Source organism: Giraffa tippelskirchi, chromosome 14 (genome assembly GCF_054371585.1).
Source record: "Giraffa tippelskirchi isolate mGirTip1 chromosome 14, T2T-mGirTip1v1.2.pri, whole genome shotgun sequence".
NCBI lineage: Eukaryota > Metazoa > Chordata > Mammalia > Artiodactyla > Giraffidae > Giraffa > Giraffa tippelskirchi.
The window spans coordinates 20,058,157-20,130,245 of NC_137288.1; the positions used below are offsets into that span (position 1 = coordinate 20,058,157).

The window sequence follows — 72,089 nt, forward strand, 5'->3', positions numbered from 1 at the left end:
GGGAGATTCTCTGGCCCTCGGGATCATGAATGAGTTGGAAATCATTGGAATTGGAAGACATCACTATCTTGATGAATATCTTGCCTCCAGTGGGAATGGCATGTTTGTTGGAAACTCACAATTTGACTAAAGTTGAGGTTTTGTGTTTAATGTACTTCTTAAGATAGGAATGGTGACAAATTTAGGGGAGTTTTTCCTTGCTTAATGGGCTTCCCTGGTGTCTTGGGATTCCTCAGCAAATTTCTTTGGAAAGAAATCACCTGCCAGTTCAGGAGATGCAGCTCTGATCCCTGGGTTGGGAAGATCCCTTGGAGAAGGAAATGGCAACCAACTCCAGTGTTCTCGCCCATGAAGTCCTGTGGACAGAGGAGCCTGGCGAGCTACAGTCCATGGGGTTGCAAAGAGTCAGGCATGATTTAAGGACTAAACAACAATTCCTTGTTTATACTTTTAAAAGAACCTCAGAAGGCTGAGAAAACACTACACCTAAAATTGATTATTACTTAATATTACCTTGCATAGAAAAAATAGGATTTTATGTAAAACCTTTCTCAACAGCGGTCCATCACATTGTGTTCAAAAGAACTCACTGCTTTATAGTCAGGACCAAGTAATTAGGAAACAGAATCCTCCTCTATTTCAGACCAAAATCTCCCTTAAAAAGTCACACCCCTAGCAGTCTTCCACAATATAATATCATTTGTATTGTACAGACTGGAAACAGCTTAAATTTGTGATATATTCCTCATGATTGGGGAAATATAAGAGGATTATAATTGCAAAGTCACATAAGCGTGGGCTGTAGGCTGGAAGATAAGCCTATTTGGAGAAGAAATACTAATAAAATGCCCATTTTAAAGCAAGAAAACATACCTGAGAGATATATTAGGTAACTGCAGGTAAACAGAAAGGTACAAATTTGAGGTCTGGCGATGTTGAATTCTGTTTGAAAGTATTCTTTTTTTCTCTCTCTCTCTACAAAGATGTAAAGCAGAATAGAATATCTCTCTAAAAAGACTTTATCTGTATTTTTAGATTACTGTCAACAAAGTAGTGTCTCCCTCTCCTGTACTTTTAGATGCTCACTGGAGAATTCTGTCTTTCCTAGAGCTTTGGGGCTGTTTGAAATCATATCGCCCCAAGCTTTTATTTAGGTATATAGAGATGATGACTGATTCAACAGTTTACAGCTCATTTTGCCATTTTTCATGATTTAATCATCCCTGACAAATGACTCTAGGAAGTGCTAATGTTTATTGCATGTTTTTTCACCATTCAGTCAACTGTGTTAGAGTCAATAGGTCCTGAATTGAACCATTCACGGGACTGAAGGCTGTAAATGCAAAGACATCCTATTAAACTCTGTCTTTCTCTCTCTGTCTCTCTCTCTCTGTCTCTCTCTCTCACACACACACTACACTTAAACTCAAGGTTCACAATGTGCTGAACTCATATTTATATTTCAGAAACAATTAAAGATCTGTAGGCAAATCAAGTACAGCACATTCTGAGATTAGGGTAGGTGAAATATTGTTAGAAATAACCTATGTCACAGTACATCATTGCCTCTAAACCACATATATATGCATATGTATACATATTTCTACTTGTTAACCATCTGTATCTATTAAGCTAAACATGAGTCCATAAGAATGTCTGCAACTCTGATGACCACGTGGGTCTTTCTAAAATCCTTCTCTGGTTCTCTATAATTTTTACTCCAACAGTGAGAAATCTGGCTCCCACCGCAGCTATCCATGTATTTACTGCTCAGTTCCAGTGTACATGTAGAGCCATTTCAGAATTATGAACCCGTAACCCCCAGGAAGCAACCTTGTCAGCAAGAGTGCACTGTGTTTGTGGGGTCACTTTGGTCTCACAGACTCTGTCTTCTCACGGTTGAGTGGGCTCCTCTGTCCCCACGCTCTTGACACGGGTGTACTTTTTGGTGATGACATTCCCCAGGACTCAGATCTCTCTCTTGAGGTACTGTTTCAGCCCTCATCTTTGATATTGTTCTTTCTCCTCCTCCCCCAACCTTGTAAAAATAGAAAATATATATTAAATAATAAGTGATAAACATTCCCCTCTTTTTATAAAGGGAATTAAAATTACTTCGTAGATCTTTGATCTATCTACCTGTCTATAAATTTTCAACTGAAAACAACACTAACTGGACCAGGTACTTTCTTCTGAGTATTTTGTTTCAACCCTTTTGATTTCAATCACATCTCTCAAGATATTTTCTCACAGAGTAACATATAAAATTATTATTGGCTTAAAATGATCAATCAGGACGTAAAACCTCCATAATTCTCTAAGACTCATCTATGGCCACATACTTTTCTTAAAGTTTACATTTCAGCCATGGATAATTATTACTTCCTTCCAGACATTTATCCCACTCCAATACTCTTGCCTGGAAAATCCATGGATGGAGGAGCCTGGTAGGCTGCAGTCCATGGGGTCGCTAAGAGTTGGACATGACTGAGCAACTTCACTTTCACTTTTCACTTTCATGCGTTGGAGAAGGAAATGGCAACTCACTCCAGTGTTCTTGCCTGGAGAATCCCAGGGACGGCAGAGCCTGCTGGGCTGCCACCTATGGGGTCGCACAGAGTCGGACACGACTGAGGTGACTTAGCAGTAGCAGTAGACATTTATAACCCATTCATGGTACCTAGAGACCTATGCTTTTGTGAACAATGGTTCACCATGTGAATATGAAAAAAAATCATTGCTGGGAAACCAAGCATGGGCTTCTTCTGTACCCTCCATAAAGAAGTGCCCAATCAAAACTGCAGAGTGGGAGGTTATCCGCCTCATTATGGAAGACGGCTTGTCCACAGAAACACATGGGGCACACTGTAGCAAAGGCAGCTCTCAAATGACTAGACTTTAATTTTTCTCCAAAAACATAATTTGGAAATAAATCCACTATCCTTCTAACAGAGCAAATTGTAGAAATTGTTGAAAATTTACTGTTTCAAAGAGCCAGCAAGAGGCACTGAAAAGTGAAATACTCAATTTTAAGAACAAAAGTGATGCATGTTCAAGTTATAAATTGGAAAGATGAAATAGATATAACTCTTGGTCACATATTTGGAGAAGCCGGTTATATTAAAAATACATTATTGTTATTTATGTATGTATGTACTACACATAGTAAAGCATTTGTAGCTTCGACAGCATCTTTATTATCATTAATTTTTATGAAAGAATGCAATTTTTAACATATTGCTGTCTGCAAGGGTGTATCACACAATATTCAAAAGAATTTATTGAACAATTCTAAGATGTGCTTTAAGAAATAGTTGCCTTGTATATCTTTCCAATAAAATTTTGCATCCTGGGAAATTGGAGACATATGTTCAATAACCAAAATGTTGAAGTAAAGTGGTTTGAAATAATGATCACGTCATGTTAACACCCAAATAGACAGTCAACTCCCCTCCCTCTTTGATGCAGCATTTCACTTGATAATTAGCAGCTGTATGCTAATCACACTGGGGGCTCTTGATTTCCTGAGTATGCTAATTTAAAGCTCTGTTGAGTGGTGACTTTGTTTCCTAGAAGCCTAATATATAAGCTCTATAGAATACACTATACAGCTCATCCTACCCACAGCTTCTGGGGAGAATTGAACGAAGTGCCTCTGTTAATGGTGCCTCATAGTAAAGAGGAAAATTGTTTGGACTCTGATTGCAAGAGGAGGAACTGAACCCTTCTGAGATTGGGATTCCTGTGATGAACTGAGCCACCTGAGTGCTGAGGGACGATGAGAGCCACCAGCAGCCACCTGGCTCAGCTCTCCTGACAGCAGAATCTACTAACTGAGCATTTTGAAACTGCATCATTTAACTAATGTAAATATGATGACAGTTAAGTGCTGATCTGACCTGCTAGTGGAAAACGTAAAGCATTAGGGACTCTTGGGACATGGCCATGGAAGAGCTGATGTCAAGAGTGGCGGTGGAGTTGATGTGATAATGCTTCTTACATGATCTTTATCATATAACATTATTGATTTGGGTTTCTCTGTACAGCTCTCCACCCGACCTTTCTTCTGTGCAGGTTATGTGCTTGGCTTAAACAAAAAAGAGGATGTCAACTTGGAGTAATATCTACTGTCTGATCCCTCCACTAAAAGTATCAGTCACGAGATGGAACACTGAATCTTAGAGGATGCTTCAGGAAATAATATAGTGGAGCCCTGCTATATTCATACTAAAGGGAATAGAAAGCCAGTTGAGAACCTAAAAGAAATATATTTTTTTTCTCTCTAGGTTTTATTCTTCTTGATATACCTGGACATTGTATGTTTTCATGATAATTGATACTATTTCTAGTATTATTATGTTTCAATTGGGTATGATTCTAGTATATCCTTTATGTGTAGGTATATAAACACACATATATATATGTGTTTAAGAATAATACTATTTTTATTTCCCATTTGATTAAAGAAAAAACTATGTCACCGAAAACAATTCAAAGCTGGTTTTATAAGGTCAACCTGCACGTAAATAAATGGTATAGCTCAGTTTACTGCCAAGCACTCTGGCCCAAGGATGAGCAATGTACTCAGTATTTAGTGTATTTAGACACTATTTCTCTCTCTCTCTCTTTAACCAGTTTTATTTATTTTAATTTTAATTTCTGGCCGCCTGCTGCAGCATGTAGGCTCTTAGTTTCCCAACCAGGGATCAAACCCGCACCCCTTGTGTTGGAAGGCAGAGGCTTAACCACTGGACCACCAGGGAAACGCTGACACTATCTCTCTTGATTAAAACCCCACACATATACATACCACCAAGACTGACAGACGCTTTCTTAGGAACTTCAATGTCCTATCTTATGAGACATGGATACTTACAAAAAAGAAAAGAAAACAGAAGATTGCTGCAGAGGCTGTGCAGGGCTATGCCATTTCCTTTATTCCATTATCCTTCACTTCAAACTGCTCCTTCCCTGTATACATGCATTTAAAATACAAAGCATAACTTCTGAATAAAGGATTTTTAATGGATGTGTAAAAGTCTTGCCAAATTAATATCAAAGAGCATGTTTCAGTCCCTGGAGATAGTATTGCAGTGGATTTCTACAAATTTCATTTAAACCAGACTTAACAGTAGAAATTGCACCTACAGTTCTACTCATCATACAAACTACAAAAGCTAAAGGAATAATTCTCTAATATCTTGAGAAGAGAAACATCAGTGTTCTGCTAGATAGCATAGGACATATAAAAAAGTAGAAAACAAGGTATAGAGCTTTGCTTTATTTATTGTGAAGTGACACCTATTTTTCAAAATTATTTCTGGGTGTATAAACAAGATAGTTTAAAGATCTTGCATCATCGAAGTAATTAAGGTGCTACCTAACTATCCACATTTCACTTGTATCAGAATTATTTTCCTGCATAGTTTAAACTTTAGTCACTTTAAACTAGACATGCACAGCTTTCTTCACCTCTGTTTTTCGATGTCCTTATCTTGCTCTCAGTCTTTAACTGTAAGTTGGCTAGATATTGATTTCTAGATTGACAGTTATGATTCCTCAGCATGTTAAATATGTATTCCATTTCTTATTGCAAACGCCACTGCTGATGAAATGTCCACCAGGCTAAATATTGTTTCCCTGTAGGTCATTTGTCTTTTCTCTCAGGTGACTTTCAGACTTCATGTTAGTTTTGTATGCTCTGAATTTTTACTAAGATGTGTCTGAGAATAGTTTTAGTGCTATTCTTTCTGCTGTAAACTTAATGGACTTTCTGATCCTGTAACTCATGCTTTCTTTAATTCTATTACGTTCTGAGACATTATTTTTATAAATAATTTCTACTCACAACAGTCTCTAAACTTCTCTAAGTTTCATTATAAAATAAAGATACCAACAGACTGCAATAAGTTGAACAAATATAATGTAATACGTAGAACAACTGCAAAATAAGCTATATAAGAGACACTATCGAAAAATAAAATGAAATTTTTTAAATGGCTCAAATAACCCACAAGAAGGCAGGAAAGGGGAAACTGCAAATGAAAAACAAAGAGAACAATAGAAAAATAAATGACAGACTTAAGCATTAGCATATCAATAATTACATTAAATGTGAATGATCTAAATGTCCTGATTGAGTGACAGAGACTGGAAGACTAGAATAGGAGCAATAACCTAACCATATGCTAAATACAAGAAAGCCTTTCAATTACACCAACATGGGTATGCATACATAAGACAAGCATACTAAATCAATTTTCTTTCTATAAGCTAGTAAGGAACACATGCACACAGAACTACAATTCCATTTTCAATCTCTCAAAAAAGAAATAATTATTTGTAAATCTAACGAAACTTATTGAGGACTTATTTGTTAAAAACTGCACAGTGATGATGAATAACCATGTTTGGAAAATGCACCGTTTCATGTGCCGCAAATATAAAACTGAAGGAGATGTTCCTCCTGGAACTTTCACATTTATGAAGTATGAACCTTGAAAACTTGGATACAAATTATTGCAATTAAGTGGTAAATATGCTAAAGTAGCAAAGAGTAAACTCTGTGCCCTTGGCAATCATGTGGGATTGTGTCAGTCTTCCTGGAAGTGACTTGTGTACTGAGTCTTGAACAACGAGTAGCTATTTTCCAGATGGACAAACAGAAAATGCATTCCTGGAAGAGGAAGAAGGAACTAGTGCACAGATGTATGAATTAACACGGCAAACTGAGAGATCTCCAACTGCTTGTGCTACATTCAATTTCTCAGGTTTGGTGACATGATAAAAAATGGAGTGAATGTGGAAATATTTTTGCTTGGAAATATTCTGGAAAACAATTCACTTCTAATGCTAAAATAGAGCAATTATACACTTAATTTTTTAAATAGTTTAAATCATTATATAAATGAAATCACGTTCACCTTTGCAGCAGCATTGGTTTATTTCCTAGTCCCAAAAACCAATTTCTGGAAAAAAATCCAATTATCCATCTTTTCATTTAATGGTCCTTTGAGGAGTATCAAATCTTGACATCTTATTAGACTCCGAATTTCTTTAATAACCTCCTAGCTTGATGTAGGTAAACAATGTGTCTTAGTCATCTTTGTATACCTAGATATGCCACAGCATCTGGAACTTTATAGGTGCTCAGTAAATTTTTTTACATACACCAAAGGAACATAACCATTAACATGGCTAAAAGCCTGGTATAGTATAATGATTAAGAGCATGGATATTGAAGTCAAATACATCCCCATTTGCAAGATGGGTATTTTTGGCAGTTATTTAATTTCAATGAATTTTATTTTTATTACCTATGAAAAAAGGAATCTAAGTTGCTTTTCTCTCCATGATACACATTTCTGAAAATACCGTGTAATTCAAACTTGTTCAAATTTGTTGTAAACGAGAAAATTCACAGCATGTAAATCTATCAACATGTTGCGTATCTTACTTCAATGCTACTTTTAATTTTTGACATTATTTCTTACAGATTTTTTAACTCACTCTGAAAGAACAATAGTAAAAGATAATACCAAGATTATTTGGCCATGTTGTTGCACTTTAACACATACAGCTTCTGTTCCAATATTATCAACTTTTGAGTACAAATTTTAATATTAGACTTATAAACACAGAAAATATTTGGATGGCATTTCATATTGATTAAAGCAATTTAAATACTAACATCAACCATAAAAACCAAATTCCTGATAGATGATTTGATGCAAATAAACAGCTGGTCTAAAAGAATTTATGTTTCATAATTAAAGTAGCACAATTCTGTGGCAAAAAAGTATAAACAAAATACAACCTCCAAGGAAGAGGTACCAACTTACAATTGATGATTTATTAAGACTAAAATTTGGGGGATGATATTATGATTACAATTTTCTCATACAAATGCGGTGGTGATAGCTTAGGATGAACAATGTTGAATTTGTGATCTCCGAAGAACACTTAGCTTCAGGACCAGGGACCAGGTTTGATCACTCAAGAGCTTTTGTGTTGCAGAGTTTATTAAAGTATGAAAAGGGGCAGAGAAAGTTTCCGACACAGACATCAGAAGGGGATGGAGAGTGCCCCCCTCACTAGTCTTTAGCAAGGGAATTACATACTTTTTAATCAGTTGTTACTGTAAATCAAAAGAATGTCTCAAGTTTGTGAAAATTTTACCAGACCCACTCCCACAATTTACATTTTAGGATAACAGGATTAGAACTTAACAATAGAAAGATCCTACCAGACCCACTCCCATAATTTGCATTCTAAAATATCAGGATTAGTCAGAAGGTTTTCAGGCAGGAGAAACTGTCCTCAATCAGGAAACACAGTTGTTATATAATCCCTAGTACAGAGTTTAAACTGACTTGTTTGTTCAGTTCCAGGCTTAAAGAAAAAAAAAAAAACATTTTATGTGATTAAGACTAAGGAATGTAGAGGAAAAAAAAAGTTTGTCATTTCACCCTCCTTGAGAATTCCAGACCCCTATCTCCTTGGGACCACCAGACTTCTTATCAACCTGCCTAGGAATTGACTCTTTCAGTGGTTAATGTCACCCGATGTCACAATAGCACTATAGACTTCTGCTTTCAAGAGAGAATTGAGTACTTTATGGCAGACCAGTGTTCCCATGTTCCCACTGACAAAAGTTTCTAACCTTTGATGAAACAAAATCTCATTTGATTAAGGATATCAGGCAGTAGCTAAGATAAAATGTATAGCTGTCTTCATAGCAGCATTATTCATAATATTCTCAAACTAAAAACATCTAAATGGTTCACCAATGTTAAAATGAATAAATAAATTATAGCAAGTTCATTCAATGGAATATTCTTCAATAAGAAATCATCATATGCTGCTAGCCATAAAATATGGCTGAATTCCATTGGGTTACACTCAGAAAAGTATGTGATGTATGTGTATAAAAGATGATTCTGCTGATATAATTTTCAAAAGCAAGTAAACTCATCTGCAATGATGAGAAACAGGATAGTGTTTGTATTTAAGTGGGTTTCCCTGGTGGCTCAGCGGTAAAGAATCTGCCTGTCAACACAGAAGAAGCAGATTCAGTCCCTGGGTGAGGATGGTCTCATGTAAGTGGAAATGGCAACTCACTCCAGTATTCTTGTCTGAGAAATCCCATGGACAGAAGAGCCTGGTGGGCTACAGTCCACAGGGTTGCAAAAGAGTCAGACATGACTTAGCGGCTGAAAAACAACAACATTTAAATTTAAAGGCTGGTGTTTAGTAAGTGGGGTCACAAGATACTCTAACAATAAGTGGTTTATGTTCTATTTCTTTATATGACTGTTGGTTACATCAGTTCAGTTCAGTTGCTCAGCCAAGTCCAACTCCTGTGACCCCATGGACTGTAGCAAGCCAGGCTTCCCTGTCCATCACCAACTCCCAGAGTCTGCTCAAACTCAAATCCATTGAGTCGGTGATGCCATCCAACCATCTCATCCTCTGTTGTCCCCTTCTCCTCCTGCCCTCAATCTTTCCCAGCATCAGGGTCTTTTCAAACGAGTCATTTCTTTGCATCAGGTGGCCAAAGTATTGGAACTTAGCTTCAGCATCGGTCCTTCCAATGAATATCCGGGATTGATTTCCTTTAGGGTTGACTGGTGTGACCTCCTTGCAGTCCAAGTGACTCTCAAGAGTCTTCTCCAACACCGCAGTTCAAAAGCATCAATTCTTCGACACTCAGCCTTTTTTACGGTTGGTCACATGGGTGTATTCATTTTGTCAAAATTCTTTGAGCTGTACATTATGGTCTGTGCTGTTACATGTCATATATTATAACTCAACAAGAAGTTTTTAAAAACATAAAATTTGCATAAAATGATTTCAACATAGTAACTACTTCTAAAGGTTTGGGAGGGTTAGTTAGAACAGCCTATAAAGGACATATCTCCATGCTCAATTCATTATAAGTACCCAATAAAATGTAATGTACTTGTTTTCATCCTTCCACCTGTCTTAAATTCCAAGTTTTATTATATACCCTTTACAAAATGTAAAAAATGCATGAGAACTCCCAACATTTTGCTACTCTTCCTACAAGATTGTCTTGCTTAATGAAATGTTATTAGTAACTGTTTCTAAGGTATACTATGCTTTCTCTAAATTGCCCATGGTAATCTAGTTTTCAGGTCTGGCATTCATCAGTCTGCTATAAATTTTCTATTGAATATATATAGCTTTTTTATATTGAATAATACAGTGTCATGGCTAAGTGCACAGAGTCTGCAAATCAACTGCCTTAGGTTCAAACTCCCACTTTGTCATGTACTAGCTTTGGAGCCTGGTAAGAATAAAACCTGCATCCATTTTCAGTGTGAAGAGTTCATTCTCATGTTGAGAACGATACAACGCATTTAGTAAATGTTAGGCATCACTACTTATTACAATGGATTTTAATAATTCAGAACTATTAACCATCTTAAGCAGTTTAAATATAAGAAATAAAATTCATTACTGTGACGGTCTTGAAACCTTCAGATGTGGATAATTTTCTTTGGAAGTTGTGGGTGTGTTTCCTGTAAGAAAGAGAAGTTGTTTTTTGCTTAATTCATCAAGCATAAGGTGCCCACAGATGCCTAATTAGTGGCATGCTTCACAAAGGACATGCTTGGTGAAATTTCTGTGAAAATACCACATTCTGCTTGGCAACCCAAACTTTTAAACTCAGTCACCTTCTGGACAAGTGGCATTTATTTATTTATTCATTTATTTTGATATCTCATCTAAAAGTTCACTCACTTTGCCCTTAAAAGGTGAATTTTCTCTGATTATCTGGATCACTCAAATAGAAGTCCCTCTCTTTGAAATGTTAATAGCACCATCATAAATTATCCTTTGTCTAAATGTGACTGTAACTTCTGGGTCTCAATAAGGAACAGTCTTACGTAATTTGTATTTGTCAATACCATATTTTACACTAACATTGTCAATTTATAGTAATTATTTTTTATGAAAAATTATGAAGTCCTAATACATTCAAGTCACGGTCCCATATTCAGAGAATATAAGTAGATCTAGGATAATGCTCCTGACTCCCTAGAAGTTCACAACTTATTTACGGTAATGATGCATATACACTAAAATAATATAAGAAAATATAGACTTCAATATCAAATTAATTTTTAAAATTAGAGAAAGTCAAGGTGATACTTTCTGGTTTGAATATAATAGCGCTCAATTGAGTCTTGGAGCATAGACTGAATGAGATGAAAGAAAAGAAGAATGAACACAGCAAATCGAGATAACAATTTAAGAAACGAACAAAGTTTGGTGTACATCGTGTATTCTAAGGCGCTTATGTAGTGTCCGACTCTGTGCAACCTTATGGACCGTAGGCTCCTCTATCTGTGGAATTCTCCAGGCAAGAACACTGGAGTGGGTTGCCATGCCCTCCTCCAGCGGTTCTTCTCTACCCAGGGGATCGAACCCATGTCTTCTGCACCTGGGAAGCCCAAAACTACCATGGCTTCCCTCGTTTTTGAGTGCAGGCAGAATACCACTGAGAACAGTTTCCCTGCTTAAGTGATTCGGAATTGAAGAGAGTTTAGCAATAATAACTGAATCAATTACTTAACACAATTTAATAATCCACTGAATTAAACATGTTAAGATGAGTTTAACTTTTTTCATTACCAATGGTTGATAATTGGGGGTGGAGAGTATTATCATTACCAACAACATCCCACCACCCCAAAAAATCCTTGATTTCTTAATAGAATCACTTGGAAAATGTTTTTACTCTGCAATGTTAAGCATTTTAATTGAAAGAAACATATAAAAAAAGCAAATTGATATCTTTTATTTTAGAAGAAATTAAACTAGATTTTTTAAGAAATACTTACTTCTGAAAAACAGTATAAGTTTCTCGATGACGCTCTTGATGTTCTTTCTGCAGATCAAGAAAAAAAAGGCTCTGCAGCTTGTATCCGGCTGCTGACCTTTAATAATAAGTATTTAATTGGTTCTCATATGTACAACCTAATGAACTATTGCACATGTATGATGAGACACAAAATTCTGACACCCACCTTCCTTCTGCTCCACAGCAAAAGAAAATATCTAAGTTTTGTCTTTTTTTAAATCAGTAAATCAAGGATTCTGGAATTCTGAAAGCATTTGGAAATTTTCTTTCTTTTGTATCTTGATAGCCCATGGGAGGATGACTTTCTTCTGGAAATATTATTAATCTTCTAGATTAATTTTTGAAACTCATATGTACAATATTAAAATCTTCGTAAAAGATTTAAATACATAGGTATAATAAGCAAAAGTCACTGGAAAGTTGAAAAGTGTAGCCAATCAGTTGTCAGATTTGTCTAGATAATATCTTACACATTTTTTGATAGTTTTCCTCCTGGGACCTTTACTTTTGAGTGAATTTTCTAAATTAATTCTATATACTGGTGTTTTAGCAGTAGTTTTTAGAGTGTGTGCTAGCGATCTTGTGGGGGAGTCCCTCAGACACCTTCAGGGCTCATGAGTTTCACAGTAACTATAAGAAGTTAGTTGTCTTTTTGCTCATTCTTTTATGTGTGTATGGTGGCATTTCTAGAAGCCAATCATGTACTGTATCAACTGATTAGGTACAGAAGCTGATATAAGATTACAGCTACTAGGTTTCTCAGATGGTTCAGAGGTAAAGGATCCACCTGCCAATGCAGGAGATGGGGGGGCGGTTAGTCCCTGGGTTGGGAAGATCACCTGGAAGAGGAAATGGCAACCCACTCTAGTATTCTTGCCTGGGAAATCCCATGGACAGAGGAGCCTGGGGAGCTATAGCCCGTGGGGTGGCAAAAGAGCTGAATACAACTTAGCGACTAAACAACTACAATATTTTCTACTAAGGACCTTTGCAAAGACAATGTCAATGTTCTTGTTAATTTCTTTGTTTTCAGAAATGTATCTGCTTTTCATAAAATGTTATCTATGCTCACACCTAACTTTAATACTTGCTGCTTTTAAAGGAATGAACATCTTGCTCAAAGTTGCAGAGCTAGGATATGAATTGAGCCCCTAGACAAGCTTGTGTGTGCACCATTTAACTACCAGAGTCTGCTGCTCTAAAGGAAACGAAAAAAGGGAAAGGAAAAAGAAAGATTATGTAATGGTTTATAAAATTACTCTTTTTTATTTCATTTTACTTTTTTCTTAAAATAGTTACTAATCACTCTGTACTTCTTGAAAATAATAGCACTATTTAACTCATAGGATATTGTTAGTATTAAATGAGTTAATCCATATAGAGATCTAAGAATCGTGCAAATGAAGCACTGAATTGGTGTTTGCTAGTATTATTATTAGTGTAATTGTTATTGTTCTTGAAGAGTCCATTTATTATCAATTTACTTTTGTTAAGTTGATTTTTTTATAGTGATTATTATAAAATGTTTTATTAAATTGAACATTAATCACTTAACTTTTAGAAATATTTTGATTAGTATAATTAACTGTAATTAATCAGTATAATTAATAAATGGACATTGTAGTACTTGTTGGGCTTCCCAGGTGGCTCAGTAGTAAAGAATATGCCTGCCAGTGCAGAAGAGGTGGGCTCCTTCCTTGGGTTAGGAAGATCCCCTGGAGGAGGGCATGGCAACGCACTCAAGTGTTCTTGCCTGGATGATTCCATGGACAGAGGAGCTTGGCGGGCTACAGTCCATAGGGCTGCAAAGAGTCAGACACGACTGAAGCGACTTAACGCACACAGCACAGCAATACATATCAGGAACAATTAGACTAGCTAGACATAATAATTTTATCATGTGAGAAGGTACATTTATGTGAAGTGAAGTGAAAGTCACTCAGTCGTGTCCATGCAATTCTCCAGGCCAGAATGCTGGAGTGGGTAGTCTTGCCCTTCTCCAGGGGATCTTCCCAACCCAGGGGTGGCACCCAGGTCTCCTGCATTGCAGGAGGATTCTTTACCAATTGTGCTTTCAGGGAAGCCCTACATTTATGTGAGAAGTTTATGATTTTAGCTAGAACAATCTGAATATTTAGCGCCTTTTTAGCAAAGTAACCTACCTGTCTCTAGAAGGTGATAAAAAAAATCACATAATAATTCAGTAAGTGTCCAGTCTAAATTTGTTCATGGAATAAATGAAATATAATCACACACATTCTCAAGGGAGTTTAGTTCTTCTGCTGGACCACGTTTATCCCCTGGCTGCATTTCCTTCTAACCATTTGGGTCACCACCACGGCGCTGCCGGTCTCTTGGTGTCTGACCTGCCGCTTCTCTCTTACACTGTTGGGGTGGGCTGGCTGGGAGAGCGTTTCCGCCATTTGCGAGTATGGGAGCCCCGGAGTCAAGTCTCGCGGGGCTTCGCCGGAGCGGGACGGCCCTTCCCTGCAGCTCAGGAGCGCACCTGGAGGGACTGTGTCATCTCCTTTCCACTTCTTGACGCACGTGTCTATTCCTGTCTCAGGTCTGTTTGGTGGAAAACCAACCTAAGAAAATGTCAGATGGAGAAATTGTATCTGTCTAAAACACATCACAGTGGATTTTTCAAAAAGACATTTTTATGAAGAGTAAATCCAGAAAACTAAGATCCAAATAAGAAGAATCGTGTTTTGCACGGAAAGTCCAACGGTCCTTTTCTCTGAGAGGTAATGAACGCGTGGCGACCTACCCCTCTGTGGACAAGGCGGCAGATCAAAGTGGTAAAACAGGGACCGGTTTAAATGAAGAGAGGGAAGTGATCCAATGGCCTCTTATCCTCCATGAGGCCTTAAAGCCTCAATTATGAAGAAGGTCCTCATAGAACGGGACCAGCTCATCCCACCCCTGCTCTGGTGTAGAAGCCCAGTGAGGTACGTTTCCAGTACTTTCATTTCACATACTGATGGCTTCCTTTTCTCCTCGTTTAAACTATTTAAAATCTTAAAATTATGAATTATTTTAATATCATAGAAAATAAACAAGGGGGAGAAAAGGGTAAGAGGAAACTTTTGCTGATTAAATGTTCATGATCTTGATTTCTGTAATGGTTTCACAGTACATTCCTAAGTCAAAGCTTATCAACTGTATATGTTAATGGGTGCACTTATGTCAATTAACTCCTATTAACTCTGCTTTAAAGATTAAATTAAGTCTGACAGAGAGAGACAAATATTGTATGATATCGCTTTATGTGGAATCTAGAAAATAAAACAAACTAGTGAATATAACCAAAAAGAAACAGACTCATAGATACAGAGAACAAACTAGTGGTTATCAATGGGGAGAGAGGATGGGGAGAGGTAAGAGGCAGTAGGGGATTAAGAGATACAAATTATTGTATAAAACATTCATAAATAAGCCCCAAGGGTATACTGTGGAACACGGGGAATATAGCCAGCATTTTATAGTAACTATAAATGGAATAGAACCTTTAAAATTGTGAATCACTGTTATACACCTGTAACTTATGTAATATTGTACATCAACTGTACTTGAATTTAAAAGAGAAAAAAATTAAGTTAGGATTCTCAAACAAAATGATATAGGAAGTAATCAGTTACTTTCACATAATATATATTAGTATATTATTATTTTTCATGTTTAATAAATTGAAATATTAGCTTTGAAATGGATATTTTCAATAAATTGGAAATAGTAACAGTAAAGCTCCACCTCCCTAAATCCTTTCTTTTCCCATCTTGCATAGTGGTAATCATTCCTGAAGTTACTGCTTATTAGTTCAGCATATAGTTGGCAATAATATTACGTATAATATGCATGCTAAGTCACTTCAGTCATGTCTGACTCTGTGCGACCCCATGGACTGTAGCCAGGCAGACTCCTCTGTCCATGAGATTCTCCAGATAAGAATACTGGAGTGGTTGCCATTTCGTACTCCAAGGGATCTTCCCAACCCAAGGATTGAACCCGTCTCTTGTGTCTCCTGCATTGGCAGGCAGATTCTTTACCACTACACCACCTGGGAAGCCCTATTAAAGTGGGAAATGCCTAAAGCAGGAAGCAGTGCAGGGACCAGGAATGGTAGAAAGCAAGAGTTCTGTTTTGGATAGATTAAACGTGTGCCTCTTCTCAAACACTGAAATGGAAATGTCAGCTAGATATTTGGGGAATATTTAGCTCTAATCTTAACAGTCTTCAAAGCCATGCATCTTGATGTTATCACTTGTGTAAAAAAACATGAATAGAAAGGAGGGAAAACCTCAGATAAAAAGTGCAGTATACTCTAATATTTCGAGTTTGATCAAAATAGTGTGATAGAGCCTCCAAAATAACTAAAAGGAGTACAGAGGAGAAAAATCAAAAGGAAAAGAAATACAGCACCGAGGACTATCTCAAAAGCATCAGCATTTTGTGAAGGGCAAAGATCAGGAACCAGGTCCGAGATGGGTGAGGAGAGGATGGAAAAGAGATGGACACAACTTGTATGGGTAGAGTTTTCTGTAAGGAGAGTAGGTGACGGCTCAGAGACACGGGTGGTCAAGGGTAGTCTTCTTTTTTTCTTTTTCTTTTATGTTAGCTGTTTTCTCTTGACCTTTCTTTTTAAAAAAAACATATTTATTTTCACGTATTTATTTATTTGGCTGCTCTAGGTCTCAGTTACTGCATGTGGGATCTAGTTACCTGACCAAGGATTGAACCCGGACCCCCTGCATTGAGAGCATGGAGTCTTAGCCTCTGGACCACCAGGGAAGTCCCCAAGAGTTGTGTTAATGTAGTGGATACAGGAGCATGCTTATGTGCTCACAATAAGATTCCAGGAGGAAGGAAAGAAAGGTGGAAGCAAAGGTTTTGAGCAAGTGAGATAAGTTGGAATTCAGATTTCAGAAGTTGTACAGTAGTTTGCTGAAAATGAAAGCAGGGCCCTTCTCTGAGTCAGCAAGAAGCAAGGCAGTACAGAACGCAGGCAGGTAGGATGTTGGGCTTGGAGGTGGGAAAACAGCGCTCTCCTGTCCTTGGGACACACTCAAGGTTAAATGGCTTCTAGTCATTTTTTTCATTCAGCTTTACCCATTTGCAATGAATATACATGCATGCAAACACACACACACACACACACACACACACACACACACACACACCAGTATTCATTACTGTAAGCTTTTGATTGATCTCTTCCATGTTTTATAAGTGACTTGGCCGTAACTGATTGATTATTTTTATTGAAAAGATTTGTAGAAATCTCCCCAGGGGCAAAAATTAGAAAGCCATGAAAGTGAAAAAAATTCTGAACATGCTTTGCATAATAGACAATGTAGTGTAACCCAAAACACAGAAGAAAGGTATTATAAGTTATCTGAAGTATATCGTGACATTTTGTTGTTTTAGTTGCTGTCCTGTCTGACCTTTTTACATCCCCATGGACTTAGCCTGCCAGGCTCCTCTGTCCATGGGAGATTTTGCAGGCAAGAATACTGGAGTGGGTTGCCATTTCCTTCTCAAGGGGATCTTTCCTACCTATTGATCAAACCTGAGTCTCCTGCATTGGCAGGTGGATTCTTTACTACTGAGCCACCAGGGAAACCATCATGACATTTTAAGAATCTATTATTATTGAAGATTTACAGATTTATAATTAAAATGACAGTGTTTTTAATTCAGATGGCTTGATATTGTACACTTTGCATGCACTCTCAGTTGCTTCAGTCCTGTCTGATACTTTGCAACCCTAGGGATGTATCCTGTCGGGCTCCTTGTCCATTGAATTCTCCAGGTAAGAATACTGGAGTGGGTTGCCATGCCCTCCTCCGGGGGATCTTCCTGACCCAGGAAGGGAACCGGCATCTGCCTGCATCTCCTGCATTGCAGGCAGATTCTTTACCCACTGAGCTGCCACTTTACCCAAGCAAAAATATACATCCAAATAATAAGAGTTTTCACAGAATGGGTGCTACCCAAGAAACTGAGCATCAAATCACTTACACTCTGACCCCCTGATGTGGGGAGTGGCTGGACTTGACACAAATGAAAGTTTAGAGAACAGCATTCAGCTTGTTTACAGTCAGGCTCCACTGTCCCTGTTTGCAGATTGCAAAGCCCCCAAAGGGAGCAAGGGCTCCGTTCGCCTTTCCAATTTGGAATTCTTGTGAGTTCTTTCACAGCTGCTTAAATATCTGGAAGCCTCACTGGCAAATGTGCATTTAATCATTGAGTCAAATAATTAGTCTGAGCATTAAAATAAAGGATTTCCCTCTTCATTTTGTTTCTGTTTTTATTTTTTTTAATTAACTGAAAATGCAAGTAAACAAAGCCAAGTTATCAGGCTTTATTTTTCCCACTGCCTGGAGCACTGAAGGATTAGGTTCCTACTGTATAACAATCTGTGTGCACAAAGAGGAAACAACAGTCAAGAACGATGCAAATCTTTAAAAAAAAAAAAGGACAAAAGCGATGTTTGATGTTGATAGGCATAATAAGCATTTAACAACACCAAACTGCTTAGCAAACCCTTCTTTGCAAGCTATTTCAAGATCCAAAACAAGTTATAAAATGCCATAGGATTGAATAGGAACAAATCCAAGACATGATATTATTTGTTATGTAGGTGCATCTGGGATGCCTCCCCACCTGTCAGCAATCATTTCTGTACATTTTATGTATGCTTTTTCTCTAAAGATTTGCAGAAAAAGTATAGCACCTTTATATTTTCATATGTTCTTATTAAGGACAGAAGTTTGAATTACTTAGCCAAAATCTCATTTGCAAATTTGAATAATGAAATCATTGTTTGGTCTTGGAATGGCTTTACAAAGTTAGGACAATTTAACACTTATAAAGGAATAACTTTAAAAAAGGAGTAAGTGACTTGACAGTAGAATCGATTCTTCCTGTAAAACATTAGATTAAGTGTTTATAAGGTGGTATTGTAAAAGATCATTGGCATAGAGAAAAATTGAAAAGAACCTTAAATTCTCCAAATCCATCTATGGATGTAACCCTTGATGCAAACAAATTCTATCTTTTCAGAATCTTCAACAATGGGAGTCACAAGCTGGTACTCTGTCATCAGGATTGAAGATATAAACTAGTTTGGGGACCCGAATATTTTAACAATACTTCAGTCGAAAATAAAGCCTAAGTGGTAAATAACGGCCATCATTTAAATTACAATCTAGATCTAAATGCAGATTGCATTTCCTGGAGGTAGGCTACACGTATTTTATTTTAAGCTAATTAATTTTAAAATCCATTACACATTACGTGGTGCCTCATTGTATGACTTTAAGTCGGCTGATACCACTGCGTTACTTATGATGACATCTTGCACATCAGCACAGCCATCAGCTAATATTCTCATCATATGGACTTATCATTCAACCCAAATGACAAGTTTGGACTCAATTTAGTTTTGGGGGATATGGCAGGTTGGATAATACCTCCCACATATGACCAATTCCTGACTCATGGAACTATGGAATACTTTACCTTATATGGCAAAAGAGACTTTGCAGATACAATTCAATTAAGGGCAAGGAGGGACTTCTCTTGAGGTCCGGTGGCTAAGACTCTGTGCTTCTAATCCAGGGGGCTCAGGTTCGATCCCTGGTCAGGGAACTAGGTCCCACATGCTGCAACTGTGAGTTCACATGCGACAATTAAATATCATGGATTCTGCAGTTAAGACCCAACACAGCCAATTAACTTTCTTAAGGAATGAAGAGATGGGGCGGTTATGCCGGATTATATAGCTGAAACTGATATAATCACAAGGGTCCTTATTAGAGGGAGGCAGAAAGGTTAGACTCAACAGAAGACATGATATTATGCTGGCTTTGAAGATGAAGGAGAGGAACATAAACCAAGAAATGCAGGAGCTGCCCCTGAGACCATCACATTAGGGTATCAACACAGAAATTTGAGGGAGACAAAAATATTGGGTCCATAAGCACCATGATCGTATCTGTCAGGAGTCAAACCCTTTCATGTGTCAACAATAGTAAGGTGTTTGGAAACTCTGAATTATGTTTCTTATTATTGATTCTTACCTATTGTCAGCACTTTCTGTAGATTTCAAGTGTCACACCATGGTTGTCAAAGTACAAAGCCTTCACCTGTTCCTTATTCACTTTATATTTTGCCCAGGCGCCATTTATATAAAACAAGAATGAGTGGATAACTTGGTATTTCCATCGTTGGATGCAAGGTTATTTTTTGATATATGAAGCTGATAGGCCAGTCTCACTATCTGAGTATTTCTCTGAAATCTGAAAGTATAAGTTAAAACAGTCCCTTAATCCTTTCTTTTCTTTCTAAATACAAGCTGTAATTAACTTCTTTAAATAAGGCTTAGTGCTTCCCAGAAAATAACAGAAAATTTAACAACAGGAGAAATGCTACTCGGAATGTATAATTTCTTTCTTTAAAGCATTTGTAAATAGTGTGCTATATTTTAAGTAGGCAGTTAACAAAGAATCAAGATATTTTTGGTAGCTGAGAATTTTTAGGTAGATTTTCTTGGCATGCCCTAGTACAAGATCTACACAAAAATACTTGTTGAAAAACAATTCAATTTTTTTCAGAATTATTATGTATACTATTATAGCCAAGTATAAGTAAGTACTGCAATGTACAAATATTTATTTTTCTTTATTTACGTCTTCTTGCTACATCATTCAAGGTATCGCTTCTTTAAAAATATTGCCAAACTTTAGTGAAAGAAAGGATCATTGCCATTTTAAAACTAAGATGTTGAGAATTTTGTTAAAGTCTTGATTATTTTCTCTCTTGTAGCGAAAGTACCCCCCACCCACAGTCCTCTAAAAATTGTTTAGGTCATAATGACTCTTTTCTGTTACAAATTGCTAATTTCTATTAGTAATTATTGTACTTGCATGAACTATGCTATCCACAGCATTTTGCCTATTCCTAAGCATTTAGTTTCAGACTGAATAACTCACAGAGAGTAGCCTCAATACAGAAAGACAAAAATAAAATTTTGATTAGTATTATCTATGTCCACTGGAAAGACTATTGTTGAAGCTAAACTCCAATACTTTGGCCACCTGATGTAAATAGTCAATTCATTGGAAAAGACCCTGATGCTGGAAAAGATTGAAGGCAAGATGAGAAGGGGGTGACAGAGAATGAGATGGTTGGATGGCATCATCAACTCAATGAACATGGATTTGAGCAAACTTCAGGACATAGTGGAGGACAGAGGAAACTGGCATGCTGCAGTCCATGAGGTTGCAAAGAGCTGGACACGACTTAGCGAGTGAACAACAATAGCAGCAAATGTCCACTGTACAACGTCATGATTCTTGGAATGACTTGGACCCCTAGTAAGTATTTTGTGAGCGAATGAATAAATATTGACTTTAGGAACTTGTTTTGATCTGAACGAGCTACCTTCAATGTCCTCAAAAAACTCTGAAAGTCCCTGGCCTCTGCTATCACCTGCACCTGAGTTGACAGATTGAATTCAATATTATCAATAATTAATATTATATTGGTTCTGAATATTGTCCACCCTGTGCATTTCACATATTTAAACAGATAATTTTGTAAGCTTTGAAAAATCACAAAATTGGCAGGACTAAGAAACTCTTGTTTATATCTAAGATGACATATCTAAACAAAACTATGTTTTCCAGGAATATCCAATCTATAAAAACCTCTAGGGATTACTACTGCCAGAAAGAAGTCTTAAAAAAAAAAAGATGTCTGTAAGCCACAAGATCAAGAACACCTTACAATGATTCTTTGAAGACCTAGTAGGTAAGGACAAGATGAAAAAGTATACATTTGCTTTGGTTATACTGAGAAAATAATTAAAATTCATGTCACTTAATAATAACACGGTTTTGTTTACTAGTTGTACTAGTATTAACATTCATGTAATGTTATTAGGTACTTCTATGTCCAATATCTTTTATTTTGAACATATGTGCTGAGAAATTAGTATATGCATTTGAATATCTATATTACAAACTGAAAGTGCATTATAAATATATATATAAGCATATATTACATATATATGCATATATTACATACATATGTAATATATATTGATATATACTGATAAGTATAAGTATATATTATATAAGTGTATATAATATATATGTGCATACTATATAAGTACCTGTATTATATATGTCTAATTACATATGCATATATATATATATATTCTCCTAGAGTCTTTCTGAAAACTCAGAATCATACAATGACATTTTTACAGAATTAGCTATTACATAGAAACAAACATAAACACCTAAATTTACAAATCAGCTTAATATCTAAAGGTTAATGATCAGAAGTCCCATTTGTATAATAACACTGATTTTACCAAACATTTTTAAGAGTTAGTTTTGAATGCATCTTCTTGTCCTTATTTAAGAAGTGAGGAAGTGATGGAGGTCTTGCCCTGAATCTGGTTCACGGCCTCAAGGAGAAAATGAGTGAGCATCCCTTGACTTGGTTTTTCTGTTAATAATTAGCTTCAGTTTTACTGTTTGGCATGAATACTTTCAGACATCACATCTCATTCTCTCTGTTTTTCATGAATCATGCCCCACAGTTTTTGGATATAACGTAATAAATTATAGGGTATGGCTTCTGGCCAACAAAACTCTGCCTTCACTTATTTTAAGGCACCATCATTAGTAGATCCTTCTGGATGTTATTTACCCACCACCCACTGCTGAGTCCTTAATCGCAGCATTTTTATTTTCCTTGTTCTTGGAAGGAGACAAAAAAAAAGTCTATTCAAGGTTTACAAAGAACGGTCTCCTGTCATGAGACAGATACCCCTTTCTTTTTTTATGCATATTCTGTTATCTCCGTAGAACACAAACAGAATGGTTTTTGTTTCATTTGCAGTTATTACTCAAGTTCCATTGTATACTTGGCTGCTCAAAGCATAAGAAAGATGGTATTTTGCTTAAGATTTTCAAGTGCAAGTGGGAAAAAAGCATTTTCCATGCCACTGCCAGATCTCATGTGGGAAAAGGTAAAAATAATTGTGTGTTCTTCTTTCCTGGAAAGATGTGGGAGGCTTTGATGGCTAATGCTCAGCGCGTGCGCCCAGGCCTGGTCCACACTGGAGGGGCGCACTGCTTGTTCCTCCTGGCCATGGCACCAACGTGTTAGTCCGACTCTCTGTGACCCCTTGGACTATAGCCTGCCTGTCTCCTCTGTCCATGGAATTCTCCAGGCAAGAATACTAGAGTAGGTTGCCATTCCCTTCTCCAGGGGATCTTCCCAACCCAGGGATTGAACCTGGCAAAAGACCAATGCAAATGTGTGGCGCCCAGAGCTAAGTTAAACAGCAACAGTAAAACTAAGCACCTGATTCCACATTCCCTTCTGTAAAGTTTCCGCCCTTCACCCAAATGCACACAAGGAGGGATCCACAACTCCTTGCATAGCTGGTTTTAGCCTGAGCTACATTAAATAAATTCTCATATTGCTTACTTCCCCTCTCATGGTTTCCTTTTCATTTTTGTGGTTATTTTGTGTCACCTTGGGTATTTAATTTTAGTCCTTTATGGAGAAACTCTTGCTTATCCAAGTGTGTTTTATCCTTTTCTGGTGTTATTCTGACTTCTGTGGTTACCTTTATAGATATTGTTTAAACACTAAGAATGTCATACACTATTGATATTGTGTAAAAAACAGGTAACTAATGAGGACCTACTGTGTAGCACAGGGAACTCTACTTAATGCTCTGTGGTGATCGGAATGGGAAGAAACCCCGAAAGGGAGGGGATGTATGTGTATAGATGCTTGATTCATTTTGCTGTACAGTAGAAATGAACAAAACATTGTTAAGCAACTATACTCCAATAAAAATTAATTAAAAACAAAGCAAAATAACTAAGGATGGCTTTCAAGCGTAATATTTTCTATCACTCTTATAAGTCATTTCAAGTCCTTTTAGCATGTATCCTACCCTCACATTCTCAATGGCCTCTTCTGATGTAACTTCCTAGACCTCTTCGTAGTAGGAGATTCGTTGGTAAAATAAACAATGACCACAACGATGCCCTCATTTCAAAAACCCTATTACCTAAGAAATGTTCTTATGTTAAACAGACGTGGTGAGTGAGAGCAGAGAAGGGATTTAATGGAAATGCTCTATGGCCATCTTGCTACAGACAAATTGATCCACTCCCCCCACCCCCGCCCGCCCCTGCCCTCGAAGTACTTCACGTTGAATCATAGGACGACACATCCTTGAACAAATGATCTATTGCCTTGTTATGAGAATTGTGGGTGAAAGGCTGTGCTGATTTTTGTGAATTAGTAAATGGATGAGACACTAAGAAGATTAGATTATAGTCCCACAAGAGGTGACCCTGAGACACAGAGGAGCAAGAATCGTCCTGAGGACTAGAGAAAATACACATAAGTGAAAGAGAGTCATGCTAAAAATACAGAGGAAGGCAAAGAAGACTACAAACTATAATTTGTGAAACCTGTGCATCGTGTGTATTCTGTTCTATATTGACTTTAACACATAAGGTTGTTTCTTGCCATATTTCCCCTCCTCTTCCTACTGTTTTGAGCACTCCCTCCCTTGCTGTATAACATTTTTATTAAGACGAACAAGGTATCGGTGAAAGGCAAAATGCAAATCAACACTTGTCCCTTGTCCCATGATATGAAATTTCGGTCTTCAGTGCTTTGGTTTGTTTTAAGGAACTATATCATTTTGAAACTACAATGGCAATTTATCTGTTTTCTATATTTATAAACCTATTTTGTAAAATTGTAAACCCCAGTTCTAATGATATATTTTCATCTCAAGAATAGTGGCTGCCATATTTTTTAAAATTTATTTGGCTGCAACAGGTCTTAGTTGCAGCAGGCAGGCTCTCCAGTCTTTGTTGTGACATGCGAGATTTTTAGTTGAAGCATGCAGGATCTAGCTCCTTGACCAGGGATCAAACCCAGGCTCTCTGCATTGGGAGTGTCTTATCCACTGGACCAACAGGGACGTCCTATAAACCTATTTTGATGGACCAATCATGCGGATAATTGAGGTGGACTACAGAAGGAAAAATCACATAAACATGATGATAACACATGAACTAATGTTAGATTATCTGAAAATAAGGATGATACTTATTTAAAAAAAAAAAAAAAAGCTTTTGGCAAAGCTGGATGACAATGTGAATCCCTAAATTTAAATTTAAGAAATATACCTTTCCCATGATGACCTGAGGCAAAGTTCCCTAATATTTCTTTAGAGTCTGAATCATATTTATGTTTCTCGCTTCATCATCTCAGGATGAGACTCAGAGTCTTGTCTTGGGATTTGGGTTTTCCCTTGGAAGAATGAAGGTCATTGTTGTTCTCATACCCAAAGGCAACTTGAAAGCGACAAACCTACTGCCTCATTCTTGGACCCTGTGTGGTGGGAAATGCTTCAGGTTGACGGACCCTCCAGAGTCACTAGATATGGAGAGGTTAAGTGGCTCAAGGCGGGAGAATCCCATCAGAGATTTCCTTTAGTGTCTCGTTCTCTCTACCAGTTGTTACTGTTGTTCAGTCACTAAGTCATGTCTGACTCTTTGCGACTCCATGGACTATAGCATGCCAGGCTCCCCTGTTCTTGCTCAGATTCATGTCCACTGAGTTGGTGATGCTATCTAACCACCTCGTCCTCTGTCACCCCCTTCTCCTTTTGCTTTCAGTCTTCCCCAGCAGCAGGATCTTGTCCAATGATTCAGCTCTTCACATCAGGTGGCCAAAGGATTGAGCTTCAGATTCAATGTCATCCTTCCAATGAGTATTCAGGACTGATTTCCTTTAGGATTGACTGGTTTAATCTCCTTGCAGTCCAAGAGACTCTCAAGAGTCTTCTCCATCACCACAATTTGAAAGCATCAATTCTTTGGTGTTCAGCCTTCTTTATTGTCCAACTCTCACATCTGTACCAGTTTCTTGATCAGATTTCAGTACTTTAAAAATGCTTTTAGGATAATCACCTACTTTGCCCTTCACAATTTCAAAGGATAATGATAAGCTCAGTGATTTATGGAAACATTTGAGATTATTTATATTGTTTGCCATTTAGCGTTATATGGTAAATACATTGCTATGAGCTACATGTTGGTCTTATTCACCCTCCACCCCCACCCCCCAAATTCATATGTCAAAGCTTAAATCTCCAGTGTGATAGAGGTGGGGTCCTTGAGAAGTAATTTGATCATGTGGGTGGTGCTCTCCTTATTAAAGAAACAGAAGAGAGAGGGGACTATTCTCTGCTCTCCAACAGTTGAGGGCACAAGGAGATGATGAGTGTTCGCACCGAAGGGAGAATGCCCTCACCAGACAGCATCCTGCCAGAACCTTGATCTTGACAAATAAATGCCTGCTGTTTAAGCCACTCTGCTGTGGTAGTTTGTTATAGAAGCCCAGACTGACCAAGACAATATGGAAAAATGTTTATTGTGTGTCTACCATATGTCTTGGACTTAAGATGGCAACAGAAGGAACACTAAGATCCATCAAGAATCTTACGAATTAGGGAGAAGGTAAAAAGTCTTAAACACATAACCTTCCTGCGGACACTATAATCACCAAGTCAGATACGTGTTATGAAGAAAATCAATGCACTCACTGACTCGGAGAATCTGTAAACTGGTCAGGTGATGGGGGAGGGAGAGAGTGCAGTTGGGAGGCCGTGGGGATTGGGGAGGGAAAGAGTGGAGTTGTAGTCCAAGGCAGTGAGGACTGGGGTGGTGGTAGAAAAGCAAAGAGTAGAGAAAGGTGATGTTTTTCTGGGATCTACAGAAGGAAACGTAGTGCATAGAGACTGGGGATTCCAGCAGATGGAGCAGCTGATGCAGACACTCCCAAATGGGAAAGAAGAAGGCACTTCTGAAACACTTAAAAACAAGTTTGGATTTTAGGGAGGACAGGCAAGGGGTCAGTGGTGGGTGGTCTGAGATGAGGAGTTAAGACATGGCTCATCAGAGTTTCCTAATATGTCCTTTATTTTAGTTTTAGATTATTTTTTGATGTGGGCCATTTTAAAAATCTTTATTGAATTTGTTGCAATATGCTTATGTTTTATATTTTCTATTTTTTTGGTCACGAGGCATGTAGGATCTTAGCTCTCCAACCAAGGACTGAACCCATATCCCCTGCATTGAAAGGTGAAGTCTTAACCGCTGGACCTCCAGGGATAGTCCCTAATCTGTCCTTTACATAATTAACTCTGGGGTATCACTCATCTGATACATTAGGGAGAGATTATTTAGGAGAAAGCATTGCTCAAATGTTTTGTATATGATTTCATCTACCTCAAAAGTCTGTTCAGTAGTCATAAAATAAAAAGATAATGATATTTTATTACATTTGTAAGTATTCTATGTGGTTTCTCTACTACATAGCAATTTAGCTGCAAGTTTAAAGAATGTATGCTCGGAGGGCAGAATGTGATTCCCACTGTTTCTACTACATAAACACAACATTTGGCTCTCTAACAGATTTTTTTTTTTAAGTCTAACAAGTAGCTATTTTAATAAACTACTTCATTGATATGGGCTTAGCTGGATGGGTTCATGTTATAAAAATAACTTTACTACTTAATGGTTGCAGTTTATATATAGTTTTGTCATTGTTGGTGGCCTGGCTGTTAAACAATTAAGACCATATATCAGTATTTGAACAACTCCTCAATTCAGTCTTACACAGTTTTGCTGTAAGAGTGATTAATAATTCCTACCTTTCAATTAAACAAAAGCTGTGTTCCTCTTGGGCTTCCCAGGTGGCTCAGAGGTAAAGAATCTGCCTGTCAATGCAGGAGACAAGGAGACTCAGATTTGATCTCCGGGTAGGAGAGATCCCCTGGAGTAGGAAATGGCAACCCACTCCAGTATTCTTGCCTGGGAAATCCCTTCCTGGCTTATGACCCCTAGGACTCAAGGTCCCTTTCTGGAGGGGCAGACTACTTGGCTGCCTCAATAACTGTCCATACCTTTTCTTCCATGGCAAAGAGATGGTTTGATCCCTTATCCCTTTGGTTAGAAGGACCAAGGGGAGAGTCAGTCTTGGGAGCTGGCTTTTCCCACCTGTTGCTTTGGCCTTGTCCTTGATATTTGAAAGCTCAAAAGGGACACTAACTTCTGTTTCCTTTTTCGTTTCACCACCAGCTCCCTTTCCTGAGTCACGGAATTTCAAAGTCTAGGTGAAAATGGAAAAGTATGATGAGCAAAGCAAATAAATAGCAGAAACAATGGACTATCCAACCACTAATGTTCCCCATTACCTTTGTGGCACACTAGCAAGCAAGGAGCAGAAAGTGAAGTCACTTATTGTCTACACTTGCACAGGGCAAAAGCTAGAATTGTTTGTTGCCACTACAAAGCTCGTGGAAACTGCAAACATGACAGAGAGGCAAGGCTTTATGGTAGCGCAAGTTAAACCATTTTCAAGCAGTCTTTTATCTTTTGCTGAAACCTTTACTCAACTGTGTTAAAAAAATAACCTGGACAATTTCTTTGGTTATAAAGGCAAAAGAATGCATCAGACATTTAGAATAACACGTGTGTGTGCGTGTGTGCGTGTGTGTGTGTGTTTTCATTTCCATTTGTTGTTTCCTTTTGTGTTTTGCAGGCCTATTTGAAATATTTAAACTGAATGTCCATTAATACACAGAAGGCTTTTGCTTAACATAGATATCTAAATTCTAAAGGTATAGATGAAATAGTTAAAAATCTAATTCTAAGGTTCATTTATTTTGTTACATATTTAATTAACATCTATATAAGTGGCATATTAATTTTGATACATAACATATGGCCACCCTTTCATAAAATAATTTTCTTCAAGCTATTCACACAAGTCTCTGGCATGAATGTGAGTAATCGAATACATTTTTTTTCAGAATACATATTCATCCATTCCATTGAAGTTGTTTGATTTACAGCACTTTTAAAATTTGTGTATGATGTTGTCAATGGATATTTTAATATCCAGACACAATAACCATAAGGACAGCAGGAGTTTACAAAATATTACCACCTACTGTCCCATTTTTGATTAATTTTTTAAATTTTGCAATAGATATGTTGTCACAAGAATAAAACATAAATAAATCTAGATTGAGATTTCTGTTTTTCAACCCATCTGTCAGGAGTCCTGTATGAGCATCAGAAATGATGGTGTATTGATGCTGTTTCACACCGTATCTTCTCCAAAAGAAATAAAATATATTCATCCATATTCAAATCTAAGAACATTTTAAAACATTTTAAGAACATCTCATTTTGCGGGATAATTTGAGAAATGATAGTCACTACATTAGTTTTCCAGGGCTGTCATCACTAAGTGCCACAGACTGCGAGGCTTAAGCAACAGACACTTATATTGTAATTCTGGGGAGCAGGAGCTCCAGATCCAGACCAAGGCAGGGCTGGTTTCCCGTGATGACTGACTCCCGGGTTTGCTGATGGCCATCCTCTCCCTGTGTCATGCGATGGGCTTCCCTCCTGCGTGTCTGTGTCTTAATCGTCCCCTGTTACAAGGACATCAGTCATATTGAATATGACTCACAGTGGAGCCCACTCCACTGACCTCATTTTACCTTAATTACTTCTTTAGAGACCCTATCTGCAAATGCTGTCACATTCTGCAGTGCTTGGGTTAGGACGTCAACACATGGAGTTGGAAGGGTGCCACAATTCAGCCTATACCATATGTTAATCACTATAAAATTATCAGCTACCAATATTATGTGAAATGAATAGTTTAAACATCTAGAAGAATAAAAACTAGTGAATAACCATTAAAATAGGCATAAGATTAATGTAAGTTTACAAAAGGTTGACAAACAAAATTACTGCTATAAAATTAAAATTGCTACTCTTTTTCAAGTGATCTGGATATATTTAAATTTACAAAATGTGAGCTTCTAATAAGGACACTTTCAATATCAAGCAAAAAAGAAAAAGGTTATTAGTTTACCCAAATTGTAAAAAAAAAATTATTGTAATTATTTTAAAAATGTATCAAACATATTGCCAGAAATGTTAAAAATACTACTTTGACTACTAAATTTAGGTAAATATTTAAGTATTGAAAAATGCATTTATTTAGTAACAACTAACTGTAGAATATATATATATATATTATTTGCTTCACATAGAAAACATAAGCAAAATTATTATAGTGAAACAAAAAATAATATTAAAGGTATAAAGTTGATATATATTATTATAAGAAAATATATAATGCACTTATTTATTTAGGAAGCATGCTTTAAAATAAACATGAACTAACAGAATCTTGGTGGAATCCATGAAAAACCCATGAATAAGAGTCTGGTAGTCAATGGAAAATAAATTGTAGGGAAGTTCTATGTGACTCTATTCATGGAAATTTGTCCAAATATAAACTTATAGGTTTAAATCATTTTACTATAAATTCACTGTGATGTATTAATATTTCCACAAAAATACAGTTTAGGTACCACAAACAAAATTTATGGAAAATATAGTTATAGTGAATACGATGTATATAATTACTATTTTTTTTCAACACTTTATCAGGAACATTTTCAAAAATACATAAACACTAAAGTAATTTTATACTGAATTCTCATATACTAGCCATCTAGATTTTATAATTATTATTTTTCTAAAATTTACTTTATCATATTTGAATCCATCTATTGCTCTATCCATTTATTAACCTGTCTCATCTTCTGATGCATTGCAAAGTAAGTGACAGACACCAGAAAACCCATTAAATTCTTCATCAAGCATATAATCTAGGGTTCAACATGTGCTTTCACCTTTTTCCCTTCTGCAGGAAAAATTACACAAAATTTAAGCTTATCTTTTGAAAAGAAAGATACATATACATGGACACAAATAGTATGAATCTATAAGAAAACTATTAAAAAATAGATGGTCAAACAAAAATATTATAGGATTTACATAATAAAAAGCACAATTCCCTTAATAATGGCTCCACGTTCAGGAAAACAAAAAGTGCGCTGGAGAAACCACAGCTCTTCAGGTTGATAATAAACCAGCCCCATGAAGATCATCCCTCTTTGTGCTCCTTTAGACCCGTCGACACACCTAAAACCACAGTGCAAGCAGGAAACGCATCTTAAATAGAAAAATAGTATTGATGAACCTCTTTACAGAGAAGAAATGCAGACTTAGAGAAGAGACTTGTGGACTCAGTGGGGAAGGAGTAGGAAGGTACTGTATAACACAGGGAGCCTGGCTTGGCGCTCTGGGATGACCTAGAAGTGGGGGATGGTGGGGAAAGGCTCAAGAGGGAGGGTGTATATACATATATATACATACACATATGCATATAATTGCATATGTATATACATATATATATAATTATGGTTGATTCATGTTGATATACAGCAGAGACTACCACAACATTGTAAAGCAATTATATTCCAGTAAAATACATGTGTATATAACAGCCGACTCATTGGAAAAGACCTTGATTCTGGGAAAGATTGAGGACAGGAGGAGCAGTGGGCAACTGCGGATTAGATGGTTGGATGGCATCACTGACTCAGTGGACATAAACTTGGGCAAACTCCGGGAGAAGGTGAAGGACAGGGAAGCCTGGCATGCTGCAGTCCATGGGGTTGCAAACAGTTGCGACTGAACAACAGCAAAAATATAATATCTTCTCCAATGGGAAAATAAGTTCGAAACTCAAAAACTTTGTCACCAAGAAACACAAGATCATATACCTAGATAATAATTTATTCTCTTTTTACTTACTCGCATTTTTAAATTTTTTTGCTGTGATTGTTTGGTCCTTGTTGAACCAAGTTGACAGAAATGTTAACAATTAGAGTTGACAGAGTGCTGAAGCGTGCCAGTCACTTTCTAAGGGCTGCACATTCTGTGACTCATTTTCTCTCCACAACTCTGAGAGATGCAAATTGCTGCTGAGCCCCTTTTATAGATGAGGAAACTGAGTCACAGAAAGGTGAAGTGGTTCGTTCAGTTAATGAGGAGGGTCATCAGGCTTTGCCCCTTTGCTGTGTTCAGTCGCTCACTCGTGTCCTACTCTTTGTGACCCCATGGACTTCCCTGTCCTCCACAATCTCCCAGAGCTTGCTCAAACTCATGTCCATTGAATCAGTGATGCCATCTCATCCTCTGTCGCCCCTTCCCCTCCTGCCCTTTGCCCCTTGCCCCTGTATCAGAGCACACATGACTGCCCCCATGCATAGCCCACGGAGCAGCAGAGTGTGTGTTCACATCAACACAGAGTATTACAAACAAACCAGCTCTCAGCCCGACTTTTCCTTCTCATTATGCATGGACCCTGTGCCTTGGCAGTCTCTAAATTTAATAGTAGGGCTTCAGGTGATTGCTGCTGGGGTGCTGGCAGCATGTGAACACTCTGTAGTCTTTTTATGGGTTTAGAACCTTTCCCAGGTGGGATTTTCAGCAGTTTCAATGGTAATTACATGAAATATGTTATCTTCAGCTGCTTTTTTTTTTTTAAAATTCATGAGCATGGATGCTATTCCAGGCAAAAGGGAAAAGGCCAAGGGAGACCGATTCACCTGGGTGAAATGAAGTTGATTATCCATCCTCTAGTGAATCTGAAAATGCATTCTTAATGTCAACTGTTAAAAAGAAAAGGCTTCCTTTTTGGAATTGAAAGAGAAGGGCATGATTCTGTTCTGACTCGTGAACTTGGCCTGGCACATCCCCTCACCCGCACCTTGTTCTCATCACAGCCAGGTAGGATTAGAATATCTTTAGTTTCAACACCTTCTATTAACTTTCTCTTTTCTGCTCTCATAATTTGAGTTCCTGGGACCAGATGCCCTAATAAAGTTTTTTTTTTTTTTTTTTTCAATTCACATACTTCTTTAAGAAATGAAAAGAAGGAAACTCAGCACACACTTCCAGATTGCCATTGCCCACTGACTGGTTTATCGGCTCAGTGGCAGGTCCATCTTCATTTGCAGTAAAGAGATTGAATGTGCCCTCTTTGGAGTGATCTGTGCACAGCCAGAGGACGAGGTTAAAGAAACAAGGTAGCCTGAGTAACAAAGGGGACTCTAATAAGTTCTGTAAAGACTTGCCCAATGTTGGTTTGGAATAAAGATGTAAGACCCCTCTGTTCAGCCGTGTTAATGAACAGCATGGAGGTTCAGATAGTCTCAGGAGAAAGACTCCTTTTTTTCCATTATAAAGAACTACTTCATCAGAATGTCTGATAATGAGATGCAAAAACCTTCTACAGAGTCTCTTTTATTACAATCTCCAAATGAAAGTGGCTGCTAGCTATCTTACCCCGATTCCTTCCCATTAGAAAGGAAACAGTTGTCCGACTGTGTCATAAATAGATTTAAGGAAATCTTGTCCATTGCCCAAAATTGGCCCTGGAGTCACAAACATACACACAAAATTTGAGAGCACATACTTGTCTAAATTGAGAGTAAAATAAAGTAGCTACTCTAAGAAAGTTCTGGAAAGAAGTAGGGGAAAATAGAGAGAAAAAGTGGATCACTTCCTACTTTACCTAGCAGCTGCCTCTCAAAAGGAGCTTCCTTTACTTTTTACATTAAAATTCGAGGCAATTGCAGTATACCTCTTTCTAAAGCTATAGAAGTAGTTATCCTTGTCAAGATTGAAGACATAACAAATAAAATTGCCTGCCATGTGTAATCCAGTGATTTGACTCTCATGAAAGATTTCTGAAAGATGAACAGAAACTCTTCAAATGCACTTTTCATTTTATTTCAGACTAAATGTGTATGTGTTTATTGTTAATATTGTTGATTGATCCCTTGAACACATGAAAAATATACAACATGCATAAAAAGAGTTGCTTAGCTAAGGAAACCTCAATTTAGAGAATTGAATCATTTTATTTCCTGTCCCATAGGTCAATTCAATCTCTTTAAGATATTTCATCTCTAAAAAAATGGTTTCAGTCCACCTAGTGTACTTCCTAGGTATTTTGGCATGCTATTTAGCCTGACTTTTGGTGTATTTAAGAGTCTGAGAAAACTAAAGCACTTTGGTTTGCCCTTTATCCCAGAGAAGTACAAGCTTCCAAATTTAAGGGAAACTTTTCTGTTATCTTCTGAAACTGACCTTATGAATCAGAAACTCATGAAAGCAAAAACATTCTCCAAAAAAAAAATTCCTCTAAGGCCAGGCAGAGATAAAAGTCCTTCATGTTAGGATATTTAAACCTGTGAAAGATTATCTTTGACAAAGAAAAATTGTCCCAGACGGGTTAAACAGATGTAGACTAAAAAACTGCAGATGAGGCCAAAAAATCTCTACATGGGTAATCATGTCATCTGTGAACAAAGACAATTTTATCTCTTCCTACCCAGCCCGCCTACCTTGTATTTCATTTTCTTGCTTTCTTGCATTATCAAGAACTTCCAGCATGATGTTGAAAAGGCATAGTGAGACTTCCAGTGTGATGCTGAAAAGGCGTGGTGAGAGGGGACATCCGTGCTTTGCTGCTGATCTTAGGATCATACCCTCCAGCAGCTCAGGAGGTAAGTGCCTGATCAGGACTTGAAGAGTTTGTGCGGTTGGGAACTTCTACATCGCTTTGTGGGTCCATAGTGTTAGAGAACAAAATGGAAATATGTTTCTCAGAAAGAAGTGCTCCTACCAAGAAGCCAGTGGACCTTTCGAGAAGCTGATTTCCTTTGCTACTATTTCCATCCATTTTAATGTTCCAGAGGTGGTCTCTGACCTGTTTCTAGGACTCAGAAAATACAGACAGAACACACAGCCCAGGCAACATAGATGAAATTCACTTTGCCATCTCTCAACAGATACTGTAAGAAAAAAAATTTTTTTAAGTTTGTCCTGGAAATAACCCATGTTTTGAGAATACTAGAGGCTAGAAACAGATAACATGAATCAAGGGTGCCAATTTGCAGCAAGTATGTTAAAACTGAGAAGGACAGATTCAGGTTGAGGGTTTGTTCAAACCTGCCACTGGGTGTGAGAAATAAGCTGAATTGCACCGTGAAATGGTGTACTGATGGCAACAACTCGACAGGTGTAAAATTTCCATAACTATAGGTCAAGGGGTTTAATCTAGTTTTATGAAAATGAGAAAAGTCCTCATGGGCGCCTTTCTGGATTGTTCTTTGATGGTTAATTTCTGTTTAGTCTATTTGGGACAAAATTATGGGAGTGTTCTTGAGTGTTTATGATCATCATTATGAGTAGAACACCCAATCTTCTCATCTGTGCTTTTTCCTAAAATGAATCTGTTCTTATGAAATACATAAAAACAATGTTTTGAGGTTTTAAATTCTACACAACAAAATAATGTGTCACAGTTGAAAATGAAATTTCTTTTCATCTGAAAAGTGGTTGGTTTTATACAGACTGTATTTGCACTTTCTGATTCTTGTTTTATCTCTTCTAGACTTTATTATACAAAGAAACAAAATAAATGAGATTTCAGTCCCCTCACAATCACCTTATCTGCTCAGGCAGCCCTTCGCGTCTCTTCACCAAAGCCATTTGGGACCTTTTGAGGGGACTAACCTATTATAAACCATTTCTTCATCATTTAAGTCCAAATTCTCACTTAATATTATTTTTTATGGTATTCTTTTTCTCTGTTTTATAAGATGAATTCATAAACTACGCTAAGCTTGCTTTATCTCTAAATATTTTAATGCCACTAAATGCAAAACATATCACAAAACAGGTTACACAATTAGTTTCAGGGGATTTATGACTCAAAGTTGAAGCCTTAGGAATTTTCAGACCATTTACCCAAACCAGAGATCTCTCAAGTTTTCAGCAACATTTTAGAAGTTTAAACAAGATTTTTTAGAAAAACCTTAGATACATGAAACTATAGAAAAAAAGAAGTTTAAATGTGTGAAACAATGAATAGTATAAATATCTCATTGTAGAGCTATTAAATGGAAATGTATCTCCCCTAAATTCATATGTTTAAGCTCCAGCCCCTAACATGAATGTATTTAGAGCTGGACCTTTATGGAGGTAATTAAGATTAAATAAGATCATAAGTGTAGGCCCCTAATCCCCTAAAACTGGTGTTCTTATAAGGAGAGGGGGAGAGAACTAGCACTCTTTCCTTACACGTGAGCTCAGAGGAGGATGCAGGGTGAATGTACAAGCCAGGAAGAAGCTCTCGTCAGAAATCAAACGTGTTGGCAACTTCCTCTCGAACTTCCAGCCTCCAGAACTGTGAAAAAATAAATTTAGGCTATTTAAGCCACCTAGTCTGTGGTGTATTTCTGTGGAAGCTCAAGTGGACTATTATAAAAGTCAGTAAATGTTCTTGAATTATGAAAAGGGAAATAGGTTATTCCCTCTTACTTCCCAGGAGTGTCTATTTCCCTTCTAGGAAAATTAATAAATAACACAAACTTATAAACATAGGATCAAAAAAAGCTTGACCTGAAATTCTGAGAAAAAACAATATATCATTTTTGGCTTTCAGCTATCAAATCAAAAGTCAATTGAAATGTTAATGATACTTCCAAAGTCATAAGCAGACTTGTGGCAGGGTTTATGAGGAATGTGCTTCTTTCTGTAGTATTCAGTTTACAATTAAATTAAAAATTATTGGTTAGTTATGTTTAACAAATGTCAAGTGTCCATTGCCATCTATTTTCACATGGCGTATTTATATGGTGTGTACCATTCTCTCCGGCAAGGACACCTGTTCTGTGTCCCCTTAGCTCTATTTCTCTGATGGTAGTTGAAATTGTTTTTTTGTTTTAATGCATTAGGTTGAGCTCCAGTATAATCATCTGCTTATATTTTTGACTCTGGATCCATCCATTCTCTTCTCCAGGGGATCTTCTTGACCCAGGGATGAAACCTGGTCTCCTACAATGCAGGCAGATTCTTTACCATCTAAGCCACCAGGGAAGCCCCATTTATCTTTAGAGATGAGGCAATTTACTCTCACCTTTCAGATGGTACTCCATACCATCTTCTGACCCTGAGTCTTTATTTAGGTTAGATTAACTAAAGAACATAACACAAAGAACTAAACAACACCAGCTAAAGAATATACAATATTTCATTGATAAGCTAAGAATCTATAGCTCTTTGATGATGGTTTTAGTTTGATTGTAGAAACTGGGTTAATTTTCTGTATTCCTTCTTTTAAATCCATTGGGTCAAACAAGATGAGTCCCACTGAAGTCTTCTCCTCCACTTCTGTCCATTCTTCAGATATGCAAAGGTCCCACCATCACAGGGACTCCCAAGCTCATGCCCCTGGGATAGCTTGGAGTTATGATAATATATTCCCACCTGTATGAGTCCAAAAGATGGCACTTAGAACAAAAGAGTGACATTTCACAAAGTGTATTTGTACCATTTTTAGGAACACCATGTAGTCCATGATTCCTGCTCATTTTGAAGTCAAGTATTATTTCTCATGCCTGCTCATTTTGAAGTCAAGTATTATTTCTCATGTTCTTTGATGTGAAAATAGGTTGCAGGGTACTTTTTAAAATCATCTCTGATGACATTCAAAATAAAAAGAAAATTTAGGGATGATGCCCAGTGTTGGTTTCCATTTCCCTGGACTGTGTTTATCGCTGTGCTGGGACAGTGAACTGCACCTTTCTTTTCTGCCCCAAACCTGGGAAAGCACATCCCCCAACCCTGAGAATGACCACACTGCATGTGGGATCTTAGTTCCCTGACCAGGCATCAAACCGGTGCCCCTGCAGTGGAAGCACAGAGCCTTAACCATTGGACCAGCAGGGAACTCCCTCCAAGCGGTTTTAAATGTGCCCCAGGTCTGGGTTAGATATAGGACCACATCATACTGCATCGTGGCTCTGCATTTGCCAGGGTGTGGACCCCATCCCACCTCCCCAACCCCAAGATCCTCAAGGCCAAGGGGGTCTTCACCCCGTGGCCGCCATCCCCACATGGCTTCACACAGGGCAGCTGCCCAGGCAGTGACTCCAAAAGAGCTGTATAAAGGGGCTAAAATCAATAAAGCTTTTGAAGTGAGAAAGCTCCCATCTTTCCTAGGAGAGGCCCTAGGACACCAAACACATTTTGCCAAGCATCCTATTGTGCAGTTAGCTTCTGAGGATAGATGGAGGCTGTGAGGGGGATGAGTAAACACCCCGCAGTCTAGCCGATGCTCCACTGACCTCAGTAGCGCCTGGGAAATGAGCCCTGTGCCCTTCTCTCACCTCTCTCTGCCAGTGCGGACTGCCGCCTTTATTTCTCTTTCCTGCTTCTGTCCTTTCCTCTCCACTGCTTCCCGCTTTAGGCTGCAAGCATATTCATTCCTTCTCTGTGCTCCAAAACAAACAACTCCCTGGACCACAACTCTTCTCCAATTATTTGCTCCCCTGGTGTTGCAATGGTAAAGAATCTGCATGCAATGCAGGAGACCTGGGTTCGATCCCTGTGTCAGGAAGATCCCCTGGGGAAGGGAATGGCAACCTACTCCAGTATTCTTGTCTGGGAAATCCCATGGACAGAGGAGCTACAGAACATGCAGTTGCAAAAAGTCAGACATGACTGAGCCAACTAACACTTTCTTCACCAAAATCTATCTTAAGAGTGATGCAAGTAATGCATTTTTCCCCCTTTATTCACACATATTCTATTTACTCCTCAAAACACTGAAAGGCTGCATCACTGCCTAGGTATCTGCACCTAGCAAGAAGAGCTCGCCCGAGCTGTGCAGATGTACAAGTTTCAGCCAAGCTCCATTTCCTGGACCCCTCTGTATGTTTGTTAGACTCAGTTCCCATGTTCGCCACACAGTGAGGCCAAACAAACTGAAACATCAGCATTAGACCAGAGAAAGGTTTATTTCAGGGCCATGCAAAGACACAAGACAGGTGGCTCATGCTCTTAAAAACCCCAAGCTCCCCAAAGGGTCTCAAGCAAAGCATTTTTAAAGGCCAGATGAGGGGGTGGGGGCGTCACAGGGTATGCTGTGAACTGTACACAGTTCTCTGATTGTCTGATGGGAAGGTAACAGGCTGATGCTACAAGGGCTGACATTCTCAGTCCTTAGGCTCCAGGAGTCCTAGGGCTATGTGCTGGTGGTCATCACATAGTTAACATCTTCCATTTGGTGGGGGTGTACCGGGGGGTGGGGTTCAATCTGTTAAACAAGTAAGGAAATGTGCATCATACACACTTATCTGGGAGGAGCTACAGAAAACATGGGGGAAACTTCTCCAATCATTCTGATTTCTTTCCCAGCCTTATTGAGGTATTGATAAGTTACATGGCATAAATCTAAGATGTACAGTTTGATGATACATGTATATATGTTGGAAAATGTCCATCACAATAAAGTTAGTTAACACATCCTTCACCTGATATAATTACCATTTTGTGGTGGTTGTTATGGTGAGACCATTATAAAGAAAACATCCAACTCTTTGTGACCCCAAGGACTGTGGCCCACCAGGCTCCTCTGTCAATGGAATTTTCCAGGCAAGAATACTGGAGTGGGTAGCCATTTCCTTCTGCAAGGGATCTTCCCGACCCAAGGATTAAATCTGGGTCTCCTGCATTGCAGGCAGATTCTTCACTGTTTGAGCCACCAGGGAAGCCCCAACTATTGTCACTACGATCTACATTATACCTCCAGATTGTATTCATAAATTTGTACCCTTGACCTACATGTCCCCATTTCTACCTAATCCTCATTCTATATTCTGCTTCTTTGAGTCTGACTTTTTCAGATTCCACATACATACAAGTGAGATCATACAGCATTTGTCTTTCTCTGTCTGGCTTATTTCACTTGATGTGAATAATGATAAATGCCATTGTGATAAATGTTGATGGTTTTGCCTACTCAGAATCTACTTCCGTTTCTTTGGGAATTACCTGGCTGATGTGCCTTCATGAAATGAACGTTTCCTTTGTGTAGCTTCTGGTGGTACCAGGGATGGAGGTGTTTAATGATGGACAGGTGCCAACCTGAATCTCTCTGAAATTTGATTCTTGAATGAAAGGAAGTAAAATGATGAGAGAGAGACTTCCTTGGTAGTCCAGTGGTTAGGACTCTGTGATTCCAATGCAGGGGCCACACCTTTCATCCTTGGTTGCTGAACTAGGATGTCACGTGCCAGGCAGCATGGCAGAAACATTAGTCTTCACCTCTGTCTTGAGTGTCTGACCAACCTGGCTTCTTGCTGTTTCCCTTTCTGATAAGTTTGCAAATTTACCAGTCCTGGAACAGGATGTTCTTCTCTATTATTTTATTCTTCACATATTGAAAGCACAGTCCCTTACATATAGTACGTGTTAAATAATTATGCACTTGATAGAATCAGTCCTGGGCTACATATATAGGTAACTGAGGCCAGGAACAACAGTTGGAGCTCAGATTTTCAAATATTTGAGTAAAAAGTACAGTGTAGTCTCAAATTAGTCTCAAATATCTGGGGGTGAATTTACAAGGGTTTACTTAATCTGCTTAGATTTTCACCATTTTCAGGATTTGTCTCCTCCGTCCTTTCATAATATTCCTTGCTTTAAACTGTAGAAAGAGCCTTTGATTCACATACTCAAGAGTACCTACTTCTTTAATCATTCCTTATAAGCTCAGACTTCTGTTACTTCTCAGTTTTCTTGCAACACCTCTTTCTAATCAAGTCTCACTTTATGTCCTCTTTACAACTGTTTCCCCAGCTGTTACTAAATCATTCAATGGGTGGAGTTTACTTTGTGGTTTCTTTTTTTTTTTAATTCATCTAGTGTGACCATCCTCAAAGTTGCTTCCATATTTGACACAAAATATAACAACTGGTGCTGCAAGTTGGAAGGGGGTAATTAAAACTACTATACTAATTAAGTTGTGAAACTAATTAAATATATTTTAATGAGCCACAAATAATGTAGCTGGATATAATTAAATCAAGTAGATGGGGAATTAAATAGATGTTACTTGCAAGGTGATCTTCCCAGGTGACAGGGATCACACAACTATACTCTCACAGTTAATGGGCATCTATGTGTTCAAAGGATGCTTTAATTTTCTTTCTCTATTATATTCTTGGGTGGATCTGTTAGTCTAATGATCCTCAACCTTTTTGGCACCAGGGACCAGTTTTCTAAGGACTAGGGTGGCAGGGACGCATGGTTTCAGGCTAATCAAGTGCATTACATTTATTGTGTACTTTATTTCTATTATTATTACATCAGCTCAACCTCGAACCATTAGGCTTTAGATCTCTGAGTTTGGAGACCCCTGTGTTAATCAATAAATATTTATTACCTACTAAGTGTCATATGGTTTTCCCTGGTGGCTCAATGGTAAAGTATCTGCCTGCAATATAGGAGACCCACTTGCAATACAGGAGACGCAGGTCTCTTCCCTGGGTCAGGAAGATACCCTGGAGAAGGGAATGGCAACCCACTCCAGTGTTCTTGCTTAGAAAATTCCTTGGCAGAGGAGCCTGGAGGGCTATAGTCCATGGGGTCCCAAGAGTCAGACATGACTTAGTGACTAAATCCCCATGGGCCATATATCACTTCAATATTAGAGAAGCAAAGGCTTTGCCTTGAAAAGTTCTCAATACAATGGGTGAGACAGCAATGAAAACACTAATTACAATGCAGTGATATTACTGATGAGAGTAAGTCTAAAGCATGCACCTGAAAAACAATCCTCATTTTAATAGAGTGATTCATTTTATAAAGAATTTCCCCCAAAATTCTCTTACTTGAGGTTACGGTAATTCTTTGGGGTGGGCATTGCTTTCGTCACGTGTTTGCAGATGAAGGAATGAACATTTAGGCGGTTTAGTGGTTTCCCAGCGTTATATACTTAGTAAATGAAAAAACTAGGATACAATTGCTCAACTATTCATATTTCATGTTATGCACTCAGAAATATGAGTTGGTGGACTGATTCCTTTTACTTCCAGTAAGGGGCACAGGAAAGGGTTTCTCTGGTTCACACACACGTGCCACATCCCCGGGAATATGACTTCTGATGAAGTCGAAAATTGGAGTTGGGAAGTTTAAATTCAAGATGTTGAGAAAATGTGAAAGTAAAAGGAAATGATTAAGTTTACTTCATCAATAGGCATATGTTCATCAATTTAAAAAACCATTTACTCTGCTAAGCACAAAGTTTCTCCCACCAGCACTAGAGCAGCAGACTTGCAAGGAAAAGTCATCAAGAAGAGAAAACAGGAACTTCCCGGCCATCCAGTAGTTAAGACTCCATGCTCCCATCCAGGGGGGACAGGTTTGATCGCTGACTGGCGAAGTAAGACCCACATGCCGCACAACATTGCCCAGAAAGAGAGAGAGAGAGAGAAACAAGCAAATTCACTGCGTGACATTGTGATAAATTTTGCTAGAAGACAGGAGAGAGAGATCTCTCCTATAAAGATGGAGAGGAGGAGGGAAGCTGCCTTCATCTGTTGAGGAAGTGTGGAAGTGAGAGGCAAGATTTTGTAGAAGAGACGATGCTTGAAGAGTTTTGAGATGTTAACAGTGAGTGAGAGTCACTTATTGGACAAAAGAGAAAAATTATTCTAGGTTATATTGTATGCAAGATAAAGAATTCAATTATTTTAAAAAAACTAACTCATCAAGCATATTTGCAGTCACTCTGAAGTGACCACGAATCAATTTTTGAGAAACTGAGAAAATTCCAAATAACCTCTATGTAAATATTTAACTCTGCTCACGGAATCCATGGAATTTATCTGTACGTTGTCACTTCAGACGACATGAGGATTGTCAATCGCCATGTTCCATTTCTGGCTGCCGCTGAGAGGTCAAGTTCTGGCAGAGTTAGTGGAAGCACATTAATTATTCCCGCATTAAAAGCTGGATGTGGAAACGCATCCCCTTTCCACCTGTTTATTTACTTATTCTTCCTCTTTTCCTTAGAAGTCACTGGCCAGTGATCACCGCTACTCAGCAACACCCCAAAGCAAGAAGCACCCTCATTAACCTGCCGGTAAAATCAAACTGATTTCTTACAGCTCAAACCTTTAGCTGCTTAATATATTTTTCACATTTTAACCAGTTGTTCAGCTGTCATATTCACCTGAATGTACTTTCAGCTTGGTTAACACATCTCATAGAACCAGCAGCAGGGCACCCAAAAACATTTTTTTTTTTCTTTCTGAGTGGGTTTTCCTGGCTGGCAGCCTCTTGTTCACTGGGGAAGAAATAATTACTCATCTACCAGTTCCTTCCATGAGTTCACAGGACATACATTGCAACCCTAGTTTCTATTATGGATCTAGACAACTCTTATTTATTACCTTTGTAGGTCAAGGCACAGTTCTGCATGATGTGGAAGGTAAGTCGGTACTTAAATTACTTCCTGTAAATAAGACTCATTAACCATGGTGACCTGAGAACACTTTCAGTTTAAGATGCTGCCCAGTGAGGAGAGTCCTTACATTAATTCTGATACAGCTCCAGTTTCTCTTGATTTTTCACTCAGTGACATTAACTTTTGGCTCCCTAGTCCAAAAGAAGAGCTCTTTCACCTTCTTCCACGTATCTCAGTAACACATTTATTTCTGAAAGAAATGGCATTTGTTGTTGCTGTTTAGTCAATAAGTCGTGTCCGAATTTTTCGACTCCATGAACTGCAGCCCACCAGGCTTCTCAGTCCATGGGATTCCCCAGGCAAGAATACTGGAGTATGTTGCCGTTTCCTTCTCCAGGGGATCTTTCCGACTCAAGGACTGAACCCATGTCTTCTGCTTGGCGGGTGAATTCTTTACCACTGAGCTACCTGGGAAGCCCTGGAAAAGTATCTAAATCCTAGCAATTTATTTTCATAGCATTCAAACTTACCCTATGTAAGCCATGCATTTTTGTTAGATAAAAGAGATGCATTTTAAGAGCAGAGAAATCTTACAGATTCTTTTATCAAAGACAAAAAATAAGACATCTTTATCTTTATAAACTCTATCAACACTAATGTTCTTTGTGTATATTACAATGAATTGTAGGTAATAGGAAGCTCATCTGGAAGTCAAAATGCTTGAGAAAGAATATGAGAAGTAAAAGAATATGAGAAGTAAAAACTGGAATTGCACTAAGACTAATTTTTAACTGCCACTGTCATTTCTAATCTTTTTCTGAGTATAACTGGTACAACCAGGTGTGATTGTTACAGACAGGAAAAATACAAACATGCCTGTGTACTTATGTTAAGCCAAATTTACAGAAATGTAAATCTATTTCTTTTCCCATACTTCAAAAAATTATTATTAGAATGAGGTTAAAAGAGTGCCTTAGGCATATATATATGTCCTAAGGCAACGTTCATTTGTTACATTTGAAAACATACCACAACAGCAACAAACAGGAGATGTGAATGAGTCACACAGTTCTGGAATTCAAATTTAACTCCTGGATTAGCTGGAGGAAGAGAAGTTACTGCCAAGTTCATAGTGAGAGTTCTTTGCAGGAGTGGTTTTGCTGTGATTGGCTAGGCTGAAGGACAAAAATATCTGTGGAAAGTGAGCATAATCTGAGGACTACTACATAGAAGAGGTGTATGGCATATGCTATGTCTCCAGACACACTGAAATTCCCAGATTACCAACATACATGAAACCCCCCTCTATGGTAGCTTGTCTTTGGACTAAGTCATAATCTTTGATGTCCAGAAAGATCAAGTGCTTATCCTGCAATTATCTGTAGACTCAAAATCACATTCTAAGTGTCTGGTAAACATGAGCACTCACTCATAAGGCCCCAATATTCACAGGTTTATAATCTAGCTCAGGAGGCAGAACTAAACCATATGAAATGATTGGAGAAGAAGTAAATGTTAAACTGTGTCAAATTCCCTACCGTAAAGAATTAAGATGGATTAAATAGCATTCCACTCTAGAGTTGGTGGAGAGGATGACATTATTAAATAATTTATAGGATTTTATACAATTCCAGAAAAAAGAAATAACATTAGTAGGAGGAAAATGATGAAATGAACACAGATTGGATGAAAGATACTGGGCAGGTCCACCTGATCAGAGTGGAGTTTAGGAGATACGTGCATGCATACCCAGTCACTAAGTTGTGTCTGACTATTTCTCAACACCGTGGACTGTAGCCCACCAGGATCCTCTGTCCATGGGATTTCCCAGGCAAGAATCAAGAATACTGGAGTGGGTTGTTCTTTCCTTCTCCAGGGAAACTTCCTGACCAGGGATCGAACCTGCATTTCCAGCTTTGGCAGGAGGATTTTCTTTTTCTTTTACTTTTTTAACCACTGAGACACCCTAAGGAGTTACAAATGCTGTTAAAAAAAATTGAGAGAGATGAGCCATATTCCAAGCTGCTGCAGGAGAACACTTACATGGCCACCGGGCATCATTTTAGATCTTTAAGCCATTGTGTGTTGGCAAGGTTATCGAGCAGGGACATGAAGAAGGATTGGAAAGAAGAAACGACACACAGCCAAGGGGATAAGTTTGGTACCTTACAGTAATCCACGGACTTGATTCTTATTTTCATTGTCTGGGAACTTAAATAGCGTCTGCTTCATAATAGCTTCTTAATAACATTTTTTTCTTTTGAACTGATATTGACTGCACTTGTCCTTCCTGACTTACTGGAATTTAGAAAGGAGCAAATTGAAAATGCTTTCCAATCAAAAAGCATGATCCAAATATGAGATGTTGTATGAAAGGAAGGGTGAGAAGACCAGATGTGGATGATAACATGAAAAGTACCTCCAAGATTTTAAAACTAAGAATGGAAAAAGCACATGTCCTTGAAAAGCAGCACCAAGAGGAATTTTTTAGAAGAATAATGAATATACACCGGAATTATTTAAATCTCATGTGAAGATGCTTTAAGGGGTGAAGTTTACATGAGAGATCAAAATATAAATGCAGGTGGCAACACTAATTAATATTCATGGTCTGATATAAGCCAAGTAGCATGTCTTGTCTTCAAATACCAAAGACTTGCAGGACATAGAATATGTTTTATATTACAAGATTAGAATTTGCTGGCAGTTATTACATATATGCTGACTCATTTTTTACATTTTGATGGTCATATGAACTAGTACAACTAGCAAAATTAGCAATTTAAAATGCTATGACACTCAGCGAATATACAAATTCGTTGTATTAGAACTCAGGAAGAATAAGAAAGGGTCTGGGGAAATGGTGGAGTTTATCTGTTCTAATGGGCAACCAAACTAGCCTTAAAATGTTGTTTGAAGAATAAGCATGTGTGTGTGCTCAGTCGCTCAGCTGTCTGACTCTGCAATCCCATAGACTGCAGTCTGCCAGGTTCCTCTTTCCATGCAATTTTCCAGGCAAGAATACTGAAGTGGGTTGCCATTTCTTACTCCAAGGGATCTTCCCAATCTAGAGATCGAACTCGCATCTCCTGTGTCTCCTGCATAGGCAGGCGAATTCTTTACCACTGAGCCACTAAAGATTGCCAAAAAACTCTATGTATTACTTATTTTTCTTAAATAGATTTTTAAAACCTTCCAAAGGAGAGTATTTTGCTGAGGCCACTAAATAAGCTAGAGCAAAGTTGTATGAAATAAAAAATACAACTCCACCATATAGACTGGCTACAATAATTTCTTCCTAGAAATACAAAAAGTGGCTACATTAAAATATTTTCAGTATGCATTCTTTCTTATATGTAAATAGAAAAATATCCTAGAGTTTTCAAATAGTTGTTATTGAATCACCTGCTGGACCAGCCCCTTTGATGTTTGGATCATTTATTCTCATTTTGCTGTCTAGACTGAAAAAGCTATTACTTAATCTCGGGCATGGTTATTTTATCCATCTGTCCTTAGAGATTTGACTAAATCAATTTAGCTCTAATGTAGAAGCATGCTCCCTGGGATTATTGAAGAATGATATATTTTCCAACCACAGAATAAATATAGAATATTTTTCCAAATAGTAATGAAGATTACATGGATCATTTGCACAGCAAGAACAAGATTATTATTATTTGAAATGTTACCTATAAATATTCATAGGGTAAATGTTGAACATTCATTGAAGTCTTTTGAGAAAACGTGTCTTGTCCTGAGACATCTATTACTTATCTTTACTGTTATGCTATATCTAACGTAAAGGGAACATAGCCACTGATGTTAGGACAAAAATATTGTGTTGGTCAAAATGTCGGTTCTGTTTTTCCGTAACATGTTAGGTAGGGGAAAACGAATACATTTTGGCCAACCCAAAAGTAGTTAGTAGTCTATCCAAGAGGCTGCGTATGTGCAGAAAAAAATCATTCTGTTAAGGTAATCTTGGCCAATTACTACACTGAAATTAAAATATATATATGCACGATAGTTCTATTTTGACTATCATTAGGTTTCCATATGGAAGTGTGAATTGTTACATACGACTATCCTGTTATCATTTATTGAGAAGAATATTAGAGAACATTGGGTCCTAGAAATGCTTCCTTTAACCTGGTGGCAATACTGAGAAGTCCTAACATGAACTTTTTACTTTCATTTTAACATTCTTTGCTAATTCAGATGGCAAGAAAAGTTCTTAGCTAGAGGTAAGAAGATGTGTCTCCTTGTATTTAACTATGACGTTGAATCCAGATGACTAATAGAGTTAATCCTTGACCTGAATCATGGCAGATGCTATACTTAATCTAAATGTTCACATATTATACCCCCAAAATTGTAACTGTAGTAAGAATAAGAAAATAATAATAATGCTTGCTTCTTCTAAACTACTGGTCACAATTACCGTGTATTACATATGCAGTTTCTTGAAATTTCAGAGTACAAAACAAGATAAACATGGGACACTACTATTAGTGATTTTCCTTAATGGTATGTTCAAGAAGTTGATGGTAACTAGGAGAGTGAGTTCATCGTGTCATTGTTTTCACTGACAGGATTTATAAGCATAGACCTAGATAGTGATGGTAATACATTTTATATTTCTATCTAAACTCTAGGGGTCCCAGGTGGCGCTGGCGGTTAAGAACCCACCTGCTGATGCAGCAGACATGGGTTTGATCCCTGAATCAGGAAGGTCCCCTGGAGGGGGGCATGGCAACTCACTCCAGTATTCTTGCTTGGAGAATCTCATGGACAGAGGAGCCTGGCAGGTAGGTCGCAAAGAGTTGGACACGACTGAAGCAACACAGCAGGAGCATTTAAGCTATCACCAATCAATGTGGCTTCTGACCTGCCAGAATCATTCTAAATACAATTTTTAAATTTCTATATTGTTTTTGAAATTGATGAGATAGAATGTTTTATACAGTTCTTTTCTATTATAAACAGGTTTAGACAGATATTTATTATACATATCATGAATATTATTTCCTCTTTTAATTTTCAGTTATAAATGATGATGCTTTAATATACTATAGGAAATACAACAAATTTTGATTGATAAATATATCCCTTCTACTTTATATTCAGACTTGTATGATTTTTCTGGAGTAATTTTTTTTCTGTGTAAGCCTCATATACTTTTAAAAAAATTACTACATACATACACTTTATATAACATCTGATTTAAGATGTTGGCACAATTTTTCATCACATCTCACATTCATAGCGCCATTATTTTTCAGAACTAACAGTCTCTTTTTCATGGATAGATGTAAAGCAAAAATCTACCAAGCAAAAATAGTATAATGATTAGGCCATGGAAAACTCAAGTAATCAAAATACTCAGAGACTCAGATTAACATAGGAAGAATTGGACATTAAATAATGCTTATCATTAAGGCCTTGAATTCCTAATTCTACCTTCCTTATCTTTTGTCACGAGGCTGAATGTTTGGTACTCAGTTATTTAGTCCTTTCTCACAACCATGCTCTCAAATAATCACAGCCTTTTTATCTAAATCTCTCCATAACCCACACTTACAATATGATAAGCACGGCAATTGATATTTTGACCATGGTAGTTCCATTGTCACAGGTGCCAAAGTCTTAAGGAAACTTTGAGAAATCACATGGAGAAAGAAAAATATTTATTTTTAATATATGGTTAATTTTTTATTTTGTTGAATTACAGTCCTTACGATTTCTCCATGCAAGAAAATAAACTGGCCCTGAATCAGTTTAAGAATTTATATGAAGGATAAAATAGTTAATTTTAAAAAATAGTGTTTAAACTTGGAAATTTAAGGAAAATGGAATAAAAATGTTTAGCATGAAATATTTAACCAAAACCAGGAAACCAAAAATGTAAAACAGCAATTATTTTAATATAGAAGAATATCTCTTTAAGTTTTTCACTTAGAGTGATCTTGGAAACATGGATTTTCTAAAGAAAGGCAACTTAAAGAAATCTCAAATTGAGAAATACCGAATCACGTATGTGACTATATTTCAAGAAGTGAAAAATGCAGAATCTATTATAAATTGTGTTGTGACCTCACAATATTTATTGACTCTTTTCTGTATTTTTAATGAAATGGTTTAAAGGACAACCTTTATTTATAATTGTCAACAAAACCATGTCAACTCTGATAGCTTAGCCCCCTTTGTGTGCATTTCAACAATTTCCATTTCAACTTCAAATGAGCTTTATTTTGATCCGACGTGCATAGAAAGATAGCAATACTTTAAGCAGACATGACAAATGTTTACTCTTTGAGTGTGGTCATGCTACTGCAGTAAGTAAGCTGAGATGCAGGCATGTCATAAAGACAGTAGCTTTCATCCATAAAGTTGAGCATGTTTCAATGTGACAAAGATTTCCTGTTTTCAAAGATTTGCAAAAATTCTTTCTATTTATTCTGATTGAATTTATCAGTAACTCTGTTCTATGATTTACATGATTGTATATTATGAATATTCAACAGCTAAGCATCTGCAATTTAAAGAGCCAATAAAACCACAAATCAGTTCCAAGATGGTTATAGTCAAACACTTTGTTGTACACCTGAAGCTAACACAGCATTGTAGATTAACTACAGTTTAATTTTTTTAATGATTAAAAAAACAAAGGGACCTCACAGTGCTCCTCCAGGCAAGGAAGCAACAATCACATCCCTAGAAAGGGACTCTCACCAGAAGCTGGCCATGCTGACTCTCTGATCTTGCCCTTCCAACCTCTTGAAGTATGAGAAATAAACTTCTGTCATTTATACGCCACCCACTCTGCGGTGTTTTGGTACAGCAGCAAAATGGAGTTGAGACATTGCTCTTGCTTGACATTATGTGTCTGTCTTGCCCCTTTAGTCTGAGCAAATCCTCCACTTTGGAGATATACAGAGGACATAAGCCATTATTTGGATATTACAAAGAGATATGAATGTGCTGGCTACCCATCCTGAAGATGCAGTGCATTCTATCTCTATTATCAATTCAAAATAACTGGTACTTAAAATCTATCAACTTGAATTGCATGTCTTTCTCAGCTACTGAAGAGAGAAAGATTAAGCGAACCATACATATATTGAATCTCCACTATTTTTGCCAGACTGCAGTGTACTAATATTTTACTTCAATAAAATGATAATTTGATTTGATACTGTATACAGTGTATACAATAAATATTAGCCTGTACCATCAGGCTGAGTGAAATGATTGCAGCAGCTTAGTTTGTCATTTCGTTGCAGAGGCCACTTGAAGTGAGGTCAGAAGTGGTTTCCTCCTCTTGGTGATGCCACTTCATTATGATTGGTTTACATATGCCTGTTGGTATTATTGACACTTATTATGGCCGAACACTCTCTTCTATCCACTCACAAACACTGGTTCAGCTGTAAAGCTTGCTTTCAAAAGAATATTTTTTTAAAACTTTTTATTTTGTACTGGAGTATAGCCAATTAACAGTGCTGTGATAGTTTCAAGTGGTCCACCCAAAGAGACTTAATTTTTTTAATATACAGGGATGTAAATATGAAGAGAACATAAAAATATGTATGATAGGAAAAATTAAATCTTGTGATGAAAAGGCTCCAAATTTTTCATTGAAATGAGCCCTAAAAACTGATGTGTGATTCAGGGCAGATTTCAACTCAATATTTCATTGATGCCATCTGCATGAGTTCCTACCAAATTAATCACTCATTGATTCTTGTTCCTTTTAGGTTGTTAATAGATTTCTCAAGAAAAATCAGTAGAGCTGATATTATTTGCATTTTTTAAAAAAATCACAAAATGCAACTATCTGAGAGCATTTGTCATTATCTTAAAAATCAGTTTAATTTTATAAGAAAAGCATCTGTTCATTCATTTGGATTTCAGATCATTACTTTTTAAAAGCATTTTATTTGCAGAGATCAAGCTTTACACATTTAATCAAAATGGTAATAGCATCTTGTAATAATCTTCTCTGAAGAGGTGGAAGGGTGACTTCAGGAAGAAACTGGAAGAAAGATCTAGAAAGCTGAAACAATGGAATCTTTTGTTTCCCAAACAAATGTGAGATTTGGGATGTGCAGTTTGTAGAGATTATCCTTAATATGTAACCTATAAATGTCAACATCTGCTCTTAAAGCTTTCAATAATTATGTTTGTTAAAGATCAGTAAGGTTTATGTGGTAATTCTCATTGGTGTCAGGGTGGTCACTGGACTTTTGTTCTTTTGGGAAAGTAAACATACCATTTAGTGACTTTTTGTTTTTCAATGAAAAGTACTTCAGTCTCCATATTTATTCATGCTAGTTGGGGAACAGACTTTGCTGAAGACTAAAGGAAATGTGTAAGGTCAGAGATATTGAATTTTGGTGTATATTTATACTTTCATAAAGCAAGTTCTTGAAATAAAGTGTATTTCAAAAAAATGTATCTCCTTGTTCAATAATGCTATCTGATTTGCATCAGATCAAAAAAATTTAGGACATTTTTTTGCATTCACTTTAGCTTAGTTTGGGGCTTCCCAGATGCTGCTAGTGGTAAAGAATCCAACTGCCAATGCAGGAGACGCAGGTTCGATCCCTGAGTCAGGAAGATTCTCTCAAGGAGGAAATGGCAACCTACTCTAGTATTCTTGCCTGGAAATTCCCATGGACAAATGAGCCTGGCAGGCTACAGTCCATGGGGTCACAAAGAGTCAGACACGACTTAGTGACTGAGCGGCAGTATAGTTTAGTTTACTAATCAGTGTTTACTTACTAAAAGCTCATTGTTCATGTACGCTGCTTGTTTGTGTCTGCATTTTTTCAAGTTACCATTATTCCTACTGTCAGCTGAGTATGTTGATATTATGATGCTGGGACGTGATGGTGGTGATTGAGTCCCCATCAGGAATGTCCGAGAATAAGGGAATATTGGGTTTAATAACAACTATGAGCTTACCAGTAAGAGGCCCCATGATACATGATCACAGAAAAAAATCTATATAGGGGGAGAGAGATATGATAGACTTGACATTTAAACTAATCTTTCAAAGTATGCAAGCATGAATGATTTAACAACCTTTAATGGAAATTTGCTTCAAAATGATTTACCATATGCTGCAGACAATTTTGAGAAAAACAGAGATTCCAATTAAAACTTAATTTGGTATATAAAATGGAGTTTCTCAATTACCTGTATTGTCATTTTAATTTTGGATGCCGCCATGTTTATAGCCTGTGGCCAGCCAACACACTACTATAAATCACTTACAACATGGAATCGATTATGCTGAATAAAGAACTGTATTCTTCTTGTTATAAGTATAGAATATTTAAAACCAATTAATATTACAAAATTAAATAGGATGTATTTCACAGCTCAGCAATATCACAAATAAGGTCCTCATTAAGAGAAAGAATAATGAGGCATTCTGATGACAAGATAATCAGCACATACTGTATTTGCCTTGTATTATCTAACAGGATAATATTTTAATAGCCCAAGGAAATATATTTCTTGGATAGGTTTTACTTACTGAAACCAAAGGAGAGGCATTGCTTTGTCAGGTGTGAGAGGAATTCACCCCGTTGCCTGAGTCAGAGTTCCCTGGAAGAAAGTTTATTTTAGATTCTGAAGGAAAATGTAGGATAATTTAGACCAGAAAACATGTCGCAGAGGTAAAAACTATACTTTCTCAGAGGGCTTATGTGGAAAATTGTGTTTCTCAGGCTTCCTGTGGTAAACGGTTTCCAACATGGCGGCCACCACTTGCTTCCTCCTGCACACACATGCTGTTCCCTTTTCAAAATGTGGGGGGCTTCCCTCTGCTGTGTGCTGGCCCTGTGTTTTGCTTTGACAAAATATGCAGAAACGGTTTTCAAAGATTCTTGAGCCCAAGGCTTATGATGATTGGCAGAATGTAGTTCCTGAATCTTGGAAAGCTCCTTCTTAGAACCCAACCTTCTTGGTGTGAAGAGAAATACAACAGCTGAACCTGCAAATTCCCACCCAGCAGCCAGCACCAACTTCCAGCCATCTGAGGAGGTATGTTTGATCCTCCTAAGCCATTCCAGTGCTGTAGTCAGTGCCAAGGAAAGCAGAAGAAATGCCTGTGGATCTTCAGAACTGAGGCAGATACGTTGTTGTTATTTAAAGCAGCACGTTTTTAAAGAGACTTTTAATACATCAATTGACAACAAAACACCTTGTATTATACATTACTGTTCAGTTTAAGGCAGATCATTGCAAATTTTAATTTGCTTTGTTTCAGGGAGAGCTCTTCCTTTTATTTTGTTCCTTTATTTTCCTTTGTTGTTAGTGTGCTACATGCTATCTTGAGGGGATTTCAATACTTGTACTATATTATTTTCCAAGGGGAAAAAAAATATCTTGTTAAGCAGTAATGACTTAGAATTAAGAATCAGATACTTAAAGGAGGCAATTTTGAGGGAGTGTATCCTCTGAGAAACTCTGGGAGACGTCCACTCAAGGAACAGAAACAAGCCCAGGAGCAGTTTTTAAACACTAGATTGAGAAATACCTACATTCTGGGACATTGCTTGATAACTGAACTTTAGGGAGGAAGGAACGCAGAATTCTGAAGGCAATTCCAAAGGGGACAGAAAAGGGGAAAGTGACTCATGGATAAGAAAATCTCATCTGAAGTTCATGAAGATGTTCTAACGGTGATTTGCTGTGTAGGTGGTTAAAATTAGGCGCATGTGTAGACTCTATAATCAAACCTGAATAAGAGCTGGGGCAGGGGCAGGTCATGGGGGAGGGTCTGCAGCAGACGCTGTGATGAAGGAAAAGAATAGCCCCACCATAGTCGTGGAGGGTGATGGGGGTCTTCCCTGGTCCTGGGAAATCTCAGGGACAGAGGAGCCTTGTGGGCTACAGTCCATGGGGTTGCAAAGAGTTGACTGAGCTACTAACACACACACGCACCATAATCACAGGCTAAACTGCACTTGCCTGAGTCAAGTTATGCATTGTTATGGGGGACAAATTACCCTGTCTGATACCACTTTTCAACCCTATAAAGCATGCTTAATTTTTTGCAGTGACATCTGAAAATAAATACATACAAATACACAGAGTAAGTTACATTCTAGGATGTTTTAACATTTACATTACACATAAGAATTATGCCATTTGTCATTACATTTTTTTGCTCAGAAGTTGTACTGAAAAACTTTGAAGAAATCCATTATTTCTCCCCTAAAATTGATCATTCACTCTTATAGGTACCCAATGATTGTAGCTTTCAACATATTTTACATTGGATAAAAACCTCCCTTAATGGCTTAACCTTTTCACAAGATACTTCATCTTGTGCCTTTATAGGCTATAAATGTATTCTGTCTGGATGAGATTCATTTACAGCCAAAATAAAATAGAACACAGAGCAGGTTATGTGTCAGTGCGTTTAATTGTATAGTTTATTTACTAAGGTCCATATAATGTTCTCTGTCAATGAAATTTTGCAAACATTACTGCTGTCGTATAGTGGAGATGAAAATAAATTTCCAAGTATCGAATAGATATGTACTGGCTACAGAGCCTTTTAAAAGGAATAATTATCGTGTTTTGGCATTTTTAAGAGAGTTATGGCACAATTCCTTCAAAATGCTTTGTGGATAGTAGATATTCAATGGATGCTCATTTCTGTCCTTACCTTTGGCTGATTATAGTCAATGACATCTCCTGCATACAAGTGAGATGCTTCCAGCAGTTTCTCCTATTGGAAAGCATGCTTGACAAGAGAATTACTAGCTGGATTTATTACAGTTATAGGGTTTCATGATCTAGCTTCTATTTACTCAGTGGCTATAGAGTCAAAGGGAAGAAATGCCTGTAAAATGTGTGATATAATCATGCTCTTCAGGAAACAAGATTACAGCCACCACAACATACTCATCATTGACTCATGGGCCACCATTCTTATAACAAACCCCCTTTAGAGTAGTTAGAGCATTGTCATGTTTGAAGTAGTTTATTTTAAATAAACAAGTTGGATGCTATAAAACTAAAGACTATGCACTTTTTTCATTGTATGCTTTATTCAATACAATGCAAGCTGCAGAAAATTTTCAAAGAGTTTTTTTAATATTGTATCTAAACAGAAGTACTTTGCTTGGGACAAAATATTTGTTGAATAAATGACTAAATAGAGCCTACAAGTGAAAAGCCTGCTTTTATTTCCTAGTTTGCAAAGCTAAGTATGCCTGATGCTAGAAGGTAAAAGAGAGCCAATAGGTTGTAAACAACTGCATCTGTTTTTAAGCACCGTTGCTGCCATGCCAAGTGGTTCAGTGGTAAAGAGCCCACCTGCCAACGCAGGGGACACAAGAGATGTGGGTTTGATCCTTGGGTGGGGAAGATACCCTGGAGGAGGAAATGGCAACCCACTCTAGTATTCTTGACTGGAAAATCCCATGGACAGAGGAGCCTGTAGGCTATAGCTCAGGTGGACACAAGGAAGTGGACATGACTTAGCGACTGTGCATGCACACAGGGATAAACAGATTACTCTGATTTTCTACAAAACAACCATAAAAGAGAGAACCAGCAGGCAGTTCTACCTGCTAGTCTTTAAAAAAGATGACAACTCTCTGGTAGTTTCTGACTTGAAGGTTTCCTACAGATTTGAGTGAAACACTAGAAGCATTGACAAGATAAATGTGAGATACTGCTCACTATGGAAGTTAAGTGTTTTTAGGGGGAAGGGTACCATGACCTCAGATCTGCCCTAAACATAGCCCAAAAAGGCAAAGCAAGTCTTCTGTGCTACTGCTATCAGAAACCATAGCAGCCTCATCACTAAGACGTTTGAGAATCACGTTCTCTATGGGTAGATTCCATCACCTTACTGCATGAAACAGCCTTGACTATAATAGTCAGGCACTTTCCACTCATTTCAGTTATCTGTTTAAATTCCCAAAGGAGCTGTTTAAAATGATACTTTCTGCCCTGTAACAGCCTAGAGGGATGGGATGGGAATTGGGAGAGAGAGGACATAGTCTGATCCATGTGGATATGTGGCAGACACCAACACAATATTGCAATTATCCTCCAACTGAATAAATTTTTTTAAAAAGTGGTACTTTACGAAAATGACCAAAGAACAAGTAGAAAATATTTGAGCCCACATTTGTAGAAGGTTTGTTTGGAATCTGGAAATAGGAAGGTGTGAATGAATCTAACTGTATCTGGATAATTTTGCCCAGTGGCCTTAGAAACTGCAATAAAGTGGTCAAGATCACCATTAGATCCACGGGAGAAAAGCAGTGAACAGAGTTTTGTACTTTTCTTCTCAAAATTTTGGAATTCTTCAAGTGTTAAGAGTTTCTACTTTCCATCTCAGTAACCACATCTGCGCATATTTATTGCACAATAAATATATGTCTGTGAATATGCACAAAGGTATGGATGACATTTTATAGTCATAATATTAGTTCCTGACAGATTTTTTTTCCTTCAGCTCTAGTAGAAGAAATTAAACAAGTGTAAGGCAGTTGGACTCATCCTTCTTCTGTAGCCTGGCCTGAGCAGAGTTATCTACCACTATCTGATGCTTTAAAATTAGTCTGTCTCTATTCCTAATATCAAAATTTACCTAGTATATAATTCATTTTTTCTGATCGCACTCTGAGGCATGTAGGATCTTAGTTCTCTGACCAGGGATCGAACCCAGACCCCCTCCATTGGAAGCTCAGAGTCTTAACTCCGGGACCACCAAGGAAGTTCCCTGTATTTCATGTTTTAAAGTTCCTTATTCTTAACTGTGCTTAGGGCCTGTACTTTTTGACAAAATGGTGTTAATAGTTGATAGTTTATTGTATTAGTGTTCCAGCAGATTTATATATAAGTATTTAAATAGATTATTGTAGCTATCTTTTTAAAAACTGGAGTAATCTTTACCAAGTGAATTATGAGTTTCATCTCTACAGGGACAATGAGTAGAAATAGAAGCATTTTTAGAAAGGGAGAATTTTCTAGCCATGGCTTCACAAGTCACATCAAAAAGTTGATCTTATATAACACTTATCAGCCACCTAACAATACTTTCTTATACAATGACAGCAATCCATGCCCTTTAGCATAAGTGCAGAAGTAAATGTTCTTCTACATTATACTTCATATTGAATTCTATTTACCTTTTCCTCCCTAAATCTTCATTCCTTACTCATAAAATAAATTTTAAGTAAATAGATAATCTTTAAGGTTTCTTTAAACTCTCAAATTCTGAGATTTTCCATGGAGCCTATAATTTTATTCTCTAAAAGTTGTCTTCCCAAGATTTCCTTCCCAAATCTTGTGTCTGCTTGTCATCTATTACATTACTCTTTCACTCAAGCTTTGTACCATGTGTAATTGTTACAATCCAGTTATCAATCCGGGTTTCCTTGGGTGACTCAATGGTAAAGAATCCACCTGCTAATGGCAGGAGACTCAGCTTTGATGCCTGGATGGGGAAGATCCCCTTGACAAGGAAATAGATACCCATTCCAGTATTCATGCCTGGGAAATCCCATGGACAAAAGAACCTGGTGGGCTATAGTCCATGGAGTCGCAAGAGTCAGACACAACTTAGCAACTAAGCAGTAACAATTATATGGTTCATGTTTTGTCAGTTAAATACATATACTACTTTCCCTATACTGCTTATAATTTAATTTGTCTTTCATGATTGAGAAGGCATTTCAAATTCTGCACTCTTTTGAAACTAAAGCTAAAAATATTTTGACTACCATCCCCAGTAGTTGTGCAAACATGCAAAATGTGTGTAAACTATACAAATGTCTCTGTGATAGAGAAGCTCAGTTCTTATTGAACTTGGTTCAATAATACGTAGCTAAGTGAGATGATGATCAGAAGTAAGTCTCCAAAGATACCTCAACACTGCTTTTAAATAGCACAAAAGATTGTCAAAGACTGGTATGTCCAAACCACTTTGGGTAGAGAATATGCCCATGTGAGTTTCTTGGCATATAAGTCAAGTCCAACAGTGGTAAAGTGAGATTAAGCAATGCTGACATTGAGATCAGGGCTTCTCAGGTGTCTTAGTGGTAAAGAATCCACCTGCAATTCAGGAGGCGCACGTGCTGAGTCAGTCCCTGAGTCAAGAAGATCCCCTGGAAAAGGAAATGGCAACTCACTCCGGTATCCTTGTCTGGATAATCCCATGGACAAAGGAGTCTGATGGGCTACAGTCCACGGGGTCGCAAAGAGTCAGACATGACTAAACGACAAAGCACGCGCACAACGTTGAGATCACAAAAACATCAAGGTAAAAGTCACTACATAAATGCAGTCATTTAGCCTCTCGGTGCATAAATGAAGAAACAAGTTGTCAGCAGAAGATGCTAAACAAGATTTTTTGCATGTTACTACTGTAGCGTACAATGTGTACTTTACCCAACATAACATAGCATAACATGTGAGCACATTTTATATGTAGCAAAAAGAAACACTGAATTATTTTATCAAATCCCAGAGTCTATTTCTACTCATTTTCACCGAATTTGTAAAATAAAATGACATAGTAGAAAGCCTTCTTTTCAAACAATGTGACTACAGGAAAAACAGAAGGCGAATTTTCGTATCACTGAACCATAAAATGTTTGCACCGTCACAGGCGAATGGAGCCCCCTGGAAGTTATTTAGTAAGACCAAATTTCTGTTCCTTACTGCTAAGTGTTTTTCTCCTGTAGAAGATACTATGCAATCCAGAAAAGACATTGCCCTTTCAAACTAAACTGCAGCTGACACTAACATGAGAGTCTATTCAGAGACCTTTATTTATCTTTTTTAAAGTTAGACTTTATTATTGACAATGGTGTTAGGTTCACAGCAAAAGTGAGCATAGATTTTCCATATGCCTCCTTCCCCTGCACACACATAACCTTTCCCATCTTCCAAATATCCCACCATTCTATCTGTTAATATCTATCTATCCATCCATCTTTTCATCTCTATCATCCATTTATCCATCCATCTATCAATCCATCTATCCATTTATCTATTCATCTCCATCTACCTATCTATGTATTTGCTCATCCATCTATCTATCCATCCATCCCTCTACTGATCTCTATTTGTCTATCAAAAAAAAAAAGAGAGAGGGGAAAGAGATAATTACAAGATAGTGACTGCCAGAATAAGTTAAGAGAACAGTTTGTCTACAAGTCTCTGTGAAGTTGTTGTGCTTTATAAGTTCAAAGTACTATCACAATAGAATCTTTATACTTTTAAATACTTTTTTGACGTGGACCAATTTTAAAGTCTCTATTGAATTTGTCACAATATTGCTTCTGTTTTATGTTTTGGATTTTTTTTTTTTTGACTCCAGGGCTTATGTTATCTTAGCTCCCCAACCAGAGATCAAAGCTGCGTCCTCTGCAGTGGAAGGTGAAATCTTAACCCCTGGACCACCAGGAAGTCCCCACAATATAATCTTCAGCAGTCTTTCTGTAGAGTTCTGATTTGTTTTACATTTGTTATAAAATTTTAGAATCTGAGATTTTTAAAGCCTGTAAAAAGTAATGGAAGCTATGGTGTTCAATATTGCCACCTCATCAATTTACAAAGTGCATTGAGACCAAAGCAAACTGATCCAACACGGTGTTGCTGCTGCTGTTGTTGTTGTTTAGTCAGCCATGTCCAGCTGTTTTCCAACCCCATGGACTGTAGCCCACCAGGCTCCTTTGTCCATGGGATTTTCCAGGCAAAGATACTGGAGTGGGTAGTTATTTCCTTCTCAAGGGGATCTTCCTGACCTAGAGATCAAACCCACATCTCCTGCATTGCAGGCACATTCTTTACCACCGAGTCACCAGGGAAGTCCAACATAGTGTAGATTATTTAAAATTCCTTCCTAGTAACTGGCATATACTGTGATTGTACTCTGAATTTTGTGATTTCTGACTCAGTGCTTGGTTTTTATAGCCAGGTACCCTACTGTAGACAGTACTCTAATTAAATACATTATGTTTCCATTCCAGCTACAAAAGTCTACATCTTATTTTAAACATCTTTAAATGGTCTTACAAAAACTGTGAGAAGATATGTATATATATATATATTTCCAAAAGCAGATTTTTTTGACCACTTAAAATAAATGTTGGTAGTTTAAAATGCCTAAAATATAAAATGTATGTGTAATACTACAGAGGCTGTGAATTTTATTTAGAAACAATCATGTTACTCCAAAAAACATGGTTATGCAATAAATGATGACATATATGAATAAACAGTGAACTTGCTTTTCAAAGACAATTAGATCAACTTGTTTGGAAATAGCTCCTTTCAAACTCAAAGGAGATTATCATATTCATGACTTGTGCAAGAAGGAAAAGAATCTGATTTGAAAGTTTCATTTAATTTTACCCAGAAAAAAAAAACCTAGAGAAATGAGTAAGTGAATAAATGTTCCAATTTCCTTTTGATAATTTATTAAAGAATATCAACTTAGAAAGGTCAAGATGAGCATATTTGTTGAAGCTAAAGAAATGAATGCAATGGACTAAATGTTTGTACTTCTTCAAAATTCATATTTTTTTTTTTAAATAAATTTATTTATTTTAGTTGGGGGCTAATTACTTTACAATATTGTAATAGTTTTTGCCATACATTGACATGAATCAGCCATGGGTTTACATGTGTTCCCCTTCCTGGACCCCCCACCCACCTCCCTCCCCATCCCATCCCTCTGGGTCATCCCATTGCCCCGGCCCTGAGCCCTTGTCTCATGCATCGAACATGGAATATGTTGATGCTCTAATTAGAAGCCTGATGATATATGATGTCCCTTGGGAGGTACTTAGAGTATGCTATGAGCCTCTGATAGGATTAGTGTCCTTAAAGGATAGGAAGTGACCAGAGCTCTCTCTCTCTATAACATGAGAACAGTTAGAAGGTGACCTGGTGAAGCAGGAAACAGAACTATGAGGAATAAATCTATTTTTTAAATGACTAATCTATTGTACTTTGTTATAGCAGCCTGAGCTAACAAAATGGAGCGCTATTAAGATAATTATTTGCTCTCAAATAAATATAATTGGGGTGAAATATAATTTAGCTCCAAATTACTGGGACAAATGATCAGCCATGGGAATGATACATCTTCTTTTCTTTGCATTTCATTTTTTTCAATTTTATTGAAGTATAATTTTGCCTGGAGAATTCCATGGACAGAGAAGGCTGGCAGGCTGCAGTCCATGGAGTCGCAAAGAGACATGACTGAGTAACTAAGCACACACACACACAATTTGTATACAATAAACACACTATTTTAGGGATACATTTAGATGAGTTTTAGCAAATGTACGTACCACATAACCATCAGTGCATCAGGATATAGAACATTCTCATCAGCCCTGGAAAGGTCCTTCATATCCTTTTGCAATTAATCCTCACCTCCACTCTGAGTGTTTAGGCAGACACAAAAGTGGCCAGTGCCTGAGCTTAGAGCAAAATCCTGGGACCTGGGATCTGTGTGGAGGTCCAGGAGGCTGGAACAATGTGAGAAAAGGGGATGTAGGGGTGGTAAGAGCAAACATGGACCAGGGAGCAGATCACACTCAGCCAGAACGTCTTTGTAAGGTTTTAGACTTTTACTGAGTCAAGTGGAAAACCAGTGCATGACTTTCAAATAGAGAAATGTTGTAATTGGCTTTGTCTTTACAGGAGCAATAGTTAGAAGCAGGGGGAAGAGATTTGGGCGGATGGGATGATGATGGTGGCGGATGAAGTGGAGACAAATGGGTTATATTTTGGAAAATGTATCATTGCTCTATCAAACTGAATCAAAAAGCAAGTGGCTTGTTGGAGTTAAGGTTATGGGTGAGCTGGAGTTAAGTATATGGATGCTTTGACCTGGTGAACTTGCTGCAAGGTCATGATGTTATGTATGTATTTGATCAGTCACCATGCTCAGATATTTTGTCAATCACTTTTCTAGGTGTTTCAGTAAAGGTATTTTTTAGGTGAAAGTAACATTTAACCAGTAAGCTTTGAGTAAAGCCAATTACTTTTTAAATTGTAGTGGACTTTATCAAACCAGTTGAGTTTTCCAAAAGAGGAGGGAATTCTTCCAGCAGGTGGTCCTCAGCTTGAACTGCTGCTCCTCCAGGTCTGTAGCCTGCTTGCTCCCCATCCTGCAGATTTTGGATTTGCCACCCTCCACAATCCTTGGAAGTGAAGGTGAAGTCCTCAGTCATGTCCGACTCTTTATGATCCCATGGACTGTAGCCTACCAGGCTCCTCTCTCCTTGGGATTTTCCAGGCAAGGGTACTGAGTGGGTTGCCATTTCCTTCTCCAGGGGATCTTCCCAACCCAGGGATCGAACCCAGGTCTCCCACATTGTAGGCAGACGCTTTACCATCTGAGCCACCAAGCTTCCCATTAAAAACCTAGACAGCGTATTAAAAAGCAGAGACATCACTTTGCGTGCAACGGTCTGTATAGTCAAAGCTATGGTTTTTCCAGTAGTCAGGCACAGATGTGAAAGTTGGACCATAAAGAAGGCTGAGTGCTGAAGAATTGATGCTTTCAAAGTGGTACTGGAGAAGACTCTTGAGAGTCCCTTGGACTGCGAGGAGATCAAACCAGTCCATCCTAAAGGAAATCAACCTTGAATATTCATTGGAAGGGCTGATGCTGAAGCTGAAGCTCCAGTACTTTGGCCACTTGATGAGAAGATCCAACTCCTTGGAGAAGACTCCAATGCTGGGAGAGATTGAGGGCAGGAGGGGAAGTGGGCAACAGAGGATGTGATGGTTGGATGGCATCATTGACTCAATGAACATGAGTTTGAACAAACTCCAGAAGATAGTGAAGGACAAGGAAGCCAGACATGCTGCAGTTCATGGGGTCGCAGAGTCGGACAGGACTGAGGGACTGAACAGCATCAAGAATCCTGTGAACAAATTCCTTGAAAGACATCTCCTTCTTTGTGTATACAGTTGACCCTTGATCAGCTCAGGGGTTAGGGGTGCAGAACCTCCACATAGTCAAAAATCCACACATAACTTATGTCCACGCTCAGTATCCAAGGTTCTGCATTCTTTGATCCACCAACAATGGATCATGGAGTACTGTAATATTTATTATTGAAAAAATTCCACATAGAAGTGGGCCCATACAGTTGAGACCTGTGTTGTTCAAGGGTCAATGATATATATTATGTCATATCAGTTGGGTTTCTCTGGGAAACCCTAATACACGGTCTTTGGTATACTGCAGATTAGAGGTACCTGGAGAGGTGAACGTAGCAAAAACCTTACCCTGAATTGTGTCCTTTTATTATTGACCTCCTGCGGTATGTCAGAACTGGGTTAGGTTCCTGGGGATACAGCAGAGGAAAGAAAATGATGAGACCCCTGTCCAGCTTTCCCAGTGATCGCACTTTGGAAATGTGCCTTAAACACTGTACATTTCAGCTTCTTAACTTAAAAATAGGCATATGACTAACCTCATTCAGTTGTTGAGAACTTTAAATGTCATAATGCATATAAAGTATCTAGTGGTGAACAGGCTCAAAATGAGCTCTTTAAAATGACAGTGTTATTATTACTGTCTCCCACTCAAAGGGCATTATGTGGCTGCCATGACTGTTAACAGTACAAGTGGTAATAACAGTCGAAGAGATAATAATACCTTGCACTGACTTGACTCACTTAACATTTTAAAGAACGTTCATATATTATTCATTATTATGCCACTGATAACCTGTGTAGATTATTGTGCTTTTCATGTCAATGGAAACCAGGAAAATGTTACATGATTTTATCCTCAATTAAGTGTAGGGAGGTATCTGGCTGTACATGCGCATCTAACTTTCTCTGTGTGTGTTAGTCACGTAGTCGTATCTGACTCTTTGTGATCCTATGGGCTGTAGCCCACCAGGCTCCTCTGTCCATGGGATTCTCCAGGCAAAAATGCTGGAGTGGGTTGCCCTTACCTTCTCCAGGGTATCTCCCCAACCCAGGGATCAAACCCAGTTCTCCTGATTACAGGCATATTCTTTACTGTCTGAGTAACCAATGCACACAGTGGATAAAATTTTATTTGGCTTCTGTAATGAGTAATCAGAGTTCAAATAAGTATGATAGCACTAGAAGTCAATAAGTTGTATATGGAAAATGTTTAAAAAAAAAGAAGAAGAGTATATAATTTCTTTAAGAATATTTTAAGGAATACAATTTTTTTTGAAAAATTAAAAAATAAAAAATAAACAGAAACTGTCTGCCTCTTAGCTCCCAGTTGTGTATATATTGTGTCATTGAGGTAACTTTGCAAAACTGAATTAGAAATAATTTTAGCTTCCTCTGACATTTTCCAAAAGTTTTTCAGTGGAAGCTATTTTGTTGCTCTTTAATTGTTTTCCCAAAGAGTCAATTGATTTTATCTAATATTTCAATTGATAATACAAAACTAGGATTAATGGTAATTATAAAGTGGAAATGGCTCAGTCAGGCCCGACTCTTTTTGACCCCATGGACTGTAGCCGGCCAGCCTCCTTTGTCCATGGGACTTCCCAGGCTAGAACAGTGAAGTGGATTGCTGTTTCCTACTCAAGGAAATCTTCCCAACCCAGGGATTGAACCTGCCTCTCTTGTGTCTCCTGCATTGGGAGGCAGATTCTTTACCACTGTGCCACCAGGGAAGCTGTGAGATGGAGTTGGAGAACCACAATTTAACAAACACTGTACTGTTGTTAATGGAATTATTAAAGTATTATTAAATAGAATTTTCTATGGTAACAGTTTTTATGTTAAATCTTGGTCAGTGAAAGAATTCCAATTTCTATCCCCACTGTTGTGTTAAATATATGTTATTATTTTCGGAAAGAAAACACTGGGTTCATGTCTTTTCTCAGGTTCAGCCAAGATTAATGCATACCAAAGGACCAAGTTCTTTCTTCTAAATTCACCCTCTAAGGTTTTATGGACAAGCAGGACTGAACTAACTTGCTTCAGTTCAGTTCAGTTCAGTCCCTCAGTCGTGTCCCACTCTTTGCAACACCATAGACTGCAGCATGACAGGCCTCCCTGTCCATTGCCAACTGCCAGAGCTTGCTCAAACTCATTTCCATCGAGTTGGTGATGCCATCCAACCATCTCATCCTCTGATATCCCCTTCTCTTCCTGCCTTCATCTTTTCCAGCATGAGGGTCTTTTCAAATGAGTCAGATCTTCGCATCAGGTGGCCAAAGTATTGGAGGTTCAGTTTCAGCATCAGTCCTTCCATTGAACACTCAGGACTGATTTCCTTTAGGATGGACTGGTTGGATTTCTTTGCAGTCCAAGGGACTCTCAAGAGTGTTCTCTAAACCACAGTTCAAAAGCATCAATTCTTTGGTACTCAGCTTTCTTTATAGTCCAACTCGCACATCCATACATGACTACTGGAAAAACCATAGCCTTGACTACATGGACCTTTGTTGACAAATAATGTCTCTGCTTTTAAATATGCTGTCAAGGTTGGTCATAGCTTTTCCTCCAAGGAACAAGCATCTGTTAATTTCATGGATGCAGTCACCATCTGTAGTGATTTTGAAGCCCCCCAAAATAAAGTCTGACACTGTTTCCACTGTTTCCCCATCTACTTCCCATGAAATGATGGAACTGGATGCCATTATCTTAGTTTTCTGAATGTTGAATTTTAAGCCAGCTTTTTCACTCTCCTCTTTCACTTTCATCAAGAGGCTCTTTGGTTCTTCTTCACTTTCTGCCATAAGGGTGGTGTCATTTGCATATCTGAGGTTATTGATATTTCTCCCGGCAATCTTGATTCCTGCTTGTGCTTCATCCAGCCCAGCATTTCTCATGATGTCCTCTGCATATAAGTTAAATAAGCAGGGTGACAATATACAGCATTGACATACTCCTTTCCCTCTTTGGAAGCAGCCTTTTGTTCCATATCCAGTTCTAACTGTTTCTTCTTGACCTACATACAGTTTTATCAGGAGGCAAGTAAGGTGGTCTGGTATTCTCATCTCTTAAAGAATTTTGCACAGTTTGCTGTGATCCACACAGTCAAAGGCTTTGGCATAGTCAATAAAGCAAAAGTAGATGCTTTTCTGGAACTCTCTTGCTTTTTCGATGATCCAGCAGATGTTGGCAATTTAATCTCTGGCTCCTCTGCTTTTTCTAAATCCAACTTGAACATCTGGAAGTTCACGCTTCATGTACTGTTGAAGTCTGGCTTGAAGAATTTTGAGCATTACTTTACTAGCGTGTGAGATGAGTGCAACTGTGCGGTAGTTTGAGCATTCTTTGGCATTGCCTTTCTTTGGGATTGGAATGAAAACTGACCTTTTCCAGTCCTGTGGCCGCTGCTGAGTTTTCCAAATTTGTTGGCATATTGACTGCAGCACTTTCACAGAATCATTTTTTAGGATTTGAAACAGCTCAACTGGAATTCCATCACCTCCACTAGCTTTGTTTGTACTGATGCTTCCTAAGACCCACTTGACTTTGCATTCCAGGATGTATGGCTTTAGGTGAGTGATCACACCATCATGATTATCTGGGTCATGAAGATCTTTTTTGTATTCTTGCACCTCTTCTGACCTGCTTCAGAGGGACTTTATGAAACTTGGAAGAGGGCTGATGCTCTTGTGCTTTTTTGGTTAAAGTCAAACTTGCTTCTTTCTGTATATCTTCCAGGACCATTTTTGTGTTCTCATATTTCGGGCTACTCCCAATCCCAAAGAAAGGCAATGCCAAAGCATGCTCAAACTACCGGACAATTGCACTCATCTCACACACTAGTAAAGTAATGCTCAAAATTCTCCAAGCCAGGCTTCAGCAATATGTGAACCATGAACTTCCAGATGTTCAAGCTGATTTTACAAAAGGCAGAGGAACCAGAGGTCAAATTGCCAATATCCGCTGGATCATCGAAAAAGCAAGAGAGTTCCAGAAAAGCATCTACTTTTGCTTTATTGACTATGCCAAAGCCTTTGACTGTGTGGATCACAATAAACTGTGGAAAATTCTGAAAGAGATGGGAATACCAGACCATCTGACCTGCCTCTTGGGAACCTGTATGCAGGTCAGGAAGCAACAGTTAGAACTGGGCATAGAACAAGAGATTGGTTCCAAATTGGGAAAGGAGTATGTCGAGGCTGTATATTGTCACCCTGCTTATTTAACTTATATGCAGAGAACATCACGAGAAATGCTGGGCTGGATGAAGCACAAGCTGGAATCAAGATTGCCGGGAGAAATATCAATAACCTCAGATATGCAGATGACACCACCCTTATGGCAGAAAGTGAAGAAGAATAAAAAGTTTCTTGATGAAAGTGAGAGAGGAGAGTGAAAAAGTTGGCTTAAAGCTCAACATTCAGAAAACTAAGATCATGGCATCTGGTCCCATCACTTCATGGCAAATAGATGGGGAAACAGTGGAAACAGTGTCAGACTTTATTTTGGGGGGCTTCAAAATCACTACAGATGGTGACTGCAGTCATGAAGTTAAAAGATGCTTACTCCTTGGAAGGAAAGTTATGACCAACCTAGATAGCATATTAAAAAGCAGAGACATTACTTTGCCAACAAAGGTCCATCTAGTCAAGGCTATGGTTTTTCCAGTAGTCATGTATGGATGTGAGAGTTGGACAGTGAAGAAAGCTGGGCACCGAAGAATTGATGCTTTTGAACTGTGCTGTTGGAGAACACTCTTGAGAGTCCCTTGGACTGCAAAGAAATCCAACCAGTCCATCCTAAAGGAGATCAGTCCTGGGTGTTCATTGGAAGGACTGATGTTGAAGCTGAAACTCCAATACTTCAGCCACCTCATGCGAAGAGTTGACTCATTGGAAAAGACCCTGATGCTGGGAAGGATTGGGGGCAGGAGGAGAAGGGGATGACAGAGGATGAGATGGTTGGATGGCATCACCGGCTCGATGGACTTGAGTTTGGGTAAACTCTGGGAGTTGCAATGGACAGGGAGGCCTGGCGTGCTGTGATTCATGGGGTCGCAAACAGTCAGAAACGACTGAGGGATTGAACTGAACTGAACATCTAAAATGCCATGAAGACTTCAAAATATATCTGTGTTTCACTTCTATGCAATAGCAGATTTAATATACATTAATGAGAAGAAAAAAAAGGAATTGTGAAGATGCATAAACTGTATGAGGCTGTTTAGGGTGGTATAAGAATAGCCAGCTATTATAACAGGGCTGGATAGTGGTGTCATTAATTGATCTAACGTTTTAAAGAATATTCATCATATTCAAGTGATTTACTTATTCTAATTCAATATTATTTCAGCTAATGTACTTAATTTGATGGGTTCCTGCTCTAGAAATTACATGATTAAACTCTTTTTGACTTGGAAAAATTTTATTTGTGAGACTGTTAAATCTCTAGCTCTGAATATCATTGGCACAAATAATTGTATTACATTAAAATGTGAAAGATTTTTATTTGTTTTGAATGCATTCATTATAGTACTTTCTTGTTTTTAAAATGGTTTAAAATATATCTGTATCCTCAAAAATAATTGGTGAAATTAGTAAGGAAAGTGGTACTTTTTGCAAATAGAGGAAATGATTTTCAGGGGCTTCCCTGACGGGCAAGTGGCTAAAACTCCATGCTCCCAATGAAGGAGACCCTGGTTTGATCCCTGGGCTTCCCAGGTGACACTAGTGGTAAAGAACCTGCCTGGCAATACAGGAGACATAAGACACATGAGTTCAATCCCTGAGTCAGGAAGATCCCCTGGAAGAGGACACAGCAACCCACTCCAGTATTCTTTCCTGGAGAATCCCATGGACAGAGGAGCCTGGAGGACTACAGTCCATGGGGTCCCAAAGAGTTGGACACGACTGAAGCAACTTAGCAGGTATGCAGGGAAATAAGATCCCAGATGCCTCAAGACCTGGCACAGCCAAATAAATAAATAAAAGTAAAGGAGACTCACATGAGTTGCCCAAGATCATACAAACAAGAGGTAAGACCTGGATGACATTCAGGTCAAGGGATTGCTTTTTTAGTGATGAATTACTAATTTGGCATAATTAGTCTCTGTTAACATCCATTTCTAAGAAATGTACTGATGTTTACCTATGTTCTTCATTCTGAAGGAGTCTTATGTTGATAACATGGATATATTCAAGTTATTCTTCCAAGGAGTTTTGTCTGAAATTGAATGATATTCATCTCAAGTTCTCTCCTGCTGTCATTTCATTGGACTGTGGTAATAAGTATGTCTGTGACTTCAGGGCACCCTTGAATAGGGGATTTGCAAGGGCAGTGGGGAATAAGGCAACAAGTTCTGTGGAATCGGAACAGTAGGTTGTGATGTTAGAGCAATTGCATGTGGGCAGCTCAAAGCCAGCATGCTGAGTCAATTCAGTCATGTCTGACTCTGTGCGGCCTTACAGACTGTAGCCTGCCTGGCTCTTATGTCTGTGGGATTCTCCAGGCAAGAATACTGGAGTGGGTTGTCATGTCCTCCTCCAGGGGATCTTCCCGACCCAGGGATCAAACCCATGTTGCACATCTTCTGCACTGGCAGGTGGGTTCTTTCCCACTAGTGCCACCTGAAAAGTCCAACGGCAACATAAAGACAGTAAAATGCTAATGAGACAAACCCAGAGAAGATGCAGAAGAGCCCAAGATACCCTAACTCCTGGGCCTTACTGACCTGACTACTTAGTTTTCAGTATCACAGACCACCCCAGCTTAGTCCATCTTCACAGGAGTATCCAGGCACACCATAGTCTGGAATTCTCCAGGCCAGAATATTGGAGTGGGTAGCCGTTTCCTTTTCCAGAGTCTGTAAGTTGACTGCAATTAATTAATGAATCAATAGTTAATATTCATAGCATTCTCAAAGTTTAAATCTCATGAAATGCATAGATTAACATTATATTCCTGTCACCTTGCTTCTAAAGCTTAAATGCCAACCTGAGGAAAAACTGGGAAAACAAGCAAAACTCAAATCACAAAAACAAAAACATCATAAAAGATGATTGTTGCTTCATTAGGGCACTTTATTTTCAAAGAGAAGAAATGAAGGAGTAATCTTTTCCTGAAGACAGCCAGTCAGTGACTTTTTCAGCAAAAAAAAAAAAAAAAAATCAGTGGTGTTTTTGTAGTAAATTCTCCTGAATAAGGTTCTCTGACCACTTCTGTTTCAACCACGCTGCTTCTCACATCTTTGTTAAGATGAATTGTGGTTTAATAAAGTCACCAAAGCTTTGAAATTCTAAAGCCATTGGTCACTACTCATGCTTATTTTTTTAAACATCAAAGCTACACTTGAAAACAAATCTGCATTATCTTTGCTGGATTTGGAGAAATCAAGGAGATCTGAATCATCTACTTGTAACCTGTGCTGATTTAAAAAAAGTTACATGTGAGAGTTGTGAGTTAAGTTTTATTTGGGGCAAAATGAGGACTGGAACTTAGGAGACAGCATTTCAGATACTCTGTGAAACTGCTGCAAGGAGGGGAGGGGGGAGCTAGGATAATAGGAGTTTTGCAACAAAGGGCAGGTAGTAGGGAACATCTAAAGATTGCAGATAATTAAAGAAACCAGCTCTGTTTAAGTTAAGGAATTTAGCACTTTTCTATGAAGTGAAAGAGGAGAGTGAAAAAGTTGGCTTGAAACTCACATTCAGAAAACTAAGATCATGGCATCTGGTCCCATAACTTCATGGCAAATAGATGTGGAAATAATGGAAACATTGAGAGACTTCATTTTTTTGAGCTCCAAAATCACTACAGATGGTGACTGTAGCCATGAAATTAAAAGATGCTTGCTCCTTGAAAGAAAAGCTATGACCAACCTAGACAGCATATTTAAAAGCAAAGACATTACTTTGCCAACAAAGGTCCATCTGGTCAAAGCTATGGATTTTCCAGTAGTCATGTGTGGATGTGAGAGTTGGACTGTAAAGAAAGCTGAGTGCTGAAGAACTGATACTTCTGAATGGTGGTGTTGGAGAAGACTCTTGAGAGTCCCTTGGACTGCAAGGAGATAAAACCAGTCCATCCTAAAGGAAATCAGTCCTGAATATTCATTGGAAGGACTGATGTTGAAGCTGCAACTCCAATCCTTTGGCCACCTGATGCGAAGAACTGACTCCTTAGAAAAGACCTTGATGCTGGGAAAGCTTGAAAGCAGGAGGAGAAGAGGACGACAGAGTATGAGATGGTGGGATGGCATCACCAACTCAATGGACATGAGTTTGAGTAAACTCCAGGAGTTGGCAACAGACTGGGAGGCCTGGTATGCTGCAGTCAATGGAGTCACAAAGAGTTGGACATGACTGAGCGACTGAACTGAACTGAACTATGTATAGGAAGATATAAAAGTCTGGGTTAACTGAAATCATTCCTTTAATATGTACCTCAGCTCTCCAGAGCCAGTATCCTGTTTTTTTGGTTTTTTAAAACTATTTTTTGGTTGCATCAGGTCTTAGTTGTGGCACGTGGGATCTTTCATTGTGACGCATGGACTCTCTAGTTGTGGCACTCTGGCTTAGCTGTTCCACAGCATGTGAGATCTTAGTTCCTGGACCAGGGATTGAACCTTCATCCTTTGCATTGCAAGGTGGGTTCTAAACCACTGGATCACCGGGAAGTGCCTCTCCTCTGTTTTTGTAACTGAGCAGAACCCTATGGGGCATTCCATGGTTAGACTCTCCCTTATATCCTCTGCTTAGTTCCTCTCTGAAGCAATTAGATAACAATATCTGATACACATTCCTGAGTTGTTTCACAGACAGGAAAACAACCCATCAAATGTAAGATGTTAACTATTTGATGACCTTGACCAGACAGCCCCAGGCCTCCTAGAGCCTAAGGGCTGAGAAATAACCCCTGTGACACCCCC

General features: G+C 38.0%; 2 long non-coding RNA genes across 2 annotated transcripts; one reads left to right on the forward strand and one right to left on the reverse strand.

Moving 5' to 3' along the window:
- Positions 1-2,800: 2,800 nt before the first annotated feature.
- Positions 2,801-14,338, reverse strand: LOC145534922 (uncharacterized). Its single transcript, XR_014075075.1, has 4 exons — positions 14,053-14,338; positions 11,871-11,917; positions 10,484-10,544; positions 2,801-5,006 (listed from the first exon to the last, which is right to left on the reverse strand). It is a non-coding gene; the product is annotated as an uncharacterized LOC145534922 (long non-coding RNA).
- Positions 14,339-14,343: 5 nt separating this feature from the next.
- Positions 14,344-23,400, forward strand: LOC145534923 (uncharacterized). The gene is made up of 4 exons (XR_014075076.1): positions 14,344-14,841; positions 18,956-21,270; positions 21,583-21,706; positions 22,808-23,400. It is a non-coding gene; the product is annotated as an uncharacterized LOC145534923 (long non-coding RNA).
- Positions 23,401-72,089: the final 48,689 nt, after the last annotated feature.